General features: G+C 41.6%; 1 protein-coding gene and 1 pseudogene across 3 annotated transcripts; one reads left to right on the top strand and one right to left on the bottom strand.

Annotated features, from left to right (window-relative positions):
• Positions 1-16,355: 16,355 nt before the first annotated feature.
• LOC101605796 lies at positions 16,356-29,338 on the bottom strand (annotated as a pseudogene).
• Positions 29,339-29,506: 168 nt separating this feature from the next.
• On the top strand, positions 29,507-61,194 carry Pi4k2b (phosphatidylinositol 4-kinase type 2 beta). Of its 3 annotated transcripts, none has more exons than XM_045130357.1 (11): positions 29,507-29,921; positions 40,503-40,657; positions 42,708-42,908; positions 43,748-43,879; positions 46,119-46,257; positions 47,622-47,680; positions 50,126-50,218; positions 51,626-51,725; positions 57,244-57,377; positions 58,432-58,491; positions 59,183-61,194. In XM_045130357.1, the coding sequence occupies exons 1-11, from the start codon at positions 29,615-29,617 to the stop codon at positions 59,354-59,356; spliced, it is 1,554 nt and encodes a 517-aa protein (XP_044986292.1). In that variant the 5' UTR covers positions 29,507-29,614; the 3' UTR covers positions 59,357-61,194. The 3 variants fall into 3 exon arrangements, with proteins under 3 accessions (XP_044986292.1, XP_044986291.1, XP_044986293.1); XM_045130356.1 differs by having other exon boundaries at positions 29,508-29,921; positions 46,104-46,257; XM_045130358.1 differs by lacking the exon at positions 50,126-50,218 and having other exon boundaries at positions 29,508-29,921; positions 46,104-46,257.
• The last annotated feature ends 10,895 nt before the right edge of the window (positions 61,195-72,089 follow it).

Raw genomic sequence — 72,089 nt, 5'->3', positions numbered from 1 at the left:
TCTCCCTCTTATCTGTCTTTCTCTCTGTGTCTGTCGCTCTCAAATAAATAAATTAAATTTAAAAAAAAATACCAACAGCAAAAATTTTTTTTAAAAAAGGGGAAGAGACCCAACCCAGCATATTGTCTTGTCTCACCACATGATGACTTCCAACATGTCATAATATAGCAGGAAGTGCCTCACCAGATGCCAGCACTATGCTGTCTGGTTGTTCAACCTCTGGAACCATGAGCTAAACAAACCTAATCTTTTATTTGGTCTAACCGGGTGTGGTGGCACACACCTTTAATCCCAGCACTCGAGATAAAGAGGTAGGAGGATCGCCATGAGTTCAAAGCCAACCTGGGACTACATAATGAATTTCAGATCAGCCTTGGGCTAGAGCAAAACCCTAGCTTGAAAAACAACAAACAAACAAAAAATTACTTGGTCTATAATAGTCTGTTACAGAAAAGAAAGAGAATAGAATTTTTAAAATTTATTGATTGATTGATTGAGACAGACAGAGAGAGAGAGAAGGAGAGAGAATGGGCATACCAGAGCCTCCAGCTGCTGCAAACAGATTCTAGACATATGCACCACCATGTGCATCTGACTTACATGGGTTCTGGGTAGTTGAACCTGAGTCCTTAGGCTCTGCAGAAAAATGCCTTAACCTCTAAGCCATCTCTCCATCTTTTCATGTATGCCTACAAATATAAGGATAATAGTAAAACTAAGCTTGCCTATTATGCAAATATTTTAGTTATCTTTTTCCTCTATATTAGATATGCCAATGATATTACCTACCTTACTGTCAGACACAAGAAAAGAAAAATGTTGCTGTAGAGAAAAAGGAGTTTTCCACATGATCTGCCTGCCTCTTGCCCACTGCACTCCTGCATCATTGCTAATTAACTGTGAAAACAATCATTTTATCGACTACTTTATGAAGTGATCAGGCATAAAAAGATCTACTCAGAAAGAAAAGATAATGATGAAAGCAGCCAGGGTGCCCTGGCCAGAAATGAAATCTAGGAAATAGGAAGAGTCAACTGGGTAGGAGGGAAAACAGGCTGAAAACTTGCAAAGAGAAGGGGTGAGTGGACCCCTACCACAGCTAAGCCACAGCTCTGGAAGCATGCTCAGACAGGCCCTTGGTGGCCACCAGCCAGAAAGAACAGGGCACATAGGACAGAGCTGGGCCCCTGGATGGCAGCTTTTGTCACATGATCTTAGTATTATCGCTATAATGTACGTATACGTTAAATAAAAGAGCTGAGGATATAGTTCAGATTGTAGAGGTTTGCATGGAATGCCCAAAGTTCTGAGTTTGATCCCCAGCGTCTTATGGACTGGGTATGGCAGTACATAGCTGTAATCAGTTTGGAGGGTGGAGGCAGGAGGATCTGAAGTTCAAAGCCATCCTTGGTTACATTGTGTTTTCAAGGCCATTCTGGGTTACATGAGACCCTTATCTCAAAGCAAAACAAAAAAGAGCTGGGCGTGGTGGCACACACCTTTAATCCCAGCACTCTGGAGGCTGAGGTAGGAGTATTGCTGTGAGTTCAAGGCCACCCTGAACTACATAGTGAATGCCAGGTCAGCCTGGCCTAGTGTAAGACCCTACCTTGGGGAGGGAAAAAAAAAACAACTAAAACCAAGAAGACCCTATTACCTTGGTGTGGTAGTGCATACTTGTAATCCCTTGTAATACTTGTAAACACTGAGGAGTCAGAGCTAAGGGGATTGCAAGATCTATAGCAGTGAGAGCTATAGAGGGAGATCCTGTTACAAAAAACAAACCAACAGATGAGCCTTTGGGTTGGGGTGATAGCTTAGTAATGAGCACACTCATTCATATTCTCTCTCTCCCTCATAAATAAGTAAATGAAAAATATGTTATTTTGCCAGGCATGGTGGCACCCGCCTTTAATTCCAGCACTCGGAGGCAGAGGTAGGACAATCAATCGCCATGAGTTCAAGGTCACCCTGAGACTACATAGTGAATTCCAGGTCAGCCTGGGCTAGAGTGAAACCCTACCTTGAAGAAAACAAACAAGCAAACCAAGGTGTGATGGCACATGCCTTTAAGCCCAGCACTCAGGAGGCAGAGGTAGGAGGATCGCCATGAGTTTGAGGCCACCCTGAGACTACATAGTGAATTCCAGGTCAGCCCGGGCTGGAGCAAGACCCTACCTCAAAAAGTGTATGTATGTATGTATGTATTTAAACCTATGACTTGTCCCTGAATTCCATACCTCTAAAAACTGAACTGGGGCCCCATGTTGGAGTCCACAGATCCCACATAAGCCAGATGCACAAGATGACACAAGTGTGCACGGTTGCACATGTGCACAAGCTGGCACATGTGTCTGGAGTTCTATTGCAGTGGCTGGAGGCTCTCTCTCTCCCTCTCTCTCTCATAAAAATAAAAATATACATAAAAAATGAACTGTTACCATATCTTCCAGCACAAACAGAATTAGCCAAGTGGAGAGGAGCCCAAACTTACAGGCAACAGTTGCGAGCTATAAGCCAAGTCAACTACTGCATGAAACATAATTATGGATAAGGGCTTTAATATCTTCAGCCCGCTGGGTGAACACCCCTTTAATCCCAGCACTCAGGAGGCAGGGGCAGGTGGATTGCCATGAGTTCAAGGCCACCCTGAGACTACAAAGTGATTTCCAAGTCAACCTAAGCTAGAGTGAGACCCTACCTCGAAAAACAAAAAAAAAATCTTAAGCCCACTACTTTCACCACAAAAAATGGAACTGTCAGCTATGTGAAAAATCCTATCCAGGCTCATAGGACCTAACAGTGAACTATGCATTGGTCTTGAAGGCAATCGTGTCACATTAGCTTATGTTAAAGGTAGGGAAGCTCATCTGGAGCCAAAGCAGGACACGTAATCAAACTTGGGAAGGAGGCCTTCATTGGAGCCTCCCAAAGGACACTGAGACCTGGATGAATGAGTTGGTCTGCCACATTAAGAGGTAGGTGTGTTCAGGATAAATGGGGGGAAGAGAAACAAGTGTGCCAGGCGTGGTGGTGCACACCGTTAGTCCCAGCACTCAGGAGGCTGAGGTAGAAGGATTGCCGTAAGTTCGAGGCCACCCTGAGAATATACAGTGAATTCCAGGTCAGCCTGAGCTAGAGTGAGACCCTACCTCAAAAAACCAAAAAGGAATAATAATGATAATGGAGTGAATACAAGAGGAATGGAAGATAGACTAAGTCATTAGTAAAATTAAACACACGTTGACAATTACTTGACAGTTTAACCTAGCATTACAGACTTTCTTGGGAAGCAGAAATGATTGTGGCTATATTGCTGATGCTTTTTTGAATTTAATTTATTGCTCAACAATTCCAACTCTGAGATTAGAAGTTAAAATTAGTATCAGCATGTGAGGTTGTTTGTGTTTTTATTATACACCAAAGTCCAAAAGTCTAATTCAGGCATGGCAACGTACTATGGTGCCTGTCAGAGTCGAAAGTGACAATTTCCAGTTGCTAGAACTTCTTTGGACAAAGTAAATTTTTCTTTCATTTGAAGTAAGCTTGCGAAGACCTGGCAGAGAAGCAGCTCCAGGGGGGCCTGTAGAGGTCACCTTTGTGTGGCTGAAGCATGTTCGTAGGTGACCCAGACAGGACTGGCTATGAGGCAGAGTCTGTACGTTTATCCTCTCCCCAGCTTTCTTCAGGGTGGACCTGTCACTAACCCTGAGGAAGCCCAGGGGCCCATCACGACTTCCTAAAGAATTAACTCTGGCCAGGCGTGGTGGCGCACGCCTTTAATCCCAGCACTCGGGGAGGCAGAGGTAGGAGGATTGCCGAGAGTTCAAGGCCACCCTGAGACTACATACTTAATTCCAGGCCAGCCTGAACTAGAGTGAGACCCTACCTTGAAAAACAAAACAGACAAACAACAAAAAAAGAATTAACTCTGCACAATGTGGTGTCTGAGACAGGTTTTCAACAATCCTTCTTTGTCAGAAATTTGGATTTATGGTCTTTTCATCCCTTTGGTCACATAGAGGAAGTGGCTTTTTTTGTGTTCTATTTTTTTTTTTTATTCTGGCCATCTGTAAGGTTTGCACAGTTATTCCATTCTTTCTTTTTTTTTTTAATTGACAGCTTTCATAATTATAGACAATAAACCATGGAAATTCCTCCCCCTCCCCAACTACACACTTTTCTATTGCAACTCCATTGCCTATCAAATCCCCTCTCCCTCTCAATCAGTCTCTCTTTTATTTTGATGTCATGATCTTTTCCTCCTATTATGATGGTCTTGTGTAGGTAGTGTCAGGCACTGTGAGGTCATGGATATCCAGGCCATTTTGTTCTGGAAGAGTGCATTGTAAGCGGTCCTATCCTTCCTCTGGCTCTCACATTCTTCTGGCCATCTCTTCCACAATGGACTCTGAACCTTGGAACATAGGATAGAGATGTTGCAGTGCTGAACACTCCTCTGTCACTTCATCTCAGCACTATGGTGACGTTTGTGTCCTCCCAGAGGTCATCACCATCTGAAAAGAGAAGCTTCTCTAACCAAAAGTGAGAGTAGCATTCACTTTGGGTAGAGAATCTTCTCTTTTCAGATGGCAGTGACTTTGGGATGACTCAGAAGGTATCATAGTGCTGGAAAGAAGTGACTAGAGTACTGAGTAACATCTCGATCACACCTTCCAAGGCTCAGGTTCTAATGTGGACGAGGTGGTGGAAAGAATGTAAGAGCCAAAGAAAGGGTAGGACTCCTTACAATGTGCTCCCTCCAGACATAAAATGACCTGGATATCCATGACCTCATAGTGCCTGACACTACCTACATAAGAGGAGGAAAAGACCATGACATCAAAATAAAAGAGTGACTGATTGAGATGGGGAGGGGATATTATGGAGAATGGAATTTCAAAGGGGAAGGTGGGGGGGGGGAGGGTATTACCATGGGATACTTTTTATAATCATGGAAAATGTTAATAAAAATTGAGAAAAAAAAAGTGAGAGTAACATTAATACATGGGTATGAACATTAAGAGAAGTGCTTACTGGGCAGTTCAGTGAGCATAGTATATACATTTAGCCAGACACCAGCAGACATTACACCCCTAAGGCTCATGACTACCCCTGTTGTAGGGTTTCAGTATCAGGGATGTATTCCCTCCCATGTAGCCAGCCTCCTATCCAATTAGAAGGCAGTTGGCTTCCCTCATAACAGACATGCCACTATTGCCCCCATTGCCCCATTTGTGGAAAGGTAAGATTCTTAGAAGCAATAAATCAAAGGATCCTGCTTTTTAACACAGTCTGCAAACCTGTGTCTTTGGGTTGGGTTAGGGCATTAAGGCTATTGATATTAAGGGTTATTTTTGAAAGATGTATATTTATTCTTGCCATTTTTCTTATTTTGTAGTTCTTCTAGTTTTATCTTGGCTCTCTTGTATTAACTAGTATTTGAGTATGCTTTATTTTTTCCAGATTCCTTCTGTGTGTGCTTTTCTTTCTCTTCAACATGGAGGATCCTTTCAAGTATTTTCTGCAGAGCTGTTTTAGTCTTCATATTTTCCTTTAGCCTGTTTTTGTCATGGAATGTCCTTATTTCTCCATCTATTTGAATGGATAGCTTTGCAGGATAAAGTAATCTTGGTTGACTGTTGTTATCTTTCAGAACTTGGATTACATCATTCTAAGCCCATCTGGCTTTTAAAGTTTGTGTTCAGTAATCTGCTGTGATCCTGATGGGTTTGCCTTTGTATGTGACTTGATTTTTCTCTCTAACTGCTTTCAATATATTTTCTTTGGTTTGTGTGTTTTGTGGTTTAATTATAATATTGCAGTGAGAGGTTCTTTCCTGATTCTGTCTGCTTAGCATTCTATAGGCTTCCTGTATCTGCATTGGCATTACTTTCCCTACTTGGGGGAAGTTTTCGTCTACGATTTTGTTGAAAATATCTGTTGTGCCTTTGGAGTGAAATTCCTCTCCTTCTCCTATTCCCTGAATTCTTATGTTTGAGCTCTTCATAGTGTCCCAGATGTCTTGAAATTCCCATTCATGCCTTCCTATTAGTTTGTTTTTTCTCTTTATTGGACTGTATTAAGTCTTTGTCTTATAGTTCACATATTCTGTTTTCTCCTTGATTCATTCTACTGGTGAGACTTTCTATAGAGTTTTCTATTTGACTTACTCTGTTTTTCCATTTCTAGTATTTCTGATTGTTATTTTTCTCATTATTTCTATTTCCTTACTTATGTCTTATAATGACCCCCTTATTTCATTAAGTCAGTTTCCTGTTTTCTCCTTCAGGAGTTTTTTTTTTTTTTTTTCTTTGATTCCTTTGATTTCTTTGAGTATAGATAAAATCATTTTTTTTTTTGAAGTCTTTGTCAGGCATTTCATCTAAAACAGTCTCACTGGGGATCATTTCTGATGGATCTATAATTTTTCGTGGGATTGTATTGTCCTGATTCTTTCTGTTTCTTGTATTATACTGTAGAGATTTTGCATCTCGAGTTAATATGATGCTTGGGTTTTCTAATAATGTGCAGTGTTCTTAACCAGGTAAATCTGACTTTATATATCTTCAGTGTAGGAGTTTAAGGTGCCAAGTGTAGCTCTTATACTCCAAGAGAAAACAGCAGAAGAGACCCTTGGTGTTGAGTTTACCTGCTATTAAAGCACTGTAGTAGACTGGTTGAAGCAAATTACTTGCAAATTCTAAAATTTAACAGAGAAATACAGACATTGAACCAAAATCAGCAAAGATAATCTAATAAAGCTAAGCCCCTAAGGGTGTGTGTTGTCCCACACCTTTAATCCTGTCAACTAAGAAGTTGAGATTTCTAGTCTGAAATGGGTTCCAAGCCAGCCTGCAGCCAGCCAGTCTCTGCCCTAAATAGTGACTTAAGAAAAAGACATAAAGGGAAGAGAAAGGAAGGGACAAGGGTACTTAGTAGGTTGATGTTTATATAGGTAAGTACAATGATTGAGATGGGGAGGTAATATGATGGAGAATGGAATTTCAAAGGGGAAAGTGTGGCAGGGGGAAGGAGGGAATTACCATGGGATATTTTTTCTATAATCATGGAAAATGCTAATAAAAATTTTTAAATAAATTTTTAAATAAAAAATGTTTGTAAACTTAAAAAAAATAAAAGGAAAAAGAAAAGAAAAAGACAAAGGCCCTACAAATCAGGAAACATCAAAAGCAACAATAGTCAACACCAAAATATAGCTTATTTGAGAAAGGTAAAGCCAACCAAAAATATATCATTCAAATGTAATACATCACATTTCCTGACATGGAAAGAGAGATTAGCACTTCCATTTCAGGTCTACGTACCTGGCTTTGTATAAGTAGGCCCTGTTACATTTTGGGATAGCTTCTGATCTCACCAATGCTGAGTGCTCATCTTGATTCCTCTCAGTGATGGGCAGCCAGGGATGAATGAGTCCTCCAGATGTCCACAGGCCTGGTGGTTGATGGATGGGAGACTTTGCAGGGTGCCTGTCATTGAAGTGCAGCTGCTCAGCTGGTCCCACTTATAGCTCCTTTAGCAGCTGCTCATCTGGCCTTTTGGGGGGTTTTAGAGGTAGGATTTCACTTTAGCCCAGGCTGTCCTGGAATTCACTATGTAGTCTCAGGGTGGCTGTGAACTCACAGCAATCCTCCTACCTCTGCCTCCTGAATGTTGGGATTAAAGGCGTGTGCCACCACACCCAGATCTTTTAACAAATATTTATTTTTAGTTATTTATTTATTTGAGAGAGCGAGAGAGGTAGATAGAGAGATAGTGGGCATGCCTCTAGCCACTGAAAAGCAACTTCAGATATGTGTGCCATCTTGTGCATCTGGCGTATGTGGGCATTGGGAAATAGAACCTGGGTCTTTTGGCTTTGCAGGCAGGTTCCTTGTGATGTGTTTTATAATAGGATTAATTAGCTTCCTTCCTCTCTCCCCATTTCATATTCCCTGATAAATTCAACATGTTGCCTCTTGTGAAAACAGGATCTTTGCAGGTGCAATGAAAATTATTTAAGGCAGACCCCCAAGTCTAATAACTGGTATCCTAATAAGAATAGCAGAGGACACACAAAGTTACCCAGAGGAGAAGTCAGGTGACAGTGGGGAAGAGATCAGAGATAAGTGTGCACCAACCAAGAACACCAAGGAATGGTCCGCACAAAACAAACAACTGTGTTTTAAATAAAATAAGAAAAGAGTTTATTCTTCCCCAACGAGAAGTGACAGTGGCCCAAGAACATGTATTCAGATTACCTTAAGTGACATGATCCACTGTGGAGGAAGTTACATAAACTCTTATAGTCACAGAAACAAAGGGAGTCATAAATGAAGACATTTTCCAGCTCTATCAGCAGGAGTACCAGGTCGGCAAGCTATAGCATACTGGAGAAATCTTCTATGGGTTTCAAATGTTGTCTTCTTAGCTTTGGGGTAGATGGAGGCTAGACATATGATAAGATTCATGATATATTCCAAGAACATTATTAGTCACTAAAACATTAGGCAATTTTCTATTAAAAGGGACTAAACATAGCCCACAGTCACTGTGGCTTCCCCCCTACAGCATCCCATCTCTCCACAATCACCATGTTCTACTCAGCCCAGGTCAAGTAGCTGCAGTGAACCCAGCTTCTTTAGAGAGCTTCAATACTCAGATTACCAGGGGCCCCTGGAAGAGAGGAGGAAAGGCAGGGAGGGGCCTCCCCAGAGCCTTCAAAGGAAGTATGAGCTGTTCCAAACACCTTGCTTCTGAAATTCTAGACTCCAGACTTGTGAAAAGCCAAGCTTCTGGCCATTTCTCATGGCGTTCCCAGAAGACAAACACAGACTTGAAGAGCTGTGTCCTAGGCCTCTTTGGGTCTGACCTGTGTACCTTCTTTCTTTCTCTCTGCCTGAGGCTTATATAGACTGGCCTATCTTCCATTTCTTTTTTTTTTTTCAATTTTTTTATTAACAATTTCCATGATTATAAAAAGTATCCCATGGTAATACCTTCCCTCCCCCTTCTTTCCCCTTTGAAACTCCAATCTCCCCATTTCAATCAGTCTCTCTCTTATTTTGATGTCATCATCTTTTCCTCCTATTATGATGGTCTTGTGTAGGTAGTGTCAGGAACTGTGAGGTCATGGATATCCAGGCCATTTTGTGTCTGGGGGAAGCACAGTGTAAGGAGTCCTACCCTTCCTTTAGTTCTTACATTCTTTCCGCCACCTCTTCCATAATAGACCCTGAGCCTTGGAAGGTCTGACAGAGATATCGCAGTACTGAGCACACTGGTCACTTTTTTCTAGCACCATGATGCATTCTGAGTCATCCCAAGGTCACTGCCATCTGAAAAGAGAAGATTCTCTACCAAAAGTGAGAGTAGAATTAATATAAGGGTATGAACATTAAGAAAAGTGCTTACTGGGCAGTTTGATAAGCATAATATATACATTTAGCCAAACAGCAGCAGACATTACATCCCTAGGGCTCATGACTACCCCTGTTTTAAGTTTTCAGTATCAGGGAAGTATTCCCTCCCATGGAGCGGGCCTCCAGTCCAATTAGAGGGTAGTTGGTTTCCACCATGACAGACGTGCCAGTATTGCACCTGTTGGCTCATTTGGCCTGGCTGGCCAAATATACTGTCTTCTATTTCTTTTAGCAATTGTCATCACTTACCTCTTCACTAACCCAAAGCTAGCAAACACTGCCTCATTTTTGAAAACTTTTTGTTGACAACCTCCACACATGTACATAATATACCATGATCATATGATCATAATCCCCTCTCAGCACCCTCTTTGTTCTCTCTCCACTGAATCACTTCTTTCCAACAATTTTCTCTTCCATTTTTTTTTTTTTAATGAGGTAGTGTCTCGATCTAGCCCAGACTGACCTGGAATTCACTATGTAGTCTCAGGCTGGTCTGTACTCACGGTGAGCCTCTTCAGTATTAGGAACATAGGATTAAAGGCATAAGTCACCTCGCCAGGTTTATGGTAGTTTTGAGTCTCCTCAGTGGTCACTGCTACCTGAAAGAAAAGCTTCTCTAACCAAAAGTGAGACTAGCATTAACATATAGACTTTATAAACATAAGTATTTAGAGGGCAGTTTGGTGGGCATAATATATCCATATAGCCATTGTGATGGTTAAATTGTTGTCAACTTGATCTGTTTAGTAATCCACAGATATTCCTTTTGGGTGGGTCTCTGTGGTTGCTTCCAGGAAGGATTAACTGAAGGAGGAAGTCCTTCCCCCAAGGTGAGCCCTTCTCCTGTAGTGGGTGGTCCCTCTCAGAGGGGGATTTTATATAAGGTAGCTCTGACTGACAAGAGCCCCTTCCTTCCACTTGGCAGCTAGAGCTATTTGCTGTCTTCCATTATGGACTGAAGACCAGTGTCAACTGAAGACCCATGTGGGTTGAAACCCTACGGCTCCTCATGAAGCCTCCAGGCCTTCAGTGCTGGATCTGGACTGCTGAGGCATCTGGCCACGTGGACTGAGCAGCTACTGTGTTCCTTAATTTTCAGGCCTGTAACTGCTACTGGATGACCATAAGCTAATCCAATAAATTCTGTTTTTAATAGAAATCATTCTAGCAGTTCTGTTCCTCTAGAGAATCCTGACTAATATAGCCACACAACAGTAGTAGTTTTCCCACTAGGACTTATGACTTTCCCCAGCCATAGGCTTTTGATTAGCTTTTCAGTACCAAGCATGAATTCTCTCCTGTGGAGCAGACCTCAGGTCTAATCACAGAGCAGTTGTTTTCCCCAACAACAGACATGACACCATTGAACCAGTTGGCACATTAGGTTTAGCTGGCCAGTTATGGATCTTAAAGGGTTCACTGCTAGTTAAGACCATTGATGACTTTTCTCCTTCAACGAGCTGCATAACTTGTTCCAGCATCCTGACAGCTGGTTGGCAGGGAGGAGGCTTCCAGCTCAGCTCCAGCTTGGTCTCTCAGTGACCTGGAGCCCAGGCAAGTGGAGCCCAGCAGCAGTGTCTTACCATCTAGTTCTGGTGCTCCTCTTCTTCTTGTGAATAAGCTCATGGTTGATTTTTGTTTGTTTCTACCCTTTTAACCAGTTGTGATAGGCAGATAGACACTCAACTACACAAATTAAAAGTTTGAAGAAATTTAAAAATGTATAAAACTAGCTTTATATAACACCTGGAATCATATTGACACTTAGGCATTGAAAAATAAATAAAAATAGGAGCTGGAAAGATGGCTCATGTCATCATTTTCCCCTGCCATCATGAAGTTTCACCTTGAGTCTATAAACCAAAATAAACCTTTTCCTCACACAGGCTGCTCTTGGTTGGGTGATTTCTGCCAGCAATGCAAACCTGACTACAACAGGAAACTTGGTACTGAGAGTGGGGTTATTATTGCTAGAAACCTGCCTGTGTGGCTTTTGGCCTTCTGGAACTTATTTGTAGGAGGAATGTGGCTAGATTTGAAATCCTGGGCCTAGGAGATGCCTGGCAGTGATGTAAGTACAGCTTGATGGACCATTCTGGTCAGGATGGAAAGACCTGAATGCACTAAGAACTAGGAGCTGTGAGGATTGGCTTATAGAGGGAAGAAAGAGCTTTGCTAAAAGCAGTTTGTGTAAGAAGCTTGCTATAATTCCCATGTCCTTTGAATTTGTGCAGAGTTGTATTGCATAGAAATGGATTGGTGTGAATAGAGGTATATGTCATAGGAAGGAATGAAGTCTTTGGACCAAAACTGCTAATCCATTCAGCTACAATTGTTTGAGCAAGCACAGTCATTTAGATTGGGCCAGCTGACCTGTACTGGGACAACAGAAAGTATGTAGACTTGGGCTGGAGGAATGGCTTAGCAGTTAAGGCATTTGTCTGCAAAGCCAAAGGACCCAGGTTTGGTTCCCCAGGACCCACGTTAGCCAGATGCACAAAGTGACACATGCATCTGGAGTTCATTTGCAGTGGCTAGAGGCCCTGGCGTGCCCATTCTCTCTTTCTCTCTGCCTCTTCCTCTCTTTCTCAAATAAATAAATAAAATATTTTATTTTATTTTTTGAAGGGGCCTAAATGCTGAAGAAGTGTCCTGTTCTTCAAAGTCTGCTTTATTCCCCCTGGATTAACAAGTTGGTAGCCCACCTTGTATTATGGAGTATAACAAATACAGGAAAGAGAGGGTCATTGAATTTACAACTTTTTTTGTTTTGTTTTGTTTTGGTTTTGTTGTTGTTGTTGTTGTTTTTCAAGGCAGGGTTTCACTCTAGTCCAGCCTGACCTAGAATTCACTATGTAATCTTAGGGTGATCTCCAACTCATGGTGATCCTCCTACCTCTGTCTCCAGAGTGCTGGGATTAAAGGCATGTACCTTCATGCCCAGCTATGGTGTTTTTTTTTTTAATTTTTTTATGTATTTGAGAGAAAGAAAAAGAGGCAGATAAAGAGAATGGGTGCACCAGGGCCTCTTGCCACTGGAAATGAACTCCAAATGCATGTACTACCTTGTACATCTGGCTTTACATGGAAACTGGGGAACTGAATCTGGGTCCTTTGGCTTTGTTGGCATACCTTAACCACTAAGCCATCTCTCTAACCCTGATTTTATACTTAGAAATAGCCATGGGCATTGTGAAGCAGGCTTGTTAGTCAGATTACTTGCACAGAGGCCTGATGGAGCTGTGAGGATGAACCATGGGTTGTAATGGAGAAACAATAGAAATGCCAGGACTATGAGATGGGTGCCAGGCAGAGCTGGTGACATTGGATGAAGCTTTCTGGGGCTGTGATTAGCTTAGATGGAGGGGTGGGATTAGAACTCCAGAGACTTGTCGCTGTTAGATTTATCAGAGTTGGAGACTTGTCACTGATTAGAGTTGTCAGACTTGGAGCTACAAAGTTTGATGTTTTCCTGTGTTTTAAGTCTTGTTTTTCTTTGCTATACCCAGTGCCATCTCTTGCAGTATGAATGTCTATTCTGTGCCATGATGGTTTTTTAAAAAAAATTTTGTTATTATGGCTCAGTTAAAATCCTTGGACTATGGGGATATTTAAACATCATTGATATTAATAAAAACTATGGGGATTTTTAAAGTTGGACCGAATACATTACATATTATATCATGTATGGTTATCAGTTATGGGGTCAGGGGCAGAATTTGATAGTTTGATTCAGATGTCCCCCAAAAAACTGATGTGTTGTGAATGCTAGGTCTCCAGCTGGTGGAAATTTGGGAATTGGAGCCTCCTGGAAGCAGTGTATTTGGGGGTGGGCTTATCAGGATTATAGTAGACAACCTCATGTTGCTGGGATGAATTGGCACAGTTTATGGGAGGAATAAGGAATTTATTGAAGCTTAGAGACAAAGGGACAGTTTAATAAAGGCAGAAGAAGCTGGCCCACCTTCACAGGTGCCCACAGAGAAGAGCCAAAAGCCACCACTACTAGCACAGGCGAGCACACTTCAGGCGCTGCAGGCAAAGCTCAAGCGCTTTGCATATCTTTAAGATAGAATTCCAAATCCGCCCCTCACTGACACCTCCTCTAGCCAGGTGGCTGCAAATCCATGAAACTTTAATAAGACTCCTGAGACTACTGGGGAACATCTAGTCAAGCTACCACAGGTGTGATAGCCAGCTTCCCCTTGCCAATGTTAGGCACACTCTCCTATGGCTGTTGTCTACCTGATGTTGGCCAGGAGGTGATGTTCACCCTCAGTTCATGCCATCATTTTTCCTTGCCATCAGGGAGTTTCCCCTCGAGTCTGTAAGTCAAAAATAAACACTTCCCTCCCACAAGGGGATCTTAGTCAGGTGCTTTCTGCCAGCCACATGAAGCTGACTGAAACAGTGGGTATTCCATAGAACAAAGTAAGGAAAGTATCAGTATGAGTCACTGAAGACAGTAGACCTCATATATATATATATATGTATACATATACATTTACATACATACATATACATACATGTATAGATATATGAATCATACATCTTTACATATAGATATATAATAATGTGTGTATTATATAGGCACTGTATGTATTTTGTATGCAATATTTATTATATATACAATGTTTACACACACACACACACATATATATGATTTTGTGTGTGTGATGCCAGGGACTTGAACTTAGAGATTTCTGTATGGTAGGCAAGTACTGTTACTGAGCTCTGTCCTTAGCTTGGCAGAGGGATCTATTGTAACATGCTCATCTGAACTGAACACAAGCCTACTTTGGTTAGTTGACTGGTATTGTCAGTTTACTACAAGTTAGATTTTTTTTTAAATACATTTAATGACATAACTCTGCAATTCCAAGGTTTTGCCAAAAAGTCATATAAAGCTCATGATCCCATAAGAGCATTTAATCAAAAAAATTATATAAGAGGCGGGCATGGTGGCACACGCCTTTAATCCCCAGCACTCAGGAGGCAGAGGTAAGAGGTTCACCATGAGTTCGAGACCACCCTGAAACTACATAGTGAATTCCAGGTTAGCCTGAGCTAGAGTGAAACCTTACCATGAAAAACCAAAAAATAAAAAATAAAATAAAATAAATATAAATATATATGTGGAAAAGGCCTATGGAAATGTTAATATCTCTATTTTTTTCAATTTTAAGTTAAGAAACAAGGTGCTGGGCTAGAGAGATTGCTTAGTGGTTAAGGCATTTGCCTGTGATGTTTAAATGCCATGTTTAACTCTTCAGATCCCATATAAACCAGATATCAAAGGTGAGGCATGCGCAAGTTTGCACATGTCCAATAGGTGGTGCACATGTCTACAGTTCAACTGCAGTGGCTGAGGCCCTGACATGCCAATTCTCTCTCTCTTGTGGGTTGCTATCTCTTAAAAAAAAAGGGGGGGCTGCTGGAGAGATGGCTTAGCCGTTAAGCGCTTGCCTGTGAAGCCTAAGGACTCGGTTTGAGGCTCGATTCCCAGGACCCACGTTAGCCAGATGCACAAGGGGGTGCACTTGTCTGGAGTTTGTTTACAGTGGCTGGAGGCCCTGGTGTGTCCATTCTCTTTCTCTCTTTCTCTCTTTCTCTCTTTCTCTCACTCTCTCACTCTCTCACTCTCTCTGCCTTTCTCTGTGTGTCTATCGCTGTCAAATAAATAAATAAATAATGAACAAAAATATTTTTTTTAAAGTGCCTTGGAGGAAAGAATTATAATACAACTGTTAATAATTTGATACATTTTGGTTTGATAAATGGTATATATCCCAGAAATTGAGCAAGTGAGTAACTGAATCAAAGGCAGACTTAGATGAGGTGCCTGATGATAGATCATAAAACTAAAATAAAAATTAATTAACTAATTTGAGAGAGGGGCAGATCGAGGAAGACAGAAAAAAATGGGTGAAACAGGGCCTCCAACCACAGCAAATGAACTCCAGATATATGTGTCACCTTGTGCATCTGGCTTTAGGTGGGTACTGGGGAATCAAACCAGGGTCCTTTGGTTTGTTGGCAAACACCTTACCCACTAAGCCATCTCTCCAGCCCCAAAGGTAACTTTTTTCTTTTCTTTTTTTTTAAATATATTATTTATTTATTTGAGAGAAAGAGGCATAGAGAGAGAGAGAGAGAGAGAGGGAGAGAATGGGTACACCATGGCCTCCAGCCGCTGTGAACTAACTCCTGATGCATGCGTTCCCTTGTGCATCTGGCTTACATGGGTCCTGGAGAGTCAAACTGGGATCCTTTGGCTTTGTAGGCAAAACGCCTTAACCACTAAACCATTTCCCCAGTCCTCTTTTCTTTTCTTTTTTTGTAAGGAGTGTTCCAGGGCCTCGTGCCACTGCAAACAAAGTCCAGATGCATGTGCCATTCTGTGCATCTGGCTTCCTATGGTTATTGGGGATCTAAACTCCAGCAATCTCTCCAGCCCCCCAAAAGTAACTTTTTTTTTCTAATGTATTTTATTTTAATAAAATTGGCCAGGCCTGGTGGCACACACCTTTATTTATTTTTATTTATTTATTTGAGAGCGACACAGAGAAAGAGGCAGAGAGCAAGAGAGAGAATGGATGCGCCAGGGCTTCCAGCCACTGTAAACGAACTCCAGATGCGTGTGCCCCCTTGTGTATCTGGCTAATGTGGGTCCTGGGGAATCGAGCCTCGAACCGGGGTCCTTAGGCTTCACAGGCAAGCGCTTAACCGCTAAGCCAACTCTCCAGCCCTCTAATGTACTTTTATTGGAGAGAATGGTACACAGTTGTATGCCTTCTACCAGATGTGTAATACACAGCAACATTTAAATAGTAAAATAACTTACCGACACATTCTAATATTGAATACAATATATCAAAGACAAATCAAGCTACTGTAATTTACCTTGAAAATTTAAAAATCACATCATTATTTCACAATTTGGAAATCTGAGTAATCCAATTTCAGGATGACTTTCTCATTGTTGAACTTTGCGCTGTCAATGTGGGACTTGGGACTTCCTGTTGACTCCAGCCATTCCTTCATAGGACGAACCTTGGAGATGGGACCTTGCAGTTGACCCTGCACTGTGCCCCGGGTCCGTATTCTGGACCCAGCCTACCAATCCAAGCTTTTTACCCTCAGCCTGGGTGTACTTGTGGAAAAACACCCCTTGCACTTTTCCAAAAATTTCATAATCCACTGAGACCAAGGTGTCCCCTTCTGCTATGTTCACACCCTCCAGAACTTCCCTGCAAAGGGGGCCAAGGCATACCAGCGACCTCCAAATGAACCCCCCCCCCCACCAAAAGTAACTTTTGATGGCAAAGTACTATGCAATTCTTAGCACATATTTTGTAGAGAGATACAAAAGATTAGAGTGATTTTGCCATTGCAATATGTTTCCCATATTTATCTATTGATTAAGTAGGTTTTCTGTGTTAAGTCTATAAAAAATAGAACAATAAACAGAACTGATGCTGAGTATTATCTCATATAAGGCATAAGTAATATTTCTTTACTAACTCATGGGCTGAGAAAAATGTAGCACTATTCATTCCACTAAAAGATGCATCTGCAATGAAATATGTCACAGGAAATTATATCAGACTAACTCTCTTATGGATAAAAATTACAAACTTTGTACAAGTTGTAAAAACAGTTATTTGAAGACTTTGGAAAACAACCAAAAGCAAGCAGGCAGGAATGGAAGGGACGAGCCAGGTGTGGTGGCACACGCCTTTAGTCCCAGCACTAGGGAGGCAAAGGCAGGAGGATCACCATGAGCTCGAGGCCACCCTGAGACTACATAGTGATTTCCAGTCAGCCTGGACTCGAGTGAAACTCTACCAAAAAAAGAAAAAAAAAAAAAAAGAAATGGAAGGGACAGCTACTTTTCAAAGGATGTAAGCATAATGAATGAGAGTTATGTTCAAACGTTTTTGCCTGAGGGCACTTCCTAGTGTGCAAAACAGCTGGCGCTGCGTCAGAGCCACAGTCCCCCTGGGTTAAGGACTTACAATATGGAATTTGTGGTTTTCAGAGCAGCTAGAAATGAAGAAGGGACATCTTGAAATGGACTCAGAGAGGGCTCCCAAACCTGCACAAGAATTCTATTCAAATCTTTGCCTGAGTTATGAACTGTGTAGGGCAGGGGAGACTGCAAGGAGTTCAGTAAAAAAGTGGGCTGGAGGGCTGGAGAGATGGCTTAGCGGTTAAGCCCTTGCCTGCGAAGCCTAAGGACCCCGGTTCGAGGCTCCATTCCCCAGGACCCACGTTAGCCAGATGCACAAGGGGGCGCACGCGTCTGGAGTTCGTTTGCAGTGGCTGGAGGCCCTGGCACGCCCATTCTCTCTCTCTCTCTCTCTCTCTCTGCTTCTTTCTCTCTCTATTGCTCTTAAGTAAATAAATAAAAATAAACAAAACTTTAAAAAAAAAAAGTGGGCTGGAGAGATGGCTCAGTGGTTAAGGCACTTGCCTGCGAAGCCTAAGGACCCAGGTTCAATTCCTTAGTACCCACGTAAGCCAGATGCATATGGTGATGCATGAGTCTGGAGTTTGTTTGCAGTGGTTGGAGGCCCTGGCATGCCCATTCTCCCTCTCAAATAAATAAATAAATAGTATTTTTTAAAAGAGAAAAAGTAGTAAGTAGAGCTAGGCGTGGTGGTGCACACCTTTAATCTCAGCACTCCGAAGGCAGAGGTAGGAGGATTGCCATGAGTTCGAGGCCAGCCTGAGGCCAGTGAATCCCAGGTCAGCCTGGGCCAGAGTAAGACCCTACCTTGAAAAACCAAATAATAATTTTAAAAAGTACTAAACAGAAATTGACCCAGATGTGATCAGATGTAAGAATTAGCAAAGACATTTTTGTTGTTGTTTTCCAGGTAGGATTACCCTCTAGTCCAGACTGACCTGAAATTCACTATGTAGTCTCAGAGTGGCCTCAAACTCATGGTGATTCTCCTTCCTCCCCCCAACCCCCAGCCGAGTGCTGGGATGAAAGGCATACACCACCAAGCCTGGCTTCAGCAAAGACATTTTAAAGTATATAACACACCCATACACAGATATATACATATATATATTCAAAAACTTAAGAAAATATATAATAATAATGAATGAATATATGGGAAATCTCAGCAGAAAAACACAAACTGGAAAAACAGTAATAAATAATAAAATAAAAATAAGAAGTAATACTGGGTGTGGTAGTACACACACATAATTCCAGCACTGGGGAGGTGGAGACAGGAGAAATAGAAGTTTAATATCATTCCTAGCTATACAGTGAGTTTAAGGCCAGTCTGGTCTACTTGAGTCTCTCTCATGGAAGAAATTAATCAAATTAAAATTCTAGAACTGAAAATTGTAAGATATGGATTTTTAAAAATTCACTGGGAGAGTTTAAGAGGTATTAGGAAATAACCAAAAGGTGAGTGAAATTAAAACAGATGAAGAGAAGAGAAATTATTCAATCTGAAAAAAGGAAACTGACAACTATTAAAAAGTTAACAGAGCTGGGTGTGGTGGTGCACACCTTTAATCCCAGCACTCACAGGGAGAGGTAGGAGGATCATCGTGAGTTTGAGGCCACCCTGAGACTCCATAGTGAATTCCAGGTCACACTGGGCTAGAGTGAGACCCTACCTTGAAAAACCAAAAAAAAAAAAGTTAACAGGTAGACAGAGCTATATTGCCCTTTGGGAGAATAGTCTGTCATAGGAATTTCTAAATGAAAGAGAAAGAACAGGAAAAAAAAAGTTCATAAAGAAATAATGACTGGGCTGGAGAGATGGCTTAGTGGTTAAGCGCTTGCCTGTGAAGCCTAAGGACCCCGGTTCGAGGCTCTATTCCCCAGGAACCATGTTAGCCAGATGCACAAGGGGGCGCATGCGTCTGGAGTTCATTTGCAGTGGCTAGAGGCCCTGGCGTGCCCATTCTCTCTCTCTTTCTCTCTGCCTCTTTCTGTCTGTCTCTCTCTAATAAATAAATAAATAAAAATTAAAAAAAAAAAAAAAGAAATAATGACTGGTTGGGCGTGGTGGTGCACGCCTTTAATCCCAGCACTTGGGAGGCAGAGGTAGGAGGATCACCATGAGTTCGAGGCCACCCTGAGGTTAATTCCAGGTCAGCCTGGGCCAGAGTGAGACCCTACCTCGAAAAATAAAAATAAAAAAGAAACAATGACTGAGGGACTGGGGAGCTTGCTCAGTGGGTTAGAATGCTTGCTATGCAAGCATGAGGACTAGAGTTGAAGCACCAGTACCTACGTGAGGGGGTGGAAAAGGAAGAAGGGCTGGGACTCCCCGATCTGCAATCTGGCTGAAAAGCAGTGAGCTTCAGGCTCAGCGAGAGACTGTCTCAGAGAAAAAAGGTGAAATAGTGATGGGGGTGGAGGATGTCCAGTGTCTTCCTCTGGCCTCAAACCCCACCCCTGTATACATGAGGCGTGTACATCTCTGCACACACACGCCTGCAGCCCACACGGTGCCGCCACCCCACATACTACACACGTGCTGAGAAAATGACTGTATTATTCCCCATATTTTTGGTAAACAACCTACAGATCTGAAAAGCTCAGTTAAACCCAAACAGGATTCATGTAAGCAAAATCACAGCAAGAGAAACATGATTCCTTATTTTTATTTATTTTTAAATTTATTTTTTATTGACAACTTCCATAATTGCAGACAATAGCCCATGGTAACTCCTGCCCTCCCTCCACTTTCCCCCTTGAAACTCCACTCTTCATCATACCCTTTGCCCCTCTCAATCAGTCTCTTATTTTGAAGTCATCATCTTTTCCTCCTATTATGATGGTCTTGTGCAGGTAATGTCAGGCACTGTGAGGTCATGGATATCCAGGCCATTTGGTGTCTGGAGGAGCACGGTGTAAGGAGTTCTACCCTTCCATTGGCTCTTACATTCTTTCCACCACCTCTTCCTTCATGGAAGTTGTGATAGAGATGTTTCAGTGCTGAGCACTTCCCTGTCACTTCTTCTCAGCACCATGGTGCCTTGCGAGTCCTCCCAAGGTCACTGTCACCTGAAAAGAGAAGGTTCCCTAACCAAAAGTGAGAGTAGCGTTAATATATTGGTAATGACTCACGTATTTTAAACCAAAGATAGAGATAAAATCTTAAAGGCAGCTAGAAAGAAGTCGCCAGTGCAAATCGGTTGGGTAGGTGGATGTGTGTGATTGAAAAACAAAGTCCACAGAGCAATGAATTGACAGAGCTGAACACGGAGAAGGAAGGGGAGCAACACCAACTGTGATGGTTCGAATCTGAAATCTACCACACGAACTCGTGTTTTGTTCCCAGGCGGGTGGCAGAGCTTTGAGGGCTGGTGGGACCTTTTATAAGGTAGAGGCTGGCTGGTGGAAGTGGGTCAATAGAGGGAGGCCCTCGAATGTGGTACCTTGCTGCTGGGGATGGCCGTGAGGAATCTTACCACGTGAGCTCCTACTGCCATGAGCTCTTTCTGTGTTCTTCCTCTGATGATGAACTAGAACTTCTGAACCATGAGCCAAAATGGACCTCTCTTCCCTTGAGTCACCTCCACCTCCTCCTCCTCCTGTCCATGCTCCCCCTCCTCCCCATCCTCTCCTTCCTTCTCCTCCTCCTCTTCTGTCAGGTTTGGTCACAGTAATGAAGAAGGTTAATAATACATCAACCTAGAATTCTATATCTAGAGTTGTGGTAGTTTGAATGGATGTCCCCCCAATAGATTGAGGAGTTTTATTCAACCTTGTAACTTGGTGTCACTGTGGATGGCTCCTAGGGTCCAACCCTAAGGTGTGGGGGCAGATCTGACTTCCAGCCTAAGCTCTGCCTGGGGTTCCTGGAGTGTGCTTGCTTATGGTGCTGGTGTATTCTCTATCTGCATAGACCTGTGAAAGGGGGCCAGCTTCTTCTGCCATTATGGAACTTCCATTGGATCTGTAAGCTTCAATAAATCCCTTCCTCCCATAACTGTGTCTGGTTTGGAAGTTTGTCCCAGTAACTTGAAGTTGACTGCAACAAGAGTCAATATCCTTTGAAAATAATGGTAAAATATGTCATATCAAATGCATAAAAACTCCAAAGCTGGGCGTGGTGGCGCATGCCTTTAATCCCAGCACTTGGGAGGCAGAGGTAGGAGGATCTCCATAAATTCAAGGCCTCTCTGAGACTACAGAGTGACTCCAGGTCAGCTTGGAGTAGAGTGAGACCCTATCTTGAAAAACCTTAAAAAAAAAAACTTTTAAAAATATTTTATTTATTTATTTACAAGTACAGACAGAGAGAGGTTGAGAGACAATAGGCACATGAGGCTCTCTTGCCACTGCCAATGAACTCCAAATGCATGTGCCACTCTGTGCCAATGGCTTTATGTGGGTGCTGGGGAATCAAGTACAAGCTGAAAGGCTTTGCAAGAAAATGCCTTTAACTGCTGAGCCATCACCTCAGCCCATCAAATGAATGAAAACTTAAAATTTATCCCTAGATGTGCATTATAAATAAGGTTATTAAGTTTTTCATAGGAAGGAAAGTGACACTAGAAAAATAACATCCACAAGAAGGAATGAATTCTGGAAATAGTAAATGTAAAACATTATCAGCTATATTCTTAAGTCTTTAAAAAATGACCTTTTGGGATGGAGGGATGGCCTAGCTGTTAAGGCATTTGCCTACAAAGCCAGAGGAACCAGGTTCGATTCCCCAGGACACACGTTAGCCAGATACACAAGGAGGCGCACACATCTGGAGTTGGTTTGCAGTGGCTGAAGGCCCTGCCTGGCATGCCCATTCTCTCTATCTCACTCTTTCTCTGTCAAATAAATAAAATAAAATAAAATATTTAAAAATAAAAATAGAATAGAAGGAACATATCTCAATATAATAAAGGCTATTAATGACAAACCTACAGCCAACATATTACTAAATGGGGAAAAACTGGAAGCTTTTCCACTAAAATCAGGAACAACGCAAGGGCGTCCACTGTCCCCACTTTTATTTAATATAGTACTGGAAGTCTTAGCCATAGCAATAAGGCAAGAGACGCACAAAAAGGGATACAAATTGGAAAGAAAGAGATCAAGTTATCATTATTTGCAGATGACATGATTCTATATATAAAGGACCCTACATACTCTACCAGCAGACTGTTAGAGCTGATAAACACCTACAGCCATGTAGCAGCATACAAAATAAATACACAGAAATCAGTAGCCTTCCTATACGCTAACAACAAACACACAGAGGATGAAATCAGAGAATCACTCCCATTCACAATTGCATTAAAGAAAATAAAATAAAGTACCTTGGAATAAACCTAACCAAGGAAGTAAAGGATCTCTGCTGTGAAAACTATAAAACACTCAAGAGAGAAATTGCAAATGACACTAGGAAATGGAAAAACATCCCTTGTTCCTGGATTGGAAGAATCAATATTGTGAAAATGGCAGTCTTACCAAAAGCAATCTATACATTTAATGCAGTCCCCATCAAAGTTCCAATGGCATTCTTCATGGAAATAGAAAAAACAATCCAAAAATTCATTTGGAATCACAAACAACCTCAAATATCTAAAATAATACTGAGCAACAAAAATAAGGCTGGTGGTATCACCATACCTGATTTTAACCTACACTACAGAGCCATAGTAACAAAAACAGCATGGTACTGGCACAAAAACAGACATGTAGATCAATGGAACAGAATAGAGGACCCAGATGTAAGTCCAGGTAGCTATAACCACCTGATATTCGATAAAAATGCCAAAAATACTCATTGGAGAAAAGACAGCCTCTTCAGCAAATGGTGCTGGGAAAACTGGATATGTATCTGTAGAAGGATGAAAATAGATTCTTCTCTCACTCCATGTACAAGAATTAAGTCCAAATGGATCAAAGACCTGAAACTCTGAAACTGCTAGAGGAAAAAGTAGGGGAAACCCCTCAACATATTGGTCATGACAAAGACTTTCTGAATATAACCCCAATTGCTCAGGCAATAAAACCACAGATTAGCCACTGGGACCTCATGAAATTACAAAGATTTTGTATGGCAAAGGACACTGTGAATAAATCAAAGAGGCAACCTACAGAATGGGAAAAGATCTTCGCCAGCTATATATATATATGATAGAGGATTAATATCTAGGATAAACAAAGAACTCAAAAGTTAAATAATAAGAAATCAAACAAGCCAATTAAAAAACAGGCTATGCAGCTAAATAGAGAGTTCTCAAAAGAAGAAATATGGATGGCGTATAAGCATCTAAAACATGTTCTACATCCCTAGTCATCAGGGAAATGCAGATTAAAACTACATTGAGATTCCATCTCACTCCTGTCAGGTTGACTACCATCATGAAAACAAATGATCATAAATGCTGGTGGGGATGTGGAAAAAGAGGAAACCTTCTACACTGTTAGTGGGAATGCAATCTGGTCCAGCCATTGTGGAAATCAGTGTGGAGGTTCCTAAACCTAAAAATTGATCTACCATATGACCCAGCTATAGCACTCCTAGGCATATATCCTAATGACTCATCTCATTTCCTCAGAAGTACGTGCTCAACTATGTTTATTGCCACTCAATTCATAATAGCTGGGAAATGGAACCAGCCTAGATGTCCCTCAACTGATGGGTGGATAATGAAGATATGGCACATTTATACAATAGAGTTCTTCTCAGCAGTAAAGAAAAATTAAGTTATGAAATTTGCAGGAAAATGGATGGTTCTGGAAAAGATTATACTAAGTGAGGTAACCCAGGCCCAGAAAGCTAAGCACTGCATGTTCTCCCTCATATGTGGATCCTAGCTGCAGATGATTGGGTTTCTGTGTGAGAAGGAAAAACTCAGCAGCAAAGGCCTGTAGGCTAAAAAAGAGATATAAAGGGAAGAGAAAGGAAGGGAGGAGGGTACTTAGTAGAATGGTATTGTATGTAGTATGGTATTGTATATATGGAAGTAGAAAAATAGATTAATGGGGGTCAAAAGGCCCAAAATGAGGTCAGGGGAAGAGATTGAGTAAAGGAAAGGTGGAGGGAGGGATAATCAAAATCTAAGAGGGTATAAATAAATCATATGGAATCCTCAGTTTCGGATAATGGAATACTCAGGAGACATAGATCATTGCTAGAAAATTTTCAGTGCCAGGGATGGGATACCTTGCCAAGAAGGTCCCGATTTCCCCCAAAACATTATAGACCATTGCTGAGGCCCTTGGTTTCCCACTATGAATAGATGATAAGACCCTATTGCTGAAGACTCCACATACTTGGGCTGCGGCTGCAGGGCCACTGAGAAATCCTGCTGGAACTCAGCTGATAACCTCCTCCATGTAGACCAGCTCACAGAAAGCTTGGAAGGAGCCATTCTACATGCAGTTTATTGGGAGAAAGACAAATCACCAGTGAAGATACTCAACAGTGGATATTGTAAGCCTTATAATTGGCCAGCCAGGCCAAATGAGCCAATGGGTGCAATAGTGCCATGACTGTCATGGTGGAAACCAACTGCCCTCTAATTGGACTGGAGGCCTGCTTCATGGGAGGGAATACATCCCTGATACTGAAAACTTAAAACAGGGGTAATCTTGAGCCCTTGGAGTATAAAATCTGCTGATGTCTGGATTAATGTATATACTATGCTTATCAAACTGCCCAGTAAGCACTTCTCTTAATATTCATACCCTTATATTAATGCTACTCTCACTTTGGGTAGAGAATCTTCTATTTTCAGATGGCAGTGACCTTGGACGACTCAGAAGGTATCATAGTGCTAGAAGAAGTGACTGGAGTACTGAGTAACATCTCAATTACACCTTCCAAGGTTCAGGGTCTAATGTGGAAGAGGTGGCAGAAAGAATGTAAGAGCCAAAGGAAGGGTAGGACTCCTTACGATGTGCTCCCTCCAGACATAAAATGGCCTGGATATCCATGACCTCACAGTGCCTGACACTACCTACAAGACCATCATAAGAGGAGGAAAAGATGATGACATCAAAATAAAAGAGAGACTGATTGAGATGGGGAGGGGATATGATGCAGAATGGAATTTCAAAGGGGAAAGTAGAGGAGGGAGGGTATTACCATGGGATATTTTTATAATCATGGAAGATGTTAATAAAAATTGAGCAAAAAATAAAATAACAATCACAATCACAAAAAATAAATAAAAATAAAAAATGACCATTTAATGTGAAAAGTGTTCATTATATTTAATATATGTGAGTCTATTATACATGGCAATGCTCATATTAAGAATGGCAGTGATGGGCTGGAGAGATGGTTTAGCGGTTAAGCGCTTGCCTGTGAAGCCTAAGGACCCCGGTTCAAGGCTCGGTTCCCCAGGTCCCACGTAAGCCAGATGCACAAGGGGGCGCACGCGTCTGGAGTTCGTTTGCAGAGGCTGGAAGCCCTGGCACGTCCATTCTCTCTCTCCCTCTGTCTGTCTTTCTCTCTCTGTGTCTGTCTCTCTCAAATAAATAAATAAATAAAAATTAAAAAAAAAAAGAATGGCAGTGAGCTGGGCATAGTGGTGTATACCTTTAATCTCAGCACTTGGGAGGCAGAGGTAGGAGGATCATCATGAGTTCAAGGCCACCCTGAGACTACACATTGAATTCCAGGTCAGCCTGAGCTAGAGAAAGACCCTACCTTGGGAAAAAAAAAAAAAAAAAAAAGGCAGCAAAGTAGAATTATGTTTATCCAAGGTTCTAAGGTTCTTATATTTTTGGTCAGTTAGCACAACCTAATCTCTCAACACATTGAGACAACTTAAGGATGCATACCACAAGTATTAGCATAATCACTAAAAATATAAGGAAGCACAGCAGGAAGTCAATGGTAGGATTGAGTTGAACTACTCAGAAATGCTGGATTAACACTAAAGAAAACAGAAAAGGAGAGCAAATAAAAAAATATGAAACAAATAGGATAAGAATTGCAAAATGTGCTGGGCGTGGTCATACACACCTTTAATCCTAGCATTTGGGAGGCAGAGGTAGGAGGATTGCCATGAGTTCAAGGCCAGCCTGAGAGACTACATAGTGAATTCTAGTTCAGCCTCAGCTAGAATGAGACCCTATCTAAAAAAAAACCAAAAAATTGTGAAATGATAGATCTGAGTCTTCCCCACATCATCATTACATTAGATGTAAATGGACTAAAAACCAACTGAAGGATAGAGTTTACCAGACATTTTTCTTAAGAAACATCCAAGACCCACCTATAAATTTATCTACAAGAGACACAGAAACTTTTTTTAATATATTTTTTTAATTTTTTTAAAAATTTATTTATTTGAGAGCGACAGACACAGAGAGAAAGACAGATAGAGGGAGAGAGAGAGAATGGGCGCGCCAGGGCTTCCAGCCTCTGCAAACGAACTCCAGATGCGTGCGCCCCCTTGTGCATCTGGCTAACGTGGGACCTGGGGCACTGAGCCTCGAACCGGGGTCTTTAGGCTTCACAGGCAAGCGCTTAACCGCTAAGCCATCTCTCCAGCCCTTTAATATTTATTTTTATTTATTTATTTGAGAGAGAGAGAGAGAGAGATACAGAAATAGGCAGGTAGAGAGAGAGAGGGAATGGGCACTCCAGAACCTCCAGCAACCACAAATAAAGTGTACCCCTTTGTGTATCTGGCTTACATGGGTCCTGGGGAGTCAAAACTGAGTCCTTTGGCTTTGCAGGCAAACACCTTAATTGATAAGCCATCTCTCCAGTCCACAAAAACTTTTTAATATACAGACAAGTAGATTTTAAAAGGTGGAAAAATTTATCTAAGGTAAATGGGAAGCTTGAAAAGGGTACAGTAGTTAAAACCAAGCTTCAAACCAGAAGTATCAATAGACAAAGCAGAAAAAATAGTTCAGAAAATAATTTTTTGAAGGTCAAATAATTAGGAAAACATTAAAGCCAATGGAAGAAATAAAAATTCTGTATATGTACATAATACCACAGTTTCAAAACCCCACCAAACTAAAAGGAAAAAGACAAATCCATAATAATAAAGAGATTTATGATAACCTCTTCTCAGAAAATAATAAAACCAGACCAAAAAAATCTCATAAGCATATATATGAACTAATACTTAAAAGATTTGGTATTTACAAGATTAATTGAGAGAGGTAAAACTCAATGCAGAATACACAGTGAATAAAAAATGTGTTTGGAATGTTTACCAAGTTATATAACATGCAAGACTATGAAATAAGTATTACCACATCACTCACTGGGGAGATGCACAGCCATTAAAGGCACTTGCTTGCAACTTCCCAGTGCCCACATAAAGCCAGATACACAAAGCCAGATACACAAAGAGGTGTATGCATCTGGAGTTCATTTGCAGTGGCAAGAGGTCCTGGTGCTCCCACTCTCTCTCTGCTTGCAAATAAATAAAAATGTTTAAGGGCTGGAGTGATGGCTTACTTGGCTTATTTGTTAAGGTGCTTGCCTGCAAAGCCAAAGAACCTAGGTGTGATTCCCCAGTACCCACATAAAGCCAGATATACAAGGTAGTTTAGTTGTATGGAGTTCATTTGCAGTGGCTAGAAGCCTGGGCATGCCTATTCTTTCTCTCTCTCTCTCCTTCCTGTCCCTTTCTCTAATAAGTAAAGATAATTTTTAAAATGTTCAAAAAGTACATTTCACAATGCTGAAATGTTTGAGCAATTCTTTATCCACAGCACATTTAAATTAGAAACAACAATATCTAGAAAAGCCCTTAATGATCTGGAAATTAATACATACCAAACAAGTGGGTGATGGGGACTAGGGAAATGGCTTAGTGGTTACAGCATTGGCCTGTGAAGCTTAAGGAACTGGGTTCAATTCTCCAGGACCCACCTAAGCCAGATGCACAAAGGGGCACATGAGCATGGAGTTCCTATGTAGTGGCTAGAGGCCCTGGCATGCCCATTCTCTCTTTCACTCTGTCTCTTCCTCTCTCATAAATAAATAAATAAAATATTGAAAACAAACAAGTGGGTGAAAAATAGATCTTACGAGAAATCCAAAACTATTTCCAACTGAATAAAAACAAAACCACGAGGCTGGAGAGATGGCTTACTGGTTAAGGTGCTTGCCTGAGAAGCCGAAGAATCCCAGTTCGAGCCCCAGTATCCATGTAAGCCAGGTGCACAAGGTGGTACATGCATCTGGAGCTTGTTTGAAGTGGCTGGAGTCCCTGGTGCACCCATTCACTCTCTCTTGCTGCTCCTCTCTCTCTCTCTCTCAAATAAATAAATAAATTAAAATAAAATATTAAAAAACACAATACATCAAAAATAGAATGAAATTAGAAACAGTAGAATGCAGCTAAAGCAACTCTTGAAGGGCAACTCATAGCTTTAGATGCATATATTTTAAAAAGTAGGATGGTCCTTGATTAATGTTGTAATCTGCAGGTTAACAACTAGAGAACAACTGAAAAATGAAAAGAAGCCAAACATTAAATGAAAAGAGCAAAAATCAAAGGACTGGAAAATAAAAACATTAGTAGAACCAAAATATGGCTGTTGAAAAAAATTTAACATTGAGAAACCTCTAGATAAACTCTAAAAAAGAAAAATCCAAATTACTACTTTCAAGAATGTTTGGAGATAATTTCCATGAACTTCTAGTGGAAGATAACATATAGATCATGGTAACAAAGAAGGAAGAATAGGTTGGAGGGAGAGCAACTGTGTGGAAATAACTGACCCATGTAAAGGGGACTGAGCATTACCATCAGAACTTAGCACCTTCCCTACCCTGAATGCAGGTAAAGGCTCGGTCCCATCCTCCAAGCCCTTGTGCGCAAGCGTGAGGTCGATTTCCTGGTGAGTGAGGGCGGAGCGGGGCCAGAGAAGGGGCGGGGCCTGGGCGAGGCGAGGCGGCTGTCACGCGGCGTGGCTGGATAATGGGCGTGGTCATAGCCCGGCGGGGCGTGACTAGGCCCGTGCGGGGCGGGGCCGGATAAAGGGGCGTGGTCGGCGCTTGGCGGGGCGTCGCCAGAGAAGGGGCGTGGCCAGGGCGAGGCGAGGCAGCCGGGCCAGGGCAGGGCCAGCGCCGGAGGGCGCGGAGAGGCGGGGTGTACTGTTGAGGTGGCGTCGGAGCGATTGACCCTCGGGCCGCAGCTCCACGCGATGCTGAGGCCCGGTTCTCGGCCGCTCTGATCGGACCGCGGCGTAGAAGGCGCACCCGAAGTCCATGGCGGAGCCCAGCGAGCCCGGACGGCGGGCGGCGGCGGCGGCGGCGGCGGGCGGCGGGAGCCTCGAGGAGGAGGAGGACGAGGAGCGGGAACCGCTGCTGCCGCGTGTCGCCTGGGCCCAGCCGCGGAGAGGCGCGCCGGGGAACGCCGTGAGGCTGCCGGACGCGGCGGCGGCGGCGGCGGGGGATGGGGACGCGGCCACCCCGGGCCCGGCCGGCGCCGCCGAGCGGGTGCTCGCGTCCTGGGACTCGAACGCCTCCCGGGGCTTGCCCACTGACCTGGAACGGAGCTACCTCACCTGCTCAGGTGCGTCTCCCGCGCTTCCCGGCCCCGCGGGCTCCGAGGCCCCGGGGTGCCGCGCCGCTTTCCCGCCGGCTCCTGGCCCTTCCCGGCAGCACCGGCAGCGCGGGCTGGGGTGCACACCTTGCCCTCGGCCTCCGCTCACCTTCCCAGTGGCTGGAGGCTGTCACTCTCAGGGCCGAGTTTTCATTCAATTCTGAATCCTGGCTTCCCCCCAACAGAGTGAAATCCAAACCGAAGTCAGACTCAGGAAAACGTAACACGGGACAGTGACGTAAGTTGTTTGCTCAAGTTTGGACTTGAAGTCTTGATCAGAACTCTGAACTATCCAGAAAGCTTCCCTCCACTTAGGAATCTGCAAGGTGGATGGCAGCCGGAGATATGCATAGAAATAATATTCTGCTTGCCGCAGGGACAAAATATGAAAATTTTCTCCCAAATGTTGCTATTGTGACGTTAGCCAGAGGGAGCACCGGGTTGCTCACAGCTTTCTTGCAGTTTTTGTTTTCTTTTGGGTCACTTTTTTACTTAAGCTCTTAGAAAGAAAAACATTTTTTTACTATGAAGGGGACTGATTGCGTTTAGAGAAAGAGAGAGGCTTTCCAATTAACATTTGGGCATGGTTTTGCAGGCCTGGACATCTGTTGATGAAGTTGAGTGTTGGGTGATGGAGTGCAGTTAGGCTAATTTGGCGGAAATGGGTAGTGTTCTGCGAGTCCCCAGCTGGAGACTTTACTGATGGTGTGAGGATGGGATGGAGTCAAGGAGGTGACATATCATTTTTTCTGGAGTATCACTGTGACAGCTTATGGAAAAGGCAACAATGAATGTTTCAATATATATATATGGGGGGGGGTAGGGTCTCATTCTGCCCTAGGCTGACCTGGAATTTACTGTGTAGTCCCAGGGTGGCCTCGAACTCATGGGTGATCCTCCTACTTCTGCCTCCCGGGTGCTGGGATTAAAGGTGTGCGCCACCACATCCGGCTATTTTTTCTGTTTTTATTTTTATTTATTTGAAAGTGACAGAGAAAGAGGCAGAGAGAGAAAAAAAATGGGCGTGCCAGGGCCTTCAGCCACTGCAAATGAACTCCAGATGCGTGTGTCCCCTTGTGCATCTGGCTAAGAATCGAACCTCGAACCAGGGTCCTTAGGCTTCTAACTGCTAAGCCATCTCTCCAGTCCAAGGAATGTTTGATTAATATTGCTGACCTTTTTTCACACTGGTAATTTTTACCTGGCCTGCTACTTTATACTTACGTACCCTGAACAGTTTTAAGGATTTTGGGCATAGTAAGCTGCCCAAGTTCTAACTGAACTACTCAAGCATGAATATTCTAGAATCAATCAGACCCAGAGGAGCCAGCCTGTCTGAAATATGTTTTGATGTGCATGTCTGCTTCAGTTATGTTAGTTGCTGGATGCCTTTGCAGGACAGTATTTGAATAGAGCAAGTGAACAAGTTGTCACCAAGTCACAAATGGGCCCAAGTCACCCAGCTACAAGGATACTTGGGCCATATATTATGTAGGATGCAGTCTGAGGTACCAGGACCCATATGACTAACCTGCCTTTTCCTACCCCAGAGGTCTTGTGTAGCTAGATTTAAATACAGCTGAATGTCATTAAAGTGCACTTGTTTGAAAGTGAGATTTTTTAGGTAAGCAGACTGAGGCTAGAAAACATCAAGGATAAAAATATGGTACCTAGAATACAAATGGATTATTAAGACGTCCTTCTTAGTGGTAGTTTCTAATTTGCTAAGATTTGTTTTTGACATTTTATTCTCAAAACAGCACGATAAGCTAGTTGACGTTAACCCAAGTCTTTGTTGTGAGAATTGAAACTGTAGGGCTGAGGAGATAGATGACTGTAAGGACAGGGTTATTTGGTGTGCGAGCATAGGACTGAGTTTGATTCCCAGCACCCACTTGGAAAGCCTGGCAGGCTGGAGAGATGGCTTAGCAGTTTAAGGCACTTGCCTGTGAAGCCTAAGGACCCAGGTTCGATTCCCCTGAGCACATATAAGTCAGGTGCACATGGTGGTGCATGTGTCTGAAGTAATTTTGCACTAACTAGAGGCCCTAGTGGGCCCATTCTTCTCCCCCTTGCCCATAAATAAATATTTTAAGAATGTTGTTATTAAAACAGTCTGTGATGGCTGTGCACACATGTAACCCCAGTGCTTACAAGGATCACTGGAGCTTGGTGGTCAGCCATTCTGACCAAAAAGCCGCATGAGCTCCAGGTTCAGGAAATGAAGCTGAAGAGCAATAGAGGTCAACGCCTAACATCCTTCTCTGGCCTGCAGAAGCGTGCATGTGCATCTGCACACACTGCATCACATAACTCACACAGGTCTTAGAACTTCAGGGGTTAGTGGTTTGTTCAAAGCCAAGTATCCAGGAAGTGGTGAAGCTCAGCCTGGTTCATCTTTTACATGTCCTGAACTTTGTCCATTTTGCTATGTAGATTACTCAGTGTTACAAAATAACGAAACTTTTGGTGTTTTGGTTTATTTTGAGGTATGGTCCTGCTCTAGCCCAGACTGACCTGGAATTCACTCTGTAGTCTCAGGGTGGCCTCGAACTCACAGCAATCCTCGTGCTTCTGCCTCCCAAATGCTGGGATTAAAGGCATGCTTGTTTTTTTTTTGTTTTGAGGTAGGGTCTTGCTTTACCCCAGGCTAACCTAGAATTCAAGATGTAGTCTCAGGCTGCCCTTGAACTTCCTACTTCTGCCTGGGATTAAAGGCATGCACCACCATGCCCAGTTTAAGTTTAGTGGGGGTTTTTTGTTTGTTTTTTTGTTTTTCGAGGCATGTGCCAGCACATGAGATTGAGCTTAGTTTGTTTTTTTTTTTTTTTTGATGTGTCTATTAACTTCCTTTGTCTCTTACCTTGCAGTTGCCATGACAGCTTATTTTCAAGACCTTATCTTTTGATTAATCTTAGCATCATTTGTATAGCTTAAGTATTTTGTATATACAAACAGGTGCTTTGCATATTTGACCTGTGGAAGAATGTCCTATGTCTTTTGTGTTTATATTATCAAGGTAGTTGACACAGTCTTCTTGAAGTGTGTAAAGTGTGGTGTTGCTAGGTCAATGTCAAAGTTGAAGGGCAGTAGCAGTCTTTGTAATTAGTGAATCAGATTGTAATAAAGATGACGGTAGTTAATAACCTAGTGCCATTTGTATGTGTAAAACATAATTCTGTGTGCTTCACGTGTATTGGGTCATAACTAACCCTGTGGCGTAAGTACTGTTCTGTATTCCCTTTTAAGCAAGCAAGGAAAAGCCGGGTGCGGTGGCTCACACCTTTAATCCTAGCACTCAGGAGGCAGAGGGAGGAGGATTGCTGTGAGATTGAGACCACCCTGAGACTACAAAAGTGAATTCCAGGTCAGCCTGGGCTTGCGAGACCCTACCTTGAAAAACCACAAGCAAGGGAAACTGGACATGATGCACGTCTGTAATTCCAGCACTCAGGAAGTTGAGGTAGAAAGATAATCGTGAGTTAAAGGTCAACCTGGGCTATATAGTATCAGACGCAGTTTGGGTTACATAGCAACAACAACAAAAAGGAAAAAATAAGTGGGCCGTGGTGGCGCCCGCCTTTAATTTCAGCACTTGGAAGGCAGAGGTAGGTGGATCACCATGAGTCCGAGGCCACCCTGAGACTACATAGTGAATTCCAGGTCAGCCTGAGCTCGAAAAACAAAAACAAAAAATAAATAAATAAAAATAAAGTAGTGTTAAGAAGAAACAAAGGAGGGCATGTGGGGTGACTTCGCCAAGGTACCAGTTTGTATAAACTGAGCACGTACCCTAACAGAAGACAGTGTCAGAATTCAGAGAGTAACCAAAGTTAAAGAACATAGGCATTTATCAACCAAGTGGTAAAGCGCTTACCTTGTAATCAAGAGGACATGAGTTCAATCCCCACTACCCACATATATGCTGAGCATGGTGGCATATGCCTCTGATACTAGCACTGGTGAGGCAGAGAGAGGCGGACTCCTGAAGCTTGCTGGCACTCCAGGCCAACATGAGACCCGGTCTCAAAAAGAGGTGGTCACAGGTTTGATTCTCCAGGTCCCATGTAAGCCATATGCACATGGTAGCACAAGCGTCTGGAATTTGTTTGCAGTGGCTAGAGGCTCTGGCATGCCCATTCTCTTTCTCTCTCTCTTTCTCACTCTCCCTGTCTCAAATAAGTAAATAAATAAATAAAAGTAAAAATTTTTTTTAAAAAGGGGTGGTCAATATTCCTGAGGAAAAAACAAGGTTGTCCTCTAGTCTCCAATTGCACATACATGCTTCCACACATGTGTAAATAAGCATACACACGTGTACATATTCTGCAAACAAAAGTATTTAAAAGTGAAGAAGAGAGTTGGAACGATGGCTTAGCAGTTAAGGCACTTGCTTGCAAAGCCTTATGACTTGGGTTTGATTCCCCAGTGCTTGTGTAAAGCCAGGTGCACAGTGGCACATGCATCTGGAGTTCCTTTGCAGCAGCTGGAGGCTCTGCCATGCCCATTCTCTCCCCCCCCCCACCTCTTTGCTTGCTTGTACATGAATAAAAGTATTTTTTAAAAAGTGAAGGGCTGGAGAGGTGGCTCAGTGGTTAAGGTGCTTGCTTGCAAAGCATAACAACCCTGGGTCAGTTCCCCAGTACCCATGTAAAGCTGGGTACACAAAGTGGTGCTTGCATCTGGAGTTTATTTGTAGTGGCTCACCCATTCATATTCATTCTCTCTCTCTCTCTCTCATTGCAAATAAATAAAAATATTTTTAAATAGTGAAGAGGCCAGTTTGGTGACGCATTCCGAATCCCAGCACTTGGAAGGCATACATAGGAGGATCGCCATGAGTTTGAGGCTTCCCTGAGACTACATATGAATTCCAGGTTAGGCTGGGCTAGAATGAGACCCTACCTCAATAAACAAAACAAACAAACAAAAAGTGAGGAAGAAAAATATAATGAAAAACCAGGGTAAATTAACCAAATAAAGATTGGAATAGGAGTAAACCAAATACACAGCAGCAGTCTATATATAAATTACTGAAAAGCTAACAGAAAAGAAGCCATGGGTATACATAGGCTCAAAACTAACCAATTTGGGGCTGGAGAGATGGCTTAGCGGTTAAGTGCTTGCCTGTGAAGCCTAAGGACCCCGGTTCGAGGCTCGGTTCCCCAGGTCCCACGTTAGCCAGATGCACAAGGGGGAGCACGCGTCTGGAGTTCGTTTGCAGAGGCTGGAAGCCCTGGCGCACCCATTCTCTCTCTCTCCCTCTATCTGTCTTTCTCTCTGTGTCTGTCGCTCTCAAATAAATAAATAAATAAAATTTTAAAAAAACTAACCAATTTGAACTAAAACAACTGATATAGAGTAAGCTGTCACATTCTCTTGGAAAAGAGTTCATGTGCTTAGTAATAGGGCCTTTGTAAATTGTAGTGGTAGATCCAGGCTATCTTCAAATAGAAGAATGTTCATTTTCCAGTGGGAAGGAGGATAGTGTCTTCATTAACAGGTGTTGGGAGGATGACTCAGTGAATAAAGTATTTGCTGTACAAGTGTGGGGACCTGAGTTTGGATCCTTAGCACCCACATATATGCCGGGTGGACATGGTGGGCCGGCCTATAATCCCAGCATTTGGGAGACAGAGACCAGGTATCCCCAGGGTAAGACTAGCCTAATGGGTGAGCTCTGGGTTCAAGTGAGAGACATTGCCTAAATAAATAATGTGGAGAGTGATTGAGGAAGACATCAGACTTCTGTCCTCCACATGCAAAATAGAACAAGAAAAAGGAAGAGGCTGAGAACATCCTGGCTTCTTGTGTCTGTGATCTGATTTTGTTTGAAGCTGATTATGAAATAGAGTGACTGGACTCCATGACAGTAATGTAGGCGGGTTTTGTAAAGATCTAAAAGTGTGTCTATGTATAATATGCAACAATGTATACATCAGTAACAATGACAATGGACACAGCGTTCGAAAGAACTGACAAAGTACACAGTGGGAGAGGCCAGGAGTGGTGTGAGTTGAGTGTTTTGACATGAATTAGTAAGACGGCAAGATCCTAAATAACTACAGTTATTATAAAGCTTCTTTGTGTTGGTGTCAAGGCTAGAGTGCCTTGATTTGGCAGTGGTTTTCCTTGGTTCTGGAGACTCTAACCAAGGAGGAACATTAAAACACTGAGGCACAGGGCTTGGAGAGGTGTTCAGTGGTTAAGGGCACTTGCTTGCAAAGCTTGCCCGCCTGGGTTCAGTTCCCCAGCCCTCACGTATATCTAGACATAAAGTGGCATTTGTGTCTGGAGTTTATTTGGAGTGCCACCCTGGTGTGCCCATACACACATATGCAAATAAATAAATAAATTAAAGTTCTGAGGCAGGAAACAAGCAGACAGCTAGAATCCTAAGAGGCCTGAAAACACTTCCATATGGAAGGAGGGGCCGGGTGGAAGGCTGAGGGGAATATGATGTGATCTTCAACTGTATGGAGGGCTGTCATGGAAAGGGTAAGTAGACTTTGGGTTTGTTCCCGGTGGCAAGACTAGGACAGCAGGAAAACTGCAGGAGACTGACTTCATTTCCAGAAAAGGAGGTTTATGTTTGTTTTCAAGCACACAAAGAGGACCATTAATAGAAGGAGCACTCTCTCCTTGAGAATGTTTGCACACCGGCCCCAGGACCAGTGGTGGGTGAGATACCATGGAAGGTGCCTCAGTGCTGGGAACAAGGTTGAAACAACTTTTCAAGTTCATTCTGTTATTAAGCATTTATGATTTTCTGACCTGTAAGAAATGTAATTTTTTTTTTTTTATTTGAGAGCGACAGACACAGGGAGAAAGACAGATAGAGGGAGAGAGATAGAATGGGCGCACCAGGGCTTCCAGCCACTGCAAACGAACTCCAGATACGTGCGCCCCCTTGTGCATCTGGCTAACGTGGGACCTGGGGAACCAAGCCTTGAACCGGGGTCCTTAGGCTTCACAGGCAAGCGCTTAACCGCTAAGCTATCTCTCCAGCCCAGAAATGTAATTTGACTAATATGCCTCCATTTATTCAAAGCAATGTAAGCACCCACTGAATGCTGATGGCTCTTCCAAGTCAACAAGGACAGAGTTCTTCCCACCATTCTCAGCGATTTCAAGTGGCAGATAAGAATGATTTGGGATGAGCATATCATTATATAAATATAAACGGAATACTTGGGTTGCTTATGTATTTGAGTAAGTTAAATATGCCCAAATAGCTGTTTTGCAGTATTTTTCTCAACACAGACTGAAACGTTAGTAAAATAGGGCTGGAGGGATGGTTTAGCAGTTAAGGTGTTTGCCTGCAAAGCCAAAGAACCCAGGTTCGATTCCCCAGGACCCACGTTAACCAGATGCACAAGGGGATGCACGCATCTGGAGTTCGTTTGCAGTGGCTGGAGGCCTTAGTGCGCCCATTCTCTCTCCTCCCTTTCTCTGTCAAATAAATAAATAAAATATATTTTTTTAAAAGTTAGAAAAATAGCAATTTTATTTCTGTCTGAAGGAAAATTGACTATGCTTTGGGTTTTCTTGGTAATATACATATAGCATTGAAATACTTTACAAGAGCTGGAGAGATGGCTTAGCAGTTAAGTGCTTGCCTCTAAAGCCTAGGGACCCCAGTTTGAGGCTCAATTCCCCAGGACCCACGTAAGCCAGATGCACAAGGGGGGCGCACGTGTCTGGAGTTCATTTGCAGTGACTGGAAGCCCTGGCGCGCCCATTCTCTCTCTCTCTTTCTCTCTCTGCCTGCCTCTTTGTCTGTCACTCTCAAATAAATAAATAAATAAAAATATTTTTTAAAAAAGAAATACTTTACAAATTAAAATGCAAACACCGGGGCTGGAGAGATGGCTTAGCGGCTAAGCACTTGCCTGTGAACCCTAAGGACCCCGGTTCAAGGCTTGATTCCCCAGGACCCACGTTAGCCAGATGCACAAGGGGGCGCATGCGTCTGGAGTTCGTTTGCAGTGGCTGGAGGCCCTCGCACATTCATTCTCTCTATCTCCCCCCCCCCCGTCACTCTTAAATAAATAAATAAAATGAACAAAAAAAAATAAAATAAAAATGCAAACACCTTTTGGCTTATCTCCACTTTAGATGACTAATTAGATTCATTCAGTCAAAGTGATCCTCGAGTGCTTATTATATTTCAGGAATTGTGTAAGTTTTGGGTACACGACAGTGAAAAGAAACCCTTGTCTGCTCAGAGCCCACAAAATAAATAAATTACACAGTATATTACGTGATAAGCACTAAATAGAAGAATCAGATGGAGATTAGCAGCAGTTAAGTAAGGAGGAGTAAAGGCTATAAGAACTATTGGTATGGACAACCCTTGGGCTGTCTGATACAAAGGAGTGAGGTGTCTTTCCTGTGTTGTAAGAGGATTGATTACCAATGGGTAGATAGGGCCTTTGTGGAAGGGAGATAGTGAGTTGGCTCTGGATAATTTAGGTAAGAGTTGAGTTAGGGGCCTGGATCCCATGGCAGGGATGGAGGAATGAGGTGGTAAGTTTGTCTGGGCCCAAGGCAGTAAAGCAGAGACAGCACAACTTGCTAATAGGTCAGATACAGAGAATAAGAGTGTTAAATCATGTATATGGTTCTTAGGTTTTTGGTGTAAGCTACTGGAAGATTATGAATTGGCAGTAGCTGGACTAGGGCAGAATGGAAATGCAGTGTTTGTTTAAGAGGGTGGTACATGGGCTGGAGAGGTGTCTTAGTGGTTAAGGCACTTGCCAGTAAAACCTAAGGACTCAGGTTTGATTTTCCAGATCCTACATAAGCCAGATGCACATGGTGGTAGCACATGCATCTGGAGTTCACTTGCAGTGGCTAGAGGCCCTGGCATGCCTGTTCCCTCCCTCTTTTTCTTTTTTTCTCTAATAAATAAATAAAAATAAAAGCTGGGCATGATGGCACACACTATTAATCCCAGCACTCAGGAGGCAAAGGTGGGAGGATCACTGTGAGTTCGAGGCCATCCTAGGACTACATAGTAAATTCCAGGTCAGCCTGCGCTAGAGCGATACCCTTCCTCACCCCCCCAATAAATAAATAAAAATTAAAAAAAATTTAAGAGGTGGTCCAAAGGAGTTGAGTTTAGATGTAAAGCTTGAGCTCTCAGCAGCCAAGAAGAGGTGTTGAATATGGTAGTCAGGAGTTCAGGGTGGAAGTTCAGGCTTAGGACGTGAATCTGGGAGTTGTGAGTAGTGATAAAGGAGGGAAGGGGAACATGAACTGGACCTAGGGTGACGTTAGCTATATGGTCAGTAGATGTGATGCTGGGGGGCCCTGGCAGATTTTCATTGGTACTTTTAGTGAACTAGGAAGCTCAGTCATCTAGAGGGTGGGAGAGAAGATACAGAGAGAATTTGAGATGCCGTCTCTGGTCAAGTTCAGCTGCCTCTGCAACAGTTGGGCTTAAGGAGGACTGAGGTTTGTTTTTTTTTTGTAACAGTGAAGGGAGAGAAGTAACATGTTATAATGTAACAATGTAAGCTGGCTCAGGAAGGAAATAACATAAAGTTGGAGAAGACCAAGGACCACGTGCTAGGTCAGGGCTTGTAGATTCTCCTGGTATAGAAGAAGTTTTTGGTGTCTGAATGCCAGAGTTTCCAAACTGGGAAAGTGGGAGGTACTTGGAGCTGAAAGGAAGGTGTATCAGTTACCTTCTCACGGCTGAGACAAAGTACCCGAGGGAAGAAATGAGTTAAGAGAGAAAGAGTTCATTTCAGTTCCCAGTTCCAGGTAACAGTTCATGGCAGGGAAGGCACAGCTGCAAAAGCTCGAAGCCGGCGCTCCGGCAGGGAGCGTGACTGATGAGTGCCGGGGCTCCGCCACTGTCGCCTGTTTACACGGCCCAGCTCCCTGACCACGGTTAAGGGCTGGTGGGACTTCCCACCTCAACTAACCTAATCACTGGCATGCCCAGAGGCTAATCCTAATCTAAAATAATCCCTCACAGGTGAGTCCAAATCCTGTCCCAACAATCAAAATAAACCATCACAGATGGGGAGGTTAGAGACACTGGTAATTGACAAGACTGTGGAACTAAAGTAGACTGCAAGACGGAATCACTGGAGAGAAGTCCAAAGAACTGAGAAACACTCATGTGATTTTTTAAAAATTTATTTACTTATTTGAAAGAAAGAAGCACACAGAGAGAGAATGGGTGTGCTAGGGCCTCCAGCCACTGCAAATAAACTCTAGATGCATGTGCCACCTTGTACCTCTGGCTTACGTGGGTCCTGGGAAATAGGACCTGGGTCCTTAGGCTTTGCAGGTAATCACCTTAACCACTAAGCCATCTCTCCAGCCCTCATATGATCTTTTTGTAGAAAAGTAGCGAACTCTTTTATTTGGTGTTTAAAGAGGTGAGATTAGGTTAGCCAGGAAGATCAAAGCAGTCCATCCTGTGCTTGGTTTTAATTTTGTGTATCTTAATTGTCTTAAAGCTTTAATCCGAGCCTATACACACAAGTCCTTACCCTTCGCCTTCTCACAGCTGCCCTTTTCTTGTGAATGCAGTGACTACTGGTATGTCAGAGCTGAATGCATCCTTGGATGATCCAGAATTTGCTGAGATTGTAGTGAGAGCAGAGCAAGCAATAGAAATTGGAGTTTTTCCACAAAGAATCTCTCAAGGATCAAGTGGAAGTTACTTTGTGAAAGATCCCAAGAGGGTGAGAATTTCAGATGCTATATATTACAAAAGTTTTGGAAGACATTAATTTAAATATGAAATCACTGAATTTCTGAAGATTTTTCCTAGTAAGTCTGTTTATGCCTTCTTTTCCAAAAGAAAAGGTCTGTTTTATTTTTCACTACAGCACTCTACTGTATAGGGAAAGAACTGATATTTTACACTGTAGTTGATGTTCTGATTATTTTATATTTGGTTTCAAGTACGTATTTAACACCCACATTTACTTGTATAGTTATTGAGCATATATTTATAGTCCTTACCTTACAACAGCCTCACTACCATGTTAATCAAGTGCAGTGGAAGTTAAAACTTTCAAAACCTATCTAATGTGATTTCCAAATGCTTGTTCCCCCACCCCAAAGATATATTTTTCCCTAGGAATATTGTTTTTGGCATTGAACCAAGGGAAAGAGGTTGAGCCACCTGAAGTTGAAGGCAATGGAAAGCAACAGAGAGAAATGAAATATGATTCAAGATCAGAAAAGAAACGTTAGCTTGGCACTTACTTCCACTTTGCCCAGAGTTTTTCAGAATTGGTGCTGTTTTTCTAAAAAGCTTTCCGTTTCATGTATATAACCAGCAGTTCTTTTTTGATGAGGAGCAAATTTTATAATTTAACCCCTCTTTTTCCCACTCAAATTGAAGTTACATGTTGAAAGTAATTTTAAAACCCAGTCCTTTTTTGAGATTTAAATATATTTGCAGACATCTAGGTACGGGGTATGTCCCAGTCCTAGCCTCTGAGGTGTGTAAGGCAGGAGGATTACTTGAGACCCACATCTCCTAAACAGCATAGTGAGATCCCCATTTCCTAAAAACTCAGTACATCAGTAAGTAACATCAACCTTTTGATCTTTATGTCAAGTTCGATTTTGTTGTTTGGTTTTTTGAGACGTGGTCTCACTCTTTAGTCCAGGCTGGAACTTGCTGTGTAGCCAAAGCTGGCCTTGAATTTGAGGCAATCTTCCTGCCTCAGCCTCCCTGGGTTATAGGTGTGAACCATTATGTCAAGCTTCTTAATTTGTTCTTGTATTTAAATTATTTGGAATTTATTTCATTATACGGAAATGATATATTTAAAATCAGGAGACATTTATTTATTTATTTGGTTTTCTGAGGTAGGGTCTCACTCTAGCTCATAGGCTGACCTGGAATTCACTATGTAGTCTCAGGGTGGCCTCAAACTCATGGCAATCCCCTACCTCTGCCTCCCAAGTGCTGGGATGAAAGGCATGTACCACCATGCCTGGCTAGGAGGCATTTATTATCTAGTGATAATTGAGTCATAATTCTAATATATTTTATTGGACCAGTATTAACGATTATAGAAACTTATAGCCATCCATGGATACTTTTTTTTCTTTTTCTTTTTTTTGTATGAAGCAAGGTCTTATTATGTGGCTCATCCGAGTCTAGAACTCACAGTCCTCCTGTTAGTCTCCCAAGTGCTAGGGTTACACAGATGTAAAAAAACAAACAAACAAACATACAATTTGCATATTTGATAGATGCTGAGTAATCATATACTACTTGACAAGAGTGGTGTTTTTCAAACTTTTGAAACTCAGTAGAGAGCCAGGTGTCATGGTACACACCTGTAGCCCCAGCCACTTAGCAGGCTGAAGCTCGTAAACTCATGAATTTAAGATCAGCTTAGACAACATAGCAAGCTCCTATCTCAAAAGAAAACAGAACAAAAATGGTGGAACCCTTTCTTAATTTTTAAAGTCCGGTAATAAGCCACATGATAGGGTTCAGTGACATGAGGTCACAGATTAAATGGCAGGAAAGCTTGCCTCACTTTCTGAGGTTTGTCAGAGAAGTTGAAAACTACGTGTCCAAAGGATTTTTGGGTTTTAAATTGTTGACCAAGAGTAAGTGTAAAAACGTGATTAGGATCACATGTCTTTACACTTGAGGTTATGCCTCAAGTGTGATTTATCATAGTGATCACAGTGTATGTGGTGGATTATCTAGGTATATGTAAACATATCATCCTATTTCTACTTTTTTTTTTTCTCCTGCAGAATATCATTGGTGTGTTTAAGCCCAAATCAGAAGAGCCCTATGGCAATCTGAATCCAAAGTGGACCAAATACGTCCATAAAGTCTGTTGCCCCTGCTGCTTCGGGAGAGGCTGCCTGCTTCCCAACCAAGGGTACTTGTCGGAAGCTGGCGCCTACCTGGTAGATGCAAAGCTTCAGCTGGGCATTGTACCTAAGACAAAGGTAAGGGAGATGTGTTTTCAGTCAGCACTTAGAACTTAGAGCCCACTTGCCTATGAACACTTGAAGAATGGGTCCTAGGGACAGAATTTATTGGTAACCCATGAATAGCTAAAAAAAATGGTCTGTGATGTAGATCCACACTTGGCCATGGGAATAACCAAACCCCACTGATCCTTGTGGAGGTGGACATGGCTAATGTACCCACAGTACTGCTGTTGTGCTCTTTGGGGCCTGTACATGTTTTTACTCGATACTTTCCTCAAAATGTTCATTTCTGGGGCTGGAGAGATGGCTCAAGGTTTAAGGTGCTTGCCTGAAAAGCCCAAGGATCCAGGTTTGATTCCCCAGTACCCATGTAAAGCCAGATGCACAAGGTGGAACATGCACCTGCAGTTTGTTTGCAGTGAGATAAGGCATCAAAGTTATTTGCTCAGAATAGGCTCTTTAGCAGAATTGACTAGGGAGGACTGGATGTCTCCATTCTTTATAGCTGCTAACCTTAAGATTAGTTATTAACTCTTTAGTTCCCTCTAGTTTTCAGGGAAGGCTATTAACCCTTCTCTCTCTCTCTATCTTTCTCTCTCAAATAAATAAATACTTTTTTTCAAAATGCTCATTTCTTGTTTATATTTCAAGGCTGCAAAAAAAAAAAAAGTTTAGGCTGCTTTTGTACCTCTTTCTAATGAAATATGTACCATGTTAAATTCCCTTCCTATTTTAGATCATATGGGGCCTTTTAATACAGAGAGATTGCTCATTTACAGCATTAGAGTGGATCTGATGTATATGTGAAGCAGTACCAGAATGCAAACTAACTGTTTCCTAAACTCTGCGCCTAGGTGGTTTGGCTCGTCAGTGAGACATTTAACTACAGTGCAATTGACCGCGCAAAATCAAGGGGCAAAAAGTATGCCTTAGAGATAGTGCCGAAAGTAGGTAGAAAGTTTCATCGAATAGGACTTCCTCCTAAGGTAAGTTATTCTGATGAGCTTTGCTTGCAAGGTAGTTGGACTTGTATATCCTGAACTCTGGGCTAGACATCCAGCATCCTGCCTAGCCGGATGGATATCACAAAGAAAATGCTGTTTCCTCTTTGAAGAGCTTACAGAAAACATCAAGTTCAGTGTAATTTGATTAACCCTTTGGAGTCTGTGGGACGCTAAAGAGATAGAAGAAGGATGCCTAGGGTATGGCTCTGTGATGGTACACTTGCCTAATGTATAAAGGTGCTATATTCAATCCTTAGCATAAAATGGAATGAGGAAGGAAGGGAGAAGAGGGAAAGGAGAAAAGAGGAGAAAGAAGAGAGGTCTGATTGAGATTGTAGGAGTTAGGAAGCTATCACATAGGAGGTTTCTAAGTTACTACTCAGAGCATAGGAGTAGAGGCAGACCTAGCTCTAATCACAGCCTCCCAGCTAGTTAACAGGAGCAAGGGTCTTCAAACTCCAGCTTCTGTAAAATAGGGATGACAGTGACTTAGTTGTTTTGAAGATAAATTTAACAAATTCATGTCAAGTAGTTAGAAAGTAATAACTTCCTTATTAATAAATGGTAGTCCTGTATTTATTCATTACCTATAAGATTTTAGTTTTTCTTACCACTTTTAAAAAATATTTATTTATTTATTTGACTGAGAGAATGAATGAGCTTTCTAGGACCTCTTTCCTCTGCAAACTCCGGATGCATGTGCCACTTTGTGCAGCTGGCTTTATGTGGATACTGGGGAATTGAACCCAGGCCTTCATGCTTTGCAAGCAAGTGCCTTTAACTGTTGAGCCATCTCTCGAGACCATTTCTTAGCACTTTTAAGTAAACCTGAGGCCTGATTGGCAGCTAGCTAAGCCAGGATGGAGAGGGCTAGTGGGAAAGCATACTACATAACGCTCTGTGAGTTTTTTTCCCTTTATCTCACTATGTAGACAAGCCTTATGCCACCACACTCAGTTTCTGAGGTGCTGAATATCAAACTGAGGGCTTTGTACATGCTATACAAGCACTCCATCAACTGAGTTATGTGCCCAACCCAAGGATTAGTGTTTTGTTTGTTTTGTTTTTTGTTTTTTGAGGTAGGGTCTCACTTTAGTTCAGGCTGACCTTTAATTCACTATGTCATCTCAGGCTGGCCTAGAACTCACAGCAATCCTCCTACCTTTGCCTCCTGAGTGCTAGGATTAAAGGCATGTGCCATCACGCCCAGCTAGGATTAAGTTTTTAAGAATATATTTAACCTGTGATTTTATTGTTTTGCTGTTGCTGTGCAGGTATCTAGATAATAGAATTTGAGTAGAAATTCACAATTCACCCAAATCTTCTTTTTTTCTTTTTAATTATATTCAAGTAGGCAGGAAGTTTGGGAAAGTTGCACAGGGCCTGTTCTTGCATGTGCTAAAATAAGTGTGACTAAAGGAGGCCATTATTTCCATATTTATGACTACTCCTGCCTAAAATAACACACGAGTGCTTTAAAGACAATCTTCAGGAAATTGTTAAGAATTTCAACAAGAACATGAAATGTGAGGATAAGAAACAGGTTTTGTTGATGATGGCTTGTAGGCTTGGTCTGTGAGACATTACCTGTGTGTCATTGCGGTGGGGATCTTATTTCACCTTTAATTGGTTAATAGTAACTAGTAATTTAAGCAATGAAAATGCATTTTCAAATGGTCATATCTTGATGAAAAGGACATTTTAAAAGCTCCTGGGAAGGCTGCTATAATCAATTGATTGGCCTTTTAAAATCTATGACATGATCTTTGATCTGCATAACATCCATTCTATTTCTAAAAATTATTTTCTCTATGTAATGTCAAAAAGCATAAAAAGAATATTGAAATGTGTCTGTAGTAAGATAAAATTGCACTTTTATGAAATAACCGGAATAGGGATACTGCTTGGCCTTCATAATTTTAAATTCATTTTGATGAATGGGTTTAGAAAGCAGCTCTTTATTCTAAGAGTCACCTTGAGAGTACATATTTATTCTGTTTTTTAATTATCTTAAGATTGCTCCTTAAAAGTCTAGAGTTGAACATTTTTTATTTGCTATATGTTTTTGTGACTATTAGTATATAAAGCAATATTGATAAATGTGGCTTAGCTAAAATAGTGTTAAACATTTTATGACAGTACTATTAAAAAATGAATGCCTTTGTACTCATACCTTGTTTTCTAATTATAGTTCTTAAAATTGTAGATTGGTTCCTTTCAGTTATTTGTTGAAGGTTACAAGGAGGCTGAATATTGGCTTAGGAAATTTGAAGCTCATCCTTTGCCTGAAAATATTAGAAAACAATTTCAGTCACAATTTGAAAAATTAGTTATTTTGGATTACATCATCAGAAATACAGGTATTGAAGTTCTCTCATTCGTTCACTCCAATATGTTAGCTTTTAACTAAGACTCGTAATTGAAATCAAAGCCATAAAATGTTGATGGAAAAGTCCCAAGGCCACTTCCTTTACCTTCTTGAAAAACAGATGTAGCCTCATTCTCCTGGGCAGAATTAATCCTGTGCTGAAGGACTGACTCATAGCAGGCTCCTACCCAGGCTACAGTAGTAGATCAGTTCCTGTCCCTTAGGAGAGGATTGCCAAGAGCAAGACAAAGCCAGAGAGAGGTACTAGGAAAAAACCTATTGTGTAAGTTATCCTATATGCTGAGTTTGACATTTTGTAACTGTCAGTGCAATTTCTATTTTTTTATATTTACTTATTTATTTGCAAGCAGAGAGAGAATGGGCATGCCAGGGCCTCCAGCCACTGTAAACAAACTCCATATGCATGCGCCACTTTGTGCATCTGGCTTTATGTGGGTACAGGGGAATCGAACCCAGATTGTCAGGCTTTACAGACAAGCACCTTAACCGCTGAGCCATCTCTCCAGTCCTGTCAGTGCACTCTCTAAAGTGGTAAGCTGCCTTTGTTCTGTGCTGTGAGGAGGCAGTTTTGTAGTAGTTCACAGTATGCTTTCTCAGATGCCCTGGCTCAGCATTGGCATCTTCTCAAGGTTGCACCCTACATTTGCTTATTGGTACAGAAACTGCAAGTCAGGGGACATACCTGTGCTTCCAGGAGACATCCTGCTGATTCTGATGCACTCTAAATTAGTTTGAGAACCACTGGTTCAAAGTTTTTCTTTTTTTAATCATTTACATTAGCTTCTGATAAAGCATCATAAAATTTTCTTGAGTGACCTGCTTAATTAATACGGTCTCAGGTTAATATTAAAACTGGCCCAATGTAGCCACTGGATGTTCAGAGGTACCTCAGCCCCCCTCCTGCCTCTGCCCTGCCTCTCTTGAGGATTTGAGCCTAGTGATGAAACCCCCTCTCCAGAATGTAAGCCGGAAATAAACCCTTTTCTGCTCTTAAACAGAACAAACCCGCTCCAGGGTATGACATTGCTGATACTAGGTGAGCCTAGCTGGAAATGCTTTTCCTTCTTAAGTGAAGAAAAGTTATCCTTGATTTTTAATAACTTTAATCTAACAACTGTGCCCACCTCACAGGGTGGTTATGAGGATTGAAAGAACACCTGCTAAACACTTCTAACAATATCTGGTATCGTTCAGTAAACACTAGCCAGCAATACTGTTGTTTTTAAAGTTTGTATTAAGTTGGAGCTCCTCTGTGGAAAACATATTCCTCCCATTAGTATTAAGCTATAGTGTGCACACAAATCAGCTAACACTTCTTAAAATTTTTCTTGAAAGACAGGGGAAATGACAATTGGCTGATAAGATATGAAAAGAAGCATAAAAATGATCGTAAGGTAAGGAAAATTTCAGTGAACAAGTAAAAGTGTACATTGTTTATATAAAAGATTACTTAAAGTAAAATTTCTTTTCACCATGTCCTCATTTGTTTAAATGTTTTCCCTTTTTTGTTTTAAATACTTTAAAAAAATATTTGCAAGCAGAGAGACAAGATGGGGGTGGAAAATGGGTGTGCTAAGGTCTCCAGCCACTGCAAATGAACTGATACATGCACCCTTTATTGTCTGTTTGTTTCTTTTTCTTTTTTTTTTTAATTGACAACTTCTATAATTGTAAATAACATCCCATGTAATTCCCACCCCTCCCCCACTTTCCCCTTTGAAACTCCACTCTCCATCAAATCCCCTCCCCCTCTCAATCAGTCTCTCTCATATTTTGATGTCATCATCTTTTCCTCCTATTATGATGATCTTTGTAGGTAGTATCAGGCACTGTGAGGTCATGGATATTTAGGCCATTTGGTGTCTGGAGGAGCACGGTATAAGTCCTCCCCTTCCTTTGGCTTTTACGTTCTTTCTGCCACCTCTTCCACAATGGACCCTGATAGAGATATTTCAGTGCTGAGTACCTGTCACTGTTTTTTTGTTTTGTTTTGAGGTAGGGTCTCACTCTAGCCCAGGCTGACCTGGAACTCATTATGTAGTCTCAGGGTGTCCTTGAACTCACTGTGCTCCTCCTACCTCTGCCTCCTGAGTGCTGGGATTAAAGGCGTGCACCACCACACCTGACACTTTTTTTTGACACTTTTTTGTTTGTTTGTTTGTTTTCCTTGGGTTGTCATATCCATCATTAACCTTGAATTTGCTATGTAACCAAGGATGCCTTGAAATCTTGATTCTCTTCCTACCTTCCGAGTGCTGGTATTACAGGCATGCACCAGCACTCTGGCGATTTTGGTTCCTAACCTTTTCTCTATTCTCATCTTTGCCTTCAGTTACTTGTTGACATTGCATTTCTTTATATATTTTTTTTTTTCATTTTTATTTATTTATTTGAGAGTGACAAAGAGAGACAGAGAGAGAAAGAGGCAGATAGAGAATGGGCATGCCAGGGCCTCCAGCCACTGTAAACAAACTCCAGACACGTGCACCCCTTTGTGCATCTGGCTAACGTGGGTCCTGGGGAATCGAGCCTCGAACCAGGATCCTTAGGCTTCATAGACAAGTGCTTAACCACTAAGCCATCTCTCCAGCCCAACATTGCATTTCTTGATTCTCTTACATGGAGAGGAGATCCACTTGACAGCTTTACTTTCAGTTTTGTATTGGAGTAGCGTAGTATCTGCTCAGTACTGTCATAGAGCTTGGGGAATTTGGAGAACTACCAGTTTTACTTGGATCTTAAGTAACAAAGACTTTTGGTATTTTCAACATTTTTGTATTTTGCTACTTCAGTTTCTTCTGTGTTTTTTAAAAAAGATTTATTTTTATTTATTTATTTATTAGAGACAGAGGAGTGTGGGGAGAGAGAGAGAGAATGGGTGAGCTAGGGCCTCTAGCCACTGCAAACGAATTCCAGACACATGTGCCACCATGCGCATCTGGCTTACTTGGGACCTGGGGAATCAAACCTGGGTCCTTAGGCTCCACAGGCATGCATCTTAACTGCTAAGCCATCTCTCCAGCCCTCTTGTGTGTTTTTTTGATACAACATTAGGTAAACCAATAGTACATAATCAAATGGAACATATGTGTTTTCTCTGTGAATCATAACTTATGAAATAGATTGCATAGACCCTTAACACTATCAGAATTATGGTTTTTACATTGATTTCTGTCAACTTTGATAGCCCAAGTTGAAGTGTTAAATATTTAGCCAGATATGGTGGCTCACACCTTTAATCCCAGCACTTGGGAGGCAGAGGTAGGAAGATCACCATAAGTTCGAGGCCATCCTGAGACTACATAGTGAATTCCAGGTCAGCCTGGGGTAGAGTGAGACCCTATCTCACAAAAAACAAAAACCCCACAAATGTTAGATACTTACATAAGATACATTTTTAGAATAGTTTTCAAGCTAATAGCATCTATATATTTTGGAAACTTTTCAGTAATTTTAAAAGTCACTTCCTCAATCCTTACAATCTGTGGTCTCCGGTTATCACTTGAAACTGTTGCATCACTTTGAAACGTTTGTACTTTTAAGTGTTTATCCAGGAAATTTGAAAATACGTATGTACAGCACTTAGCAATATAAAAGAAGAACCTTGATTTACAAAGTACCAGAGGCAGATGTTTAAAGAATGCTTGAATAAAAGAGGGCATAAGAGGGAACATACTGTCTTGATTCCATTTATGTCATCTCACATGCGTCTGGGGCATGGCACAGTGCAGCAGTTAAGAGCACTTGCTGCTTAAGCATGAGGGCTTCTTGGCCAGAGACCACCAAGTTTGACTCGGCAGAATCCACATAAAACCTTATCCACATGTCTGTCACCTTAGTCTGCAGGGGCGGAGACTGGAGCATCACTGGGGCTTGTTGATAGACAGCAGCTCTGGGTTGAGGGAGAGTCCCCATCTCAAGGAAATAGGCAGGTGAGTGATAAGAGAATGGCATCCAATATTCTCCTCTGGTTCCTGCATGTACACACATACTCTGCATACACATGCATGTCACACACCACATACTGCTACACATACATACACACACACACACACACACACACACACACATACAAAAAATATATATGTGATGTAAATTCGTCCCATAGTGCCGAGCAGCACGCCGGTGGCTAGTGGGAGGGATGGACCACCAAGAAACACAGGGGAGCTTTGGGGTGAAGGGTGTGCAGATGCCAAGGGTTTGAAGCTGTATACTTCAATACATACCATCTGTTACATGGAAAAGAAAAAGAGAAATAAAAACAAACGTCAGTTTTATCAGCAACAGCTTTGAAATCACACACACACACACACACACACACACACACACACACCTATTATAGCTCCTGAGCAGTTCAGTATTTCTGGAACTTCTTTTTGTCTGAGCATTTTGTGCACTTTCATTGAGGTAAGATATTTGTCATTAACTAAAAGAAAAAAAGAAGCTCAACATATGTCACCAGAGTGTTTATGGTTGTACTTTGTTCATGTTTTGTCTTTTATCTAGGCCACTTAATAATGGCAATTGTCTACCTTTAAGTAGCAGGAAATACTTTTTTTTTCTCTCTCTGTACCTTTGCTTTTTTATTTATTTTTTGGGAAATGCTTTTATTTGTTCCTGGAGTCTTGATTTCTGTAAAAACTGGAAATGGTGTACATTCCATACTGGGACTATTTTATGGTTTCTTCTGCTAGACCCTATTATATTTTGTTGTACTCTTTGGCATAGTCTTATTTAGAAATATTTTCTATTTGACCTAACTATTTCTGTGATACTAAAGCAACTGTGTTACCTTAAGAAATCAGGCTGGGTGTAGTGGTGCACACCTTTAATCCCAGCACTTGGGAGGCAGAGGTAGGAAGATCACCATGAGTTTGAGGCCATCCTGAGACTACATAGTGAATTCCAGGTCAGCCTGGACAAGAGTGAAACCCTACCTTGAAAATAAAACAATAAAAAAAAACTAAAATAAAAAAGAAATCAGTAGTAGTAGTAGGCAATATCAAACATGTAAGGAATGAATCTAGCAATAAATACCCTAAAATATCATCCTAAAATATTTATATTTTCAAGCTTTCATCTCCAGTGTGGAAAAAAAATAAACCCATTTACTAAGTAAACATGTAATGTTAAATTCTTAAAAATAGTAAAGATGAAATCTTACTGTTTTTAAAGGCAGTCTTCCTTTCCTAGGTGAATTTATATTCTTCCTGCCAACTTTAATTTGTATAGCTCTTGAGAGAACATATCCCTAAACCTCAATGATTCTTATGAGTGATTTACCCCTTGGAAAATTTGTATAGGTTCTCTTATCAATAGGTCATTTTTCTGCTTTCTAGGAATCCAACTGGATCAATGATAAAGAATTGCTTATTAAAATAGCTGCAATTGACAATGGTCTAGCCTTTCCTTTTAAACATCCAGATGAGTGGAGAGCATGTGAGTATTAAGATCCTGTAATTAGCATCTTTCCCAGTTGGGAAGAGTACAGAATTTACAGGTATCAAAATGACAGAGAAAACTTGGATGAAGTATAGTCACTCATTAGGACTCAGTTCTAGGTCCTGAGAATTCAAAGATTTAAACTGTATGATCAGAGGTATATACTACATGGTCAAAGATATACACTGAGTGGCCAGAGGTATATACTACATGGTCAAAGATATACACTGAGTGGCCAGAGGTATATACTACATGGTCAGAGGTATACACTGAATGGTCAAAGGTATACATTGAGTGGCCAAAAATATATGCTACATGGTCAAGGTATATACTGTGTGGTCAGAGATTTATACTACGTGGTCAAAGGTATGGTATGTGATCAGAAGTATACACTATGTGGGTCTTGATGCACACTGCTTATTTATTTGTGGATGATTGTGTTTTGCCTTGGAAATGGGTTTGGTAACTTTCTGGTATTTAAAGTACATGTCACCTAGGGACTATCTACTTGAATATTTTGGGACAACTGCTAACATTTGAGTTGTCTGTTGGAAACAGCTTAGACCTGCCTTCCCACCTTTTGTCTGAAATTTGAGCTAGTTTTGGACATCTTAATTATGTTTACAGTCATGTAGGATATCTTGAATTTTCAGATTTATGAATTGAATGTTTTATGTAGAATTTGATTATAATTTTAAGTGTATTTATTTATTTGAGAGAGAGAGAGAGAGAATGGGCATGCCAGGGCCTCCAGCCATTATAAATGAACTCCAGATGTGTGTGCCCCCTTGTGAATGTTGCTTATGTGGGTCCTGGGTAATCGAACCATGTTCCTTAGGCTTCACAGGCAAACGCCTAACTGCTAAGCCATTTCCCCAGCCCTTGACTATAATTTCAAAATACTTGTATTTTATGTTTTATAAGCTAAATGATAAGTGAAATGATGCTTAGAATTTGTCTTTAAAAACTCATGTAGGTGGGAACCAGGGAGAATAGGTGAAGCACATTTTTAAAAAATGGTAATAATTAGATGTCTTGGAATATGGAAGTTCTTTATATATTTTATTTTTCATAGCTTAAAATATATGTAATAAATGTTTAAAATAATCTATCCATGATATTTTTCATAATTTTTTTATGAGAAAGAGAGAGAGAATTGCTGTGCTAGGGCCTACAGCCACTTCTGTTGTTTTTTTGTTTGTTTTTTCAGGGTAAGGTCTCAGTCTAGCTCAGTCTGACCTGGAATTCATTATGTAATTTCAGGGTGGCCTCGAACTCACAGCACTCCTACCTGTATCTCCAAAGTGCTGGGATTAAAAAGGTGTGCCACCATGTCTGGCTCAGCCACTGCAATTGACCTCCAGATGTGTGCGCCATTTTGTGTGCATATGCAACCTTACACACTTGTGCCACCCTGTCCCATCTGGCTTACATGGGATCTGGAGAGTTGAATATGGGTCTGCAAGTGCCTTAACTACTAAGCATCTCTCCAGTCCTGCATCTGTGATTTTACCACTCTTATATTCCTATAGCTTATAATTTTCTTTTTATTATTTATTTATTAGAGAGAGAGAATGGCTGTGCCAGGGCTTCTAGCCAGTGTAAATGAACTCCATATCATATGCATGTGTCACCATGTGCATCTGGCTTACGTGGTTTCTGGGAAGTCAAACCTGGGTCCTTAGGCTTCGCACACAAGCACCTTAACCATTAGGCCATCTCTCCAGCCCAAATTCCCAAAGCGTGTGTGTTTTTATCGTACTTAAGCTTGCCAGAGATTTGTCTCATTAAGCATTGGCCTCTTATATATTTACTCATTTATTTACCATGCCTTTTAGATTATATTATTGATCAGATTTTTCAGTTAGGTTTTTGTCATTATTATTCTTGTATGTTCATTCTCTGCCTTTTCTTTGTTAGTTTTTCATCACTATGGCAAAAAATACTTGAAGGAAAAGGCTTGTTTTGGTTCACAGTTTCAAAAGTTTCAGCCCATGATTGCTGGGCCCTATTGCTTTGGACCTGTGGTAGTAGCATAGTGCATCATAGCAGGAACACATGATGCAGGAAAGTGGTCCTCTAGGGGCTGGCAAGGGACTGAGTCAAGAAGGTGCCAGGGTCTTAAAGAGCCCCTTCAAGAGCATGCACTCTGGCCTGACTTCCTTACAGTAGGTGGGCTCCATCTGAAAGTTCCACCTCTCTAGTAGTTGGCAACCAAGATTCTACTGCATGGTCCTTTTGAGGATATTCAGGACCCCAAACTATACCACTGTAGATACTTACTAGGTAACACATTTTCTAAGGGCCTCATGTTGACTAAATTACAGATTTGTATGTGTGCTGTTCTGTTGTTAGGCACAGCATCCATGGAGCCATCTCCCCAGTTAAATCTCACTGTAACTGATCTTTGTCAATTTTTTCTTACATTGTTTCTTTTGTATTTCATATGCATAATTCTCAATATTTAGTATTCCTGTGCAGGGGTTGCTTATTTTCTTTTGCAGTGTTGCTATACTTGCTTTCATTTTGTTAGCATTTACCTGGTATTGTATATTTTTATTTTTTTTTTTAATTTTTAACCTCCATTTTATTTTAGGTGTATGGCCTATAACAATAGCCAATTTCTTTTTTAATATTTAATTAATTTACTTATTTGAGAGGAAGAAAGAATGGGCACACCAGGGCGTTCAGCCATTGCAAACGAACTCCAGATGCATGCGACCCCTTGAGCATCTGGCTTACGTGGGTCCTGAAGAGTCAAACCAGGATCCTTTGGCTTTGCAGGCAAACGCCGTAACCGCTAAACCATCTCTCCAGCCAGCCAATTTCTTTTAAACAGTCTGAATCCATTTATTTAGTTATGATAGAGTCAGGTAGAGAATGATTGGGCACTCCTGGGCCTCTAGCCACTGCAGATAAATGCCAGACAAATGGGCATCTGGCTTGCATGGGTACTGGGAATGGAACTTGGGTTCATTTGTTTCCCCCTCTCTCTCTCTTTTTTTTTTTTAAGGTACAATCTCACTCTAGCCAGGCTGACCTAGAATTCATTAGTCGCAGGTTGTCTTCAAATTCACAGCGATCCTCCAACTTCAGCCTCCCAGGATTAAAGATGTACACCACCATGCCCAACTCATATTTTCTTTTTAATTTTTATTTATTTTAGAGAGAGAGAAACAGAGAGGCAGGGGTTGGAGAATAGGTGTGCCAGGGCCTCTAGCCACTGCAAATGAACTGCAGATACATGTGCCACCCTTAGTGGGTCCTTATCTGCTTGTATTTTTTAATATATATATAGTTCTTTTCTCCTCCATCTTTTCAAGAATTGATTTGGGATGTCTTGGTTCTATTCCCCCCCCCCCACCAACTTGGAACCTATGTGCAAATTCCATTTTAAAAGTGCTAATTTGGGCTGGAGAGATGGCTTAGTGGTTAAGACACTTGCCTGCAAAGCCAAAGGACCCAGGTTTGCATCCATCTACAGTTTGTTTGTAGCTACTGGAGGCCCCAGAGTACCCATTCTCTCTCTTTCACTCTCTCTCTGTCTCTCAAATAAATAAATAAAAATAACACATTTTAAAAAGTGCTAATTTTATATGTTCCTGTAAATCTTGTGGGAAGTTTTACCAAACATGTGGATGCAGTAGAAGGTTAGGGGTGTGGAGCTTACAGAGGAATTAATATTAAGGTATATATTTTTAAACACTTGTCCTGATAGCAGAAGCTGTAGTGTTTGCAGTCTATCACCTATGGAAGTCAGAGAGAACAAATATCATCACCTAATACAGTTCCAGGAATATAAGCAGTAGATAGATGAGTGCATAGTGGATGAAGGAGAGAGAGGTCTAAGGAGAACAGTGACATTGGAAGAGGTGAGGAAAAGCCAGCAGGAGAGAGGGGCAGTGGCTTCAAGACAGAAGGTAAACTTCTTCAGAGCCACGGTGGAGGAACTTCATAAGGGAGGTGAGAGAGAGTGTGGGCTGTCAGAGGCCCTTAGCTGACGACTGGTGGGCTCAGGGGAGGGCGTAAAGGGACAGAGACTAGAAGTGGAAGTTGGCAACGAATAAGAACTTCTCTTTTAAATAGTCCAGGGAGGGCTGGAGAGATGGCTTAGTGGTTAAGTGTTTGCCTGTGAAGCCTAAGGACCCCGGTTCGAGGCTCGGTTCCCCAGGTCCCACGTTAGCCAGATGCACAAGGGGGCGCACGCGTCTGGAGTTCATTTGCAGTGGCTGGAGGCCCTGGCGCGCCCATTCTCTCTCTCTCTATCTGCCTCTTTCTCTGTCTGTTGTTCTCAAATAAATAAATAAATAAAATCTTTAAAAAAAAAAAAAGAAAATTAAATAGTCCAGGGAAAGCTATAAAGGAAACTGGACACAGCTTCAAGAAGATACGGGCCAGAGAACAGGCTTTCTTTGGAACACGTGATGGTATCTTACAATGTGCAAAGTGGGAAGGAATAAATCTAAGGATGGAGTGCTTGTCTTATTGCTGTGACCAAAATCCCTGACAGAAGCAACCCAAGGGAGAAAGGATTTCGCATGGAGCTGTCCACCAAGGCAGGGAAGGAACAGTGTGAGATGGCTAATTCATAGTTTAAGTGATGGGGAAGCAGAGAGTGCAAGCAGGTGCTCGGGTCGGGCTATGGTCCTCTAGTTCTGCCATATGGGCCTATGTCTCCTAGCTAGGCCATATGACCAGAAGATTATACAATGTCCCAAAAACGCCACCAGCAGCTGGAGACCCACCAAGTGTTCAATCACTTGAGGTTATGAGAGACATTTCTCATTCAAATTACAACATATAGGGTCCACCCAGCCAGGCATTCTGTGATGTATGTGTTTATCCTGTCTAGAAGATTCTTGTATACTGTAAGTCCTTGTCATCCTGGTACTAGGCTTTCTTGTCTCCTGGGGCAAACTAGAGTTATCACAGAGTCATGGCTTTTCTCGCTGGAGTACTGGGCTTCAAACCCAGGACCTCATGCACAGAAGAGCAGCAGTCTATACCCCCAAGCTATATCCCTAGTCCAGAGCCACGTTTTTTTGTCTGTTTGATTTAGGTGTGTGTTTCAGTTCCTTAAATTCACATGTTTACTTCCTGATAATTTAAAGATTTAATGCATTTTTTATGTTTAAGGGCCTGAATTTCTAATAGTTTATGGATGTAGAAGGCAGGGAGACCTCACCCATGGTACTCAGTCTGGGCTTGTGAATAAATTACAGGTTCCTACAAATTTCTAAACTGAGAATTAGATTGATTCAGGTCCTTGTTTGAGATGGGGCTGTTTGACCTCGAGTCGTGATCAAATTTGGATACCCTAAGCTCAATTGTTGAGGTCACGTCTCAGTGCCTTATCTCAGCTTGGCGCCTGGACTTGGATGCTGAGTTGTGGAGACTCCAGAGGATGGTTTCTGTCCGCTGACTTCCCTCTCCTTAGTTTGGAAAGAACTGGATGGATGTGAAGCTGAAGGAACCCCATCCTTCTGCTGCTGAACACAATGTTTTTCTCTACTAGATCCATTTCACTGGGCTTGGCTCCCTCAAGCAAAAGTTCCCTTTTCTGAAGAAATACGAAACTTGATTCTTCCATATATTTCTGACATGAACTTTGTGCAAGACTTGTGCGAAGATCTCTATGAACTTTTTAAGGTAAGCCAGTGTTTAATGTGGATTTGGAAGTGTCCATGTTTCCCAATATTAATTTTTTTCCACTTTTATTTCTGTTTATTTTTATTTTGTTTTATTTTATTGACAACTTCCATAATTGTAAACAATATCCCATGGTAATTCCCTCTCTCCCCCCACTTTCCCCTTTGAAACTTCACTCTCTATCATACCCTCTCCCCCTCTCAGTCTCTCTTTTATTTTGATGTCATCATCTTTTCTGTCTTGTGTAGGTAGTGTCAGACACTGTGAGGTTATGGATATCCAGGCCATTTTGTGTGTGGAGGAGCACATTGTAAGGAATCCTAACCTTTCTTTGGCTCTTACATTCTTTCTGCCACCTCTTCCACAATGGACCCTGAGCCATAGAAGGTGTAATTGAGATATATCAGTGCTGAGTACCCTGTCACTTCTTCTCAGCACCATGTGCCTTCTGAGTCATCCCAAGGTCACTACCCATGTACACAAGGTGACAAATGTGTCTGGAGTTCAATTGCAATAGCTAGAGGCCCTGGAACACCAATTCAGTCTCAGTCATCCACTCATTAAAAAAAAAAAATTATCCAGGTGTGGTGGCGGACACCTTTGATCTCAGCTTTTGGGAGGCAGAGGTAGGAGGATTCCAGGTCAGCCTGAGCTAATAGTGTAAGACCCTACCTCAACCCCCCTCCCCCAAAAAAGCAAATTTGGTACTAGAGAGATGGATTAGTGGTTAAGGCACTTGCCTGTGAAGCCTGAGAACTCATGTTCGAATCTGCAGGCCCCAACGTAAGCCAGATGCACAGTGACACAGCGCACAATGTTGCACGTGCACACAAGGGGACACACATGTCTGGAGTTCGTTCACAGTGGCTGAAGTCCCTGGCGCACCCATTCTGTCTCTCTCAATGTAAATTTTAAAAGGCCCTGGGTTCAGTCCTCAGCATGAGGTGGGGGCACGGGGGGGGGGGGGGGACAACGACCAAAGAAAAAACCCCACAAGGGATTTGATTAATGTTTCTGTTTGTTTGTTTGTTTTTGTTTTTTTTTTCTGTAATAGACTGACAGAGGATTTGACAAAACCACTTTTGAAAGTCAAATGTCTGTGATGAGAGGCCAGGTAGGTCACTTTTGATGACAGTGTTCATTAATAAAAACATCTCCTTGAGACAGAATCAATCTTGTGCTCCTATGACTCAGAGGTGAAACCCTTAGCACTGCCTGAACAAGAATGCCGCAGATGAGGGAAGTGAAGTTGATGTAACTAATATCGTGCCTTATGAATAAGTTACTCCACTTGCAGTATCTTTGATATTGAACCAGTGTTTCCTTAGTGTGACTGTTGGCACTCCTCCCCTTTTCAACACTTGGTATGGAACCTGGGGCTGGTCACCCTAGACAAGCATTCTGCCACTGGACCACATGCCAAGCCCCTTTGAATTCTGATTGTTTCTGCCAGTCATATTTGTATCATTTAGAACAGAGCCCAAGATGTAGTATGTATGCAACAGTGTTCAGTGGATATGGTAAATATTTAAACCAGTATTTGAGTTCTATGTCACATGGAATATGTAAAACCTTTCCTTTACCTATATCTTTCAGGATATAGGTAAATTCTATAATGTGGTACTATAAAATTTCCAGTTAGTAAAAGTTATTTAATTATAATTGGGCATTTCTGTGTATATAAGCATATTATATACATATACTATGTACATTCTCTTTTACACAAGTGGTTGAAATGCAGATGATCATGAAGAAATGGCTAAAGTAGTGTTAGCGAAGTGAAGCTTTTTGTCTCCTCTGCACAGATCTTAAATCTCACTCAGGCACTGAGAGATGGGAAGAGCCCCGTGCAACTGGTGCAAATGCCCTGTGTGATCGTGGAGTGCAGCCGGAGCGGCAGCCAGAGCCGGGTTGTGCACCTCGGCAGCTCCTTCACCCAGACCGTCCACTGCAGGAAGCCCTTCTTTTCCTCCTGGTAGCAGATGTAAGGGAAACAACTGTGGCATTATTGTGTGGTTAAAATATTACAATAATGTAAATCTGCTGCTAAGAGCACACCAGTTGCCAAAACCTCAAATAATTTAAGTCTTTAAAAGGGTACATTTTTGAATGTAATCATATGTTTACGGTTTTATATCCAAATATTAAATTTCTATTTCAGGGAAGAAGTGCTGTATCTCCTATATTGTATTTTTGTAGAAAATTTACATTTTATATTGTTTTTAGCTTAAAGGGTAATTTGTGGTTTACATATGCTAGAATGATTGTAATTACTCTATAGAATTCCAATTACAAAAATAAGTTTGACTTTGAATACAATAACATTTGATATAGTTTTTTAGCATTGAGAAGAATGCTCATGTTAAACCTTTGCAAATTCATTGCAAAAGGCCTTTGAGTGTCCGTCAGTCTAAACCCACACTCATGGACTTGAACCAGCTCCATCAGTAGAACAACCAATAAGAAAAAAGAATTGTTACCTTAATTTTTAAAGCTGCTATTTTAAAACTGGAATAAGTACCCCAAAGGTGACCATTATTGGAGACCTGCAATTTATATTTTGGATGGGTTACAGCCATTTTCTTTTTTGTATTTTGGGATATTTTTGATGGATTATTTTTTGTAAGAGAAAACAGTATCTAACAACATCCCACTGTCCTTTTCTTTTTTAAAAGGAAACCCTGAACTGAGAATTGAGTGAAATCATACAAAGTTAAGATAGATTTCCAATATTTTGAAATCACAAAATAGCCTTAAAATTTTCTTTTGTTTAGTATATGGAATCAAGTAATTTATCAGTTAGTACTTCAAAATACTGATCTCATTCAGTATAGTGCTTGAGTTAGTATTAAACATTACTGTTAAGTGAACTATATTACAAAGAATAGATGAATTTTGTTTTAAAATAATAGGAATGCTCAGAATGACAGGTGGTATGATCAGTGCTAGATTATGAACCCCATTGAATGAGAAGCATAACCTGACTATAAGGTCATTTGTATTGGTTTTGAAATTTAATTTTGCTTTTTATGTCAGACATCCATCCATATGTCCACATTCTTGGAATGTGTAGCACTGTTAAGTCACCAAGTAGTTTAAATAGAGATGTGATTCTAGAAAAGAAAAGCTTGGTCCCATCTTCAGGCTCAAAACCAGTAACAACAGTACTTCATCATACCTGGGCAATTGATGGCTGGTCTTGGCCCCTTTAAGTTTGCTGTCTTGTGGTTTTCTTAGGGGCTAGGGGGCAGTTATTTTGGCGTGAAAAGTATACCCAGGTGGGTAAAGGAGGGTGTAGGACAGACCTGCAGTCTCTTCCTTACATCTTGTCATCCTGTCTTGGCGGATGTGATTGATGGAGCAAACCACTGCCCTGAGGGAGCAGTTGGAAAGCATGTCTTCCTACCTCTGACCTTCCCTTAGCTCAGATCTGAGGTAATGGTACTTGACTGGAATGACAAAACTCAGTGTTCTGTTTGTCTTTCAGTAAATACTAGTAATTGGTATGTGCCTTTTGAAGATGTGTTCTGGAAGGAAATGGTTGCTATGATATGAATGCAGCTTTCATAAACAATTTTTTCAATATTTTGAGAATTGCTACATGAATTTTCATAACAAAACTTATTAAATTACAACTATTTTATATTCTGAAACTCAAATAGTTTAAAAATATTTTTAACTGTCTGACCATGCCAAAATAGTGAAGTTGAGATATTTAAGATAATATTACAAATGAAAGTACTTAGGCTGTAAACATTCATGAACTTCTTATTTAAATACTTTTTTTTTTCAGTGAGTCTATATTTGTAAATTTGTGATAGAGTAAAACTAATAAAAATCACTGCCTTGAAGCTGGATGGTTCCTGTGTTTATACATTGAATGCTGAGAATGTTTGTGATTATGTTAATGTTTATAAATGATGGCACTGGCATTAGCTATGTGACAAGTTGCGTGTATTAATCTGACAAGAAACAACTTAAGGGAAGAAACTTTTTTTTTTTTTTTGGCTTACATTTATAGGGGATACAGCCCATTATGGTGAAAACTGCATGGCAGCAGGAATACAAGGTGCCTGGTCACATTGCTTGTATAGACAGGAAGCAGTCTGGACAGGAAGGGGGGCTGATTAAGAAACCTCAAGGTCCACCTCTGCCCTGAGGTAGGGACCAAGTGTTTAACCACATGGCGCTGTGTGGGGCCATTTCACATCCAAACTACTAGCACTCAACCTTTTGTCCTTTGAATATTTTTTTTTCTTTTGGTTTTTCAAGGTAGGGTTTCACTCTAGCCCAGGCCGACCTGGAGTTCACTCTGTAGTCTCAGGCAGGCCTTGAACTCATGGTAATCCTTCTGCCTCTGTCTCCCAAGTGTTGGAAGTAAAGACATTTACCACCACTCCCGGCATGAATAATATTTTTTTAAGAGATTCTTTTATTTATTTATTTTTTTAAATATTTTTTGTTCATTTTTTATTTGTTTCTTTGAGAGCGACAGACACAGGAAGAAAGACAGATAGAGGGAGAGAGAGAATGGGCGTGCCAGGGCCTCCAGCCACTGCAAACGAACTCCAGACACGTGCGCCCCTTGTGCATCTAGCTAACGTGGGTCCTGGGGAATGGAGCCTCGAACCGGGGTCCTTAGGCTTCACAGGCAAGCGCTTAACCGCTAAGCCATCTCTCCAGCCCATGAATAATATTTTTAAACACCAGATGTGGTGGTGCACACCTTTAATCCTAGCACTATTTATATATTTGAGAAACAGAGAGTGAGTATGGGCATATCAGGGCCTTTTGCCTCTGCATAGTACAGATGCACATGCCACTTGGTGCATCTGGCTCTACATGAATACTGGGGAATCAAACCTAGGCTATCAGCTTTGCAAGCAAGTACCTTTAACCTTTAAGCCATCTCTCCAGCCCATCCTTTGGACATTATTATGTGATGCTGAATGAAACCTAGGACCTTCCACATGCTAGACAAACATTGTATCACTCAGCTACATCCTCAGCCTTTATTTTAATATCATTTATTTATTTATTTGAGAGAGTGTGAGAAGCAGATAGAGAAAGAGAATGGGCATGCCAGGACCTCCCACCACTGCAAATGAATGCCAGATGCATGCACTACCTTGTGCATCAGGCTTGATGTGGGTACTGGGAAATCAAACTCAGGTCCTTAGGCTTTACAGGCAGGTGCCTTAACCACTGTGCCATCTCTCCAGTCCCCTCAGCCTTTATTTTAGATATCAGTGGTATATAACTGTGTTATGCCAAAAAGAAGGTAGGTAGGTAGAGGCAGATAAGTGATAGTTGATCAATAGATAATCAATGATATGTCACAGTCGGCTTCATGTTGTTAGGAACTTCTAAACCAGGCACAGTCTATAGGAGGAACAGGATTTATTGAAGCCTACAGATCCAGGGGAAGTTCCTTAATGGCAAAAGAAGCTGGCACCATTTTCACAGATCCAGGCAGAGAGGAAAGCAGCCACCACCAACACAAGCACACTCCAGGAGCTCTGGGCAGAACCCAAGCACTTCGTGTATCTGTAGACTCGAATTCAGATCCACCCCCACACCTTAGGGCTGGACCCTAGGATCGATCCACCCACAGTGACACCAACTTATAAGCTTGAATAAACTCCTGAATCAATTGGGGGACATCCATTCAAACTACCATATGATTGATAGATAGATAGGTAGAGATAGCTGGCTGGAAACTTTTTAATTATACACATTTTAATAAAAAATACTTACTTTTTGTGGTACTGGGGATGCATTCCAATGCCTTACCATTATTAGGCAAGTTCTACCACTGAGCTTTATTTATTTTTTTAATTTAAATTTTGTCTGGGTGTCGTGGTGCACGTCTTTAATCCCAGCACTCAGGAGGCAGAGGTAGGAGGATCACTGTGAGTCCAAGGCCACCCTGAGATTACATAGTGAATTCCAGATCAGCCTGAGCTAGAGTGAGACCCTACCTCAAAAAACAAAAACAAAATTTAAAGTTCTGAGCCTGGCGTGGTGGCACACACCTTCAATCCCAGCACTGGGGAGGCAGAGGTAGGAGGAGTGCTCTGAGTTCGAGGCCACACTGAGACTCCATAGTGAATTTCAGGTCAACCTGGGCTAGAGTAAGATTCTACCTCAAAAAAAAAAAGTTTTGTGCTAACAGAATTAAAGCCTTACCACAAAGCAAAATCATGTTCTTTGATCAGAACCTCCCCCGCCCCCACCCCAGCCCTTCCACAGATCTGCAGAGAGACTGACAGCTGCAGATGGTGCAGTCTGCTGGTTTCACATGGGCAGCTCTGCAGACCTGCAGCAGAGGAGACTCTCAGTACTCTGTTCTACCTTCCTGAGGGTCAGACCATGTGCTTGAGTTCTGGCCAGTGAGATGCAGAGTGATTCAGATACACTGACTGCCAGGCTGGCAATAAAGCTCTTGACCATGACTAGCCATGCCCCTGACTTTCATTTGGCTGTAAACAAGAACTTTGTAGCATGGAAGTAGCCTGGGCAGGAATCACCATTAAAGGAAGGCCACTGGGAGGGTCTCCTGGAACAAGCACAAAGGGCTAGTCACTGAAATTCTGAATTTAACTATTCCTGTAGTGTGGACTGTCCTATAAAAAGAAAAATATACCTACAAAGAAAAAATACACATCACTGAAATTTTAAAAAAAGCGGGGGGGGGGGGGGCAGACCTTTGAAGGCAGGGTGGAAGCAGCAGTGGGTGGTGGCTTTAATCTCCTTACATCTCCATAGGGCAATAGGAGAGCAAAGCAAAAAATGAAGCGTGTCACCATCTTTCCCCAAAACTCACAACTGATTATTTCTGAATCCTGGTCCTTGAGTAGTTTGGGCTAAAACCATCATCAGTCACAAGACCATAGGGGGAAGGGTGGCTTGGGAGGAAAAACAGAAACAGTAACAAGGCCATGTAATGATCCTAATATACAAGGAACACATACTAACTCCTCACCCAAAAGGACAATCCCTCACAGTGGGAGGTTTTGCAACCACAGCCACAATCAACAGCCTGGGAACTAGTGGTGAGGCCCGCAGGAAGTGCTGCTTTATATTTAATCTGGGCAAGTCCTATGTAAATTTATTCATTTCTCCCAGATACTCCATTTTCAGGAATAAAATTTCAAAATAGTCCCTAATGATCCTCTGGATTTTATTGGTAATCTGTTTGTTTGTTTGTTTGTTTTAGAGAGAGAGAATGGGTGCACCAGGGCCTCCAGTCACTGGAAGTGGACTCCAGACACATGTGCTACCTTCTGCGTCTGGCTTATGTGGGTCCTGGGGAATTGAACCTGGGTTCTTTGGCTTCGTAGGCAAATGCTTTAATCACTAGGCCGTCTCTCAAGCCCTAATATCTGTTTTGATATCCCCCTTTCTCATCTTTGATCTTAATAATTTGGAGCTTTTCTCCTTTGGTTAATTTGACCAAGCATTTGTCAAGCATTTCAAAGAACCACCTGTTTTTGTTTTTTTTTTCTTCCATTCTTTGCGATGTCCTTTTGACTAACTCCCCCCCAACCTGTATTACCTCTTTTTGTGTACTAATTTCTGGACTTGGGTTGTTTTTCTTTTCTTTTCTTTTTGGAAACATTTTACTTATTTGAGAGAGAGAATGGTGTACTAGAGTCTGTAGCCCCTGCAAAGGAACTCCGGATGCATATGCTACCTTGTGCATCTGGCTTTACTTGGGTATTGGGGAATGGAACTCTGGTCCTGAGGCTTTGTATGTAACCACCTTAACTGCTGAACCATCTCTCCAGCCCTTGTTCTGTTTTTGTAAGAGTTTTTAAAACCTTCCGTTTCACTAACTCCACCCCAACCTTCATTACCTCTTTTCATCTACTGACTTCAGGATTTAGCTTGTTCTGTTTTGCTAGGACTTTGATGTCCATCATTTAAGTTATTATTTGAATTCTCTCTCATTTATTTTTAAAACTTTTATTAGAAAGATAGAGAATGGGTTCACCAGGGCCTCCAGCCACTGCAAATGAACTCCAGATGCATGTGCCACCATGTGCATCTGGCTTATTTGGGTTCTGGGGAATTGAACCTGGTTCCTTAGGCTTTTCAGGCAAGCACCTTAACCGCTGAATAGTCTCTCCAGCCCTCTCTGATTTTTAATGTAAACACTTCTACCCATAGTATTCCCCTTAACAGTGCCTAGGCCATATCTCAAGGGTTCTGATAAGTTCTATTTCGTATTCATTTTATTATATGGATATTTTTTGCTTGATTTCTTTAATGACCTCATGATCTTTTGTCTTTTGAGTACACAGGCCTGTAGACCAGCTATGTGGGATGGTAAAGCAAAATAATCACAAGTTCAAGGCCTACCTAGGCTACAGAATGAGTTTAAGGCCAATTGCACAACAGAGTAAGACCCTGCCTCAAAATAAATAGTAAAAAAGAGGTCTTGGGGTATTCTGAGAAAGAGTGGTTGCCTAGTATTGGTTTTTCAAGGTAGGGTCTTGTGCTAGTCCAGGCTGACCTGTAATTCACTATGGAGTCTCAGGGTGGCCTCAAACTCATGGTGATCCTCCCCAGTGTTGGGATTAAAGGTGTGCGCCACCACACCCAGCTTCTTTATTCTTTCTTTTTTTTAAGGTTTCTTTTTTATTTTATTTGTTTTTTCTTTTTCTTTTTTTTTCCTTTTTTTATTTTTATTTATTTATTGAGAGCGACAGACACAGAGAGAAAGACAGATAGAGGGAGAGAGAGAGAATGGGCGCGCCAGGGCTTCCAGCCTCTGCAAACGAACTCTAGACGCGTGCGCCCCCTTGTGCATCTGGCTAACGTGGGACGTGGGGAACCGAGCCTCGAACCGGGGTCCTTAGGCTTCACAGGCAAGCGCTTAACCGCTAAGCCATCTCTCCAGCCCTTTATTTTATTTTTATTTATTTATTAGAGAGGGAAAGAGGTAGGTAGAGAGAAAGAGAGAGAATTGGTGTGCCAGGACATCCAGCCACTGCACATGAACTCCACAGACACATGGGCCACCTTGTATATCTGGCTTATATGGGTCCTGGAGAATCAAACCTAGGTCCTTTGGCTTTGCAGGCAAGTGCCTTAATCACTAAGCCACTCTTCAGCCCCGTAAAGTTTCTGTTGTTGTTGATTGCTTTATTCCATTATGACCAGATACGATACAAGAAACTTTCAGAAGTTGTTTATGTTTTTTTTTTTTCAAATTTTTGTGACTTAAACCTAAAATGTGATCTATTTTAGGGAATATTCCATCGTGCTGAAAAGAATGTGTATTCCATTGCTGTTGAGTGGACTATTCTGTTTTATGTGTGTTAATTCCATTACAAATTGTACAGATATGTTACAAATTGTGTGGTTTCTTGTTACCTGGGCTTTTTATACTTTTATATCTAGAAGTGTTTGTTTTATAAAGTTGGTATACCAGCCAGGCATGTTAGTGCATGCCTTTAATCCCAGCACTTGGGAGGCAGAGGTAGGAGGATTACTGTAAATTCAAGGCCACCCTGAGCCTACATAATGAATTCCAGGTCAGCCTGGGCTAGAGCAAGACCCTACCTCAGAAAAAAATAAACAAAAAAGTTAGTATACCAAGATTTATATTTATGTATGTGTGTGTGTATATATATATATATATATATATATATATATATATATATATATATATATATTCAAAATCATTATATCTTCTTGATAGATTATTCCTTTCATTAATATGTAGTGGTATTTCTTTACCTCTTCTAATTTTGGCTAGATGTCTACTTAATCTGAAATGAGCATAACAACTACTTCTTTTCTGCTTCTGCTTGCTGTCTAGATCATTTTCCCCAATTTTACTTTCAGCTTCTGTGTGTCTTTGCCAGTCAGGTGTGTTTCTTGCAAACCAATAGTTGGATCTTGTTTTTAACCTAGTCAGCTTAGTCTGTGTCTCTTGGACAGTTAATTGATTTCTAATATTATTTTTAGTAGTCTTCTGGTTGGTTCAAATACTGTCTTTTTCTTTTTCCCTTGTTCTTTTGTTGTTGTTTTCCTTCGAGGTAGAGTCTCACTGTAGCTCAGGCTGACCTGGGATTCACTAGTTTCAGGGTGGCCTCAAACTTACTGAGATCCACCTGCCTCTGCCTCCCAAGTTCTGGGATTAAAGGTGTGCACCACCACACCTGGCTCTCTTTTTCCCTTATTCTTACTAGGGATTTGCTTATTTACCAAGTTGGATATGATTGATTCTTTTCTAGTTCTCATCTATTCATCTATTCCTGTCAGGAAATTTATTCTCTTCTGAGCTCTCCTGTTAGTAAATGTCTTCCTTCTTCCCCTGTTTGTAGATTCCTTTAAGCAATGTTGGCTTAGGGGTCATGAATTGCTTTAGTTTTTCCTTATCTTGGTAGCTTTGTTTTTTCACTAATTTAAAAAAGAGAACTTTGCTGGGGATGTTATTAACCTTGGTTGGTAGTTATTTACTTTAAGAACTTTAGAGCCAGGCTTGCTGGCACACACCTTTAGTGTCAGCACTTGGGAGGCTAAGGTACAAAGTTACCATGGATTTAAGGCCTGGTGATATGAAATGAGTTCCAGGCCAGCTTGGACTAGAGTGAGAATCTGCCTTAAAACAACTTTAAAAACGAAGAAAAGAAGAGGAAGAAAAACTTTTTAAAAATTTATTTATTTGAGAGAGAGAGAAAGGAACTTTAAATACATTATACATGCTGTCCTACTTTTTTGCTAAAGAAGTCTGATGGTAGTCTGATAGCCTTGCCACTGTAGGAAAATTGATGTTTTCCCTTACAGCATCAAAAAATCCTAGCCAGGAATAGTGGCACATGCCTTTAATTTCAGCACTCGGGAGGCAGAGGTAGGAGGATAGTCATGAGTTCCAGGCCACCCTGAATTCCAGGTCAGCCTGAGCTAGAGTGAGACCTTACCTCGAAAAACAAAAACAATCAAACAAACAAAAAACACTATCTATCTATCTATCTATCTATCTATCTATCTATCTATCTATCTATCTATCTATCTATCTATTTGAGATAGCCAGAGATAGTATGGACATGCCTTCTGCTATTGCAAACATGTGCCACTTTGTGGATCTGCCTTTACATGGGTACTGGGGACTTGAATCTGGGTCCTCAGGCTTTGCAAGTAAGGAAGTAGTCTTTAACTGCTAAACCAACTCTTCAGCCCTTTTACAGCTTTTTAAAAAAATTGTTCATTTATTTGCACGTGTATGTGCATACAGGTGCACACATGCTAAGACCTCATGCCTCTGAAAATGAACATTATACATTTACACTGTTTTGGGATCTAGCTTACATGGTGGCTTGCAGATTGAATCTAAGTGGGCAAGCTTTGCAAACAAATGTCGTTAGTGAATGGGCCATCTTCCCAGTGCCATGCCTTAAAGCTTTTAGTAAAATGATTCTTCACTTTGTATGTTTGATGTCTTGACTATAATATGTGATGAAGTAGTTCTTGTCTCTTTGGTATTCTAAATATTTCTTATGCTTGGATGTCAATTTTATTCTCTAGATTTGGGAAATTTCCTGCCATAATCATTGAGAAGGTTTTTCTGTGCCTTTACTTTGTGTCTTAGTTTCTGCTTTTACGTGCTTGGGTTTGGTTTCTTGATTATGTCTCAGAGTTCTTGACAGATGTGGTTATGCTTGCTTGTTTTTTTTTCTTCATTGAATTGGGGCAGAGGTAGGAGGATCGCCATGAGTTTGAAGCCACCCTGAGACTACATAGTGAATTCTAGGTCAACCTGAGCTAGAGTGAGACCATACCTCAAAAAAAAAAAAAAAAAAAAAAAAAAATGAAAGGATAAATAGAAGAATAAATAAAAGGAAAAGAAGAACCACAGAGAAGGATATTAAGAAGAAAAGAACAAGAGGAAAAAATATGGTTATAAAATAAATTATATGTAAACAAAATTAGACATAAGGAAAGAAGTGAAAGTTTTGTAAATTAAAACTTGTTTTTAAAAAGTGAAAGTAAAAAAAAAGAAAAGAAATAAAAAAGCCAAAGTAAAAATAATAGTAAGGGGTCTAGGGAGATGGCTTAGCAGTTAAGGCACTTGCCTGCGGAGCCGAAGAACCCAAATTCAATTCCCTAAGGCCCACGTGAGCCAGATATACAGGGTGGTGCATGTGTCTGGAGTTTGTTTGCAGTGGCTGGAGGCCCTGGTGCGCCCATTCTTTCTATCTTCTTTCTCTCTCTCTCAAAATAAATAACTAAAAATAGCAGTAAAGGTCTGGGGAAAAGAAAACCATGAAGACAAAAGGAGCATTGTCAGTAGCTTCTTCTCGGGCCTGGCTGAAGTCTCTCAGCTAGAGGAGTGCTCCACTGAACTTGGAGTCACTTTTTTTCTCTACAAGTCTCATGGTGTCCAGTCTGGCCCACTGAAAGGTCAGATATCTGTCAAGGCTTCCTTCATTCACTTTAGGAGCTTTTCTTCTTCGCATACCAGGAGCTATTTCTAGCTGCACTTTGCTTTGTAGCCTGTGGGCTGGGAAGGTTCTCAGTCTCTCTAGAGACTTCTCAGTTTTACACCCTGGGGTGGTTAATGTCTAATCCCGGGTGCATCCACTGAATGCACTGCTTTATAAGAGAAAGAAACAGCGTGCTTATATTTACACTGGAGGATTGGTCTCAGTGCCTTCAGGTCGTGCCCAGCAGTGAACGTCCTGCAGGAGGGTGGTGAGTGTAGAAATTGAGTGCTCTGCTGGACCTGAGCTTTAGATTTCTTAGTCTTCCTGGTAGAGGCAGCTTTCCACGTTACCAGTCTTCACAAATGTCCTCCGGTGAGGACCTTTGCTCCATGCCACAGACAGAAGAGCCACTGAGCTCGCCTTTCACAGCTGGAGTCCCCTGCCACCCAACCTTCTCTCTGTGCATCCCTATCCAACCCTCAACTTCTCCCAAACTCTCTTAAGAGCCTGCTCCCTTCCACACGCTGTGGCAAAGTGTCTGGAGGCTTCCAGACTTGTGCTTGTTCCTTGTTTTCAGACTCAAACACCGGGCTCCTTCTCACCATTAGCACCTGGCTATGGCCCTCCAAGCTATGGAGAGTGACAGAATGGGTTTCTTCTCCCACAGTGATCTGTCATAGAGCAGTCACTGTCCCATCAGATCCTCCAGGAACTAAGCCTTATGAGCACTGTGGGCTTATCTTACGGCTAAGGTTCCCAACTTCTCACCAGAGTAGTATGGCTGACCTTGTGAACTTAGTTTTGGCTGGAGAGATGGCTTAGCAGGTAAAGCATTTGCCTGCAAAGCCAATGGACCCGGGTTTGATTTCCCCAGGACCCATGTAAAACCAGATGTACAAGGTGACACATGCATCTGGAGTTCGTTTGCAGTGGCTGGAGGCCCTGGCATGCCCATTCTTTCTCTATCTCTCTCTCATTCAAATAAATAAAAATAACTTTTAAGAAATTCAGAAAAGGCAGGCGTGGTGGCACATGCTTTAATCCCAGCACTCAGGAGGCAGAGATAGGAGGATTGTAGAGCATTCAAGGCCACCCTGAAACTACATAGTGAATTCCAGGTCAGCCTGGACTAGAGCAAGACCCTACCTCAAAAAAAAAAAAAAAAAAAAAAAAAAAAACAAATAAAAGAAACAAAAAATCAGGTTATTTATTTACTACTGGGTTGTTTAAGTTCCTTATGTGTATTTGATAATAATCTTTTATCAGATATATGCTCAAAAATACACCCTTCCATTCCAGTGCTTAGTTCTTCACTATTTCATTTTTTTTTTCAAGGTTATGTTTTTATATCCCTTCTCCCCCACCCCCATTCCACTGAGGGCCCTCCTCAGTGGAATTAATGGTATTCACTGCGGGTCATGAAGGCCTCAGTCAGTATTCTTTACTTTTGTTGATTTGTAATTCTGTTGCTATGGTTTTGTTTTGTTTTCACCTGTATTTTTTGAGGAACAAATCATTCCTAGACCTATGTCGTGGAGCATTCCCGTTCTCTCCTGATAGATTTACAACTTCAGGTCTGACATTGATTCTAATCTATTTTGAGTTGATTATTGTGTAAGATGGAGGTCTGATTTCATTCTTTGCTAATGCATTTATTTTTCCTCATTGTGTGTTCTTGGCATCTTTGTCAAAAATCTACTAACCACAAAGTGTGGATTTGTTCTGCTTCATAGTATCTGTATTTGTTTTTATGCCAGTTTATTTATTTGTATTTGTTTGAGAAAGAAAGCAGCAGATAGAGAGAATGGGCACACTGATGCCTCTAGAGACTGCAAACAAATTCCAAATACATGCGCCACCATGTGCATCTGGCTTACCCTGCATACTGGGAAATCGAACCTGGGTCCTTAGGCTTTGCAGGCAAGCACCTTAACCTCCAAGCCATCTGTCCAGCCCCAATTTACTTCTAACCGCTATCATTTTGTACAAGTGTTCTAATTTTCTCAGTCTAGTCAGACCAGGGCATTGAAGTCTATTGCCCAGAATCCAAGGAAAACACCAGAGGCAGTGAGATAATGAGGTTTATAATAACCCACTAGCAGACAGGAGAGAGAGGTGCACACAGGCTAAACAGAAAGCTTTCCAGATCCATTGCTCACCAAGATCACTCCTCTACCCAGCTTGCCACAGGGAGAGGGAATTACAGGTGAGTCTACCTAAACAGTGACATCAGTAGCTGGGCTTGCTTTGTCCTTGTATGACCAACATTCCAAGG

The sequence above is a fragment of the Jaculus jaculus genome, chromosome 11 (genome assembly GCF_020740685.1).
Source record: "Jaculus jaculus isolate mJacJac1 chromosome 11, mJacJac1.mat.Y.cur, whole genome shotgun sequence".
NCBI classification, from domain to species: domain Eukaryota; kingdom Metazoa; phylum Chordata; class Mammalia; order Rodentia; family Dipodidae; genus Jaculus; species Jaculus jaculus.
This window is presented reverse-complemented; position numbering and strand designations above follow the sequence as displayed.

What these genes read in the sequence shown, in the direction of transcription:
- Pi4k2b (XM_045130356.1), top strand. Translation starts at nt 29,615, where the DNA reads ATGGCGGAGCCCAGCGAGCCCGGACGGCGGGCGGCGGCGGCGGCGGCG. An exon ending in CATCTCAAGGAAATAGGCAG is followed by an intron (nt 50,219 to 51,625) that starts GTGAGTGATAAG and finishes TCTGCTTTCTAG; the next exon opens with GAATCCAACTGGATCAATGA. An exon ending in TCCAGATGAGTGGAGAGCAT is followed by an intron (nt 51,726 to 57,243) that starts GTGAGTATTAAG and finishes TTTCTCTACTAG; the next exon opens with ATCCATTTCACTGGGCTTGG.